The sequence below is a fragment of the Oncorhynchus keta genome, chromosome 20, assembly GCF_023373465.1.
Source record: "Oncorhynchus keta strain PuntledgeMale-10-30-2019 chromosome 20, Oket_V2, whole genome shotgun sequence".
Classification (NCBI taxonomy): Eukaryota; Metazoa; Chordata; class Actinopteri; order Salmoniformes; family Salmonidae; genus Oncorhynchus; species Oncorhynchus keta.
Window position 1 is genome coordinate 18,973,672 of NC_068440.1, and position 71,238 is coordinate 19,044,909.

Sequence of the window (71,238 nt, forward strand, 5' to 3'; positions counted from 1 at the left end):
CACCTGGGGGCTGCCCTTCATGAAGTCCAGGATCCAGTTGCAGGAGGTGTTTAGCTTAGTGATGAGCTTTTTGGGCACAATGGTGTTGAACGCTGAGGTCAATCAACAGCATTCTCACATGGGTGTTCCTTTTGTCCAGGTGAGAAAGAGCGGTGTGGAGTGCGATTAAAATTGTCATCTGTGGATCTGTCGGGGCGTTATGTGAATCGGAGTGGGTCTAGGGTGTCCGGGAGGATGCTGTTGATCTGAGCCATGACCAGACTTTCAAAGCACTAAATGGCTACTGACGTGAGTGCCACGGGGTGGTAATCATTTAGGCAGGTTACCTTCGCTTCCTTGGGCACAGTGACTATGGTGGTCTGCTTGAAACATGTAGGTATTACAGAGTCTGTCAGGGAGAGGTTGAAAATGTCACTTGAAGACACTTGCTCGCATGCTTTGAGTACCTGTCCTGGTAATCCGTCTGGCCCAGCGGCTATGTGAATGTTGACCTGTTTAAAAGTTTTGTTCACACTGGCTCCGAGAGCGTTATCACAGTCATTCAGAACAGCAGGTGCTCTCGTGCATGATTCAGTGTTGCTTGCCTCGAAGTGAGCATAAAAGGCATTTAGCTCATCTGGTAGGCTCACGTCACTGGGCAGCTCGCCCAGTGACGTAGTCCGTAAAAGTTTTCAATCCCTACCACATCCGGCGAGCGTCGGAGCCGATGTTGTAGGATTCAATCTTAATCCTGTATTGACGCTTTGCTTGTTTGATGGTTCATCGGAGTACATAGCGGCATTTCTTATAAGCGTCCAGATTAGTGTCCCGCTCCTTGAATGCGGCAGCTCTAGCCTTTAGCTAAATGCGGATGTTGCCTGTAATCCATGCCTTCTGGTTGGGATATGTACGTACAGCCACTGTGGGGACGACGTCATTGACACACTTATTGATGAAGCCGATGACTGAGGTGGTGTATTCCTCAATGACATTGGATGATTCCTGGAACATATTCCAGTCTGCTAGCAAAACAGTCCTCTAGTGTAGCATCCGCGTCATCTGACCACTTCCGTATTGAGCGAGTCACTGGTACTTCCTGCTTTAGTTTTAGCTTGTAAGCAGGAATCAGGATAGAATTATGGTCAGATTTGCCAAATGGAGGGTGGGGGAGTGCTTTATGCATCTCTGTGTGGAGTAAAGGTGTTCTAGGATTTTTTTCCGCTGGTTACACATGTGACATTCTGGTAAAAAATAGTTGAAACTGATTTAAGTTTGCCTGCATTAAAGTCCCCGGCCACTAGGAGCGCTTTTTTCCCTTTGCTTTTGGCATTATAGAATTGCTTGAGGGTGGTCTTAGTGCCAGCTTTGCTTTGTGGTGGTAAATAGATGGCTACAAATAATACTGATACTCTCTTTTGTAGATAGTGTGGTCTACAGCTTATTTTAAGGTACTCTCTCAGGTGAGCAATACCTCAAGACTTTAATATTAGACATTGCGCACCAGCTGTTATTGACAAAAAGACACACCCCCACCCCTCGTCTTACCAGAGGTAGCATCTCTGTTCTGCCGGTGCATGGAAAATAATGCTAGCTCTATATTATCTCTTTGTTCAGCCACATCTCGGTGAAACATAAGATGGTACAGTTTTTAATGACCTGTTGGTAGGATAATCTTAATCGTAGGTCATCAATTTAATTTTCCAATTAGCACGATAGCAAGAAGAATGGAAGGCAATGGGAGTATACTTGCCTCCGGATTCTCAGAAGGGTGCCTGATCTACGGCCTCTTTTCTGGAGTCTTTTCTTCACAGAAAAGGTGTGGATCTGGGCCTGTTCCAGTGAAAGCAGGATATCCTTCTCGTGGGACTCGTTAAAGGAAAAAGTTTATTCTAGTCCACGGTGATAATTGCTTTTCTGGTGTCCATAAGTTATTTTTGGTCATAAGAGATGGTAGCAGCAACATTATGTACACAATAAGTAAAAACATTTTTTTTTAAAGTTAAGCAAAAAAAAAATAGCACAATTGGTTGGGTGAATGATGACGTTTTTCAATGTTCTTCGGGGCCATCTCATAGACTCAATCATTGGCCGCTTTAATAAATGGATCACTAGTCACTAAATAATGCCACTTTGATCATTTTTACATATTTATTGGATGCCAACCGCCATTAAACATCATCGAAGAAGACAAAGACCGAAGAAGCCTGAAGGAGGTGATTACTGGAAACGAACTCGGGTTGCCCTTTATCTGTGGAATAGTAGAGGAACTTGTATTTCAGGTAAAACAACAACCCAATGTTTATATCCCAGGACAAATTAGCCAGCAACAACAAGCTAGCTAAATTGCTATAATAATGTTCAATGCTTTTCGACCTGTTTCCAAATTAACACAGTTGGTTCCGAGTTCGTTGATATTTCCACCTGCGTGTACAGTTCGCGTGTGTTGTGGGTGCACAAAATCAACATGCGCGCGCGATGACTGACGCGCCGTAGAAGCTCGCGGCCCGTCTGTTTCCGCTCATTCATTACGGCGCATTTTAATTCACGTTTGTTCACGTCCGTCATTCCCCCCACCAATTAGAGGAACAAATATCAGAATTGGTCTGCCTGTGTGAACTCAGCCATATGAGAGAGACCTTTTTTTATTAGGTTGACCCCATTTTGCCATGTTAATCTAATACCATTCGCATTATATATGTATCTATGTTTATATAAGAACATATGTCTATTGTCACATGTCACATTTGGCTGGAAAACTAACTAGAATGTATGTGAAATCTGATCATCTCAAATTTAAGCGTAAATTGATGTAATCTTAACCTGATGTTGCAAGTCACGCCCATCTTCCAGTTCAGGAAGTACGTTTTCAGTGTACTAGTTTTTTCTCAGTTGCATCTTCCGCCGCTGAGGATAATAATTCTGCTTCACCCTTTTGTGACCACGAAATAAAGGTATGTCTTTCCGTAAACTCTCTGCCATGCCTTTTAATCGAATGTGTCTTTCATTACTCGTTCTTTCTATTGCCGGGTGTTTTGTGCGTCATGATAAAGCCAAATGGAATATACCTTTACACCGTATTTGTTTATTAAATGTGATGGGGACTCACATTATGAAACAGTTTCGGATGTGTAACTTGCCTAAACGGTAATTTAAAAAAAATGTTGTATGGGTAATGATCTGGATCCAACTGTGTTTTTTTTGTGTGTGTCACGAATCGATAAATAATACTAAGTAACATGACGTCAATGATACTGTAAAGAAACAGGCAGGGAGCTGGTCTCGGACCCTCAACCTTCTGGCCCGAAGTCCAGCACGCCATCAACTGTGCCCTAAAAGTATGCTCAAGGGGTGAAGTCGATATCAGCGCTCATAAACCCAGGGTCGTTACAATACATCTATCGTGAGGCTTGTCCAATTCTATCATCGGCCTTCCTGGATGTGATTCAGCACTCAAGCAGCTGTCAATCTGCTTATGCTGTACTACAAAGTTTGGAAAGCTATGTTTTAAAATCTCACTTACTGCTGAATTATATTAAATCCACAGCATAATACTTTTTTGACATATAGTTTAGTAATAAAGTATGACAGTGGTATTTTATTGAACCTTTATGTAACTAGGCAAGTCAGTTAAGAACATTCTTATTTACACTGACGGCCTACACTGGCCAAACCCTGGGCCAATTATGCGCTGCCCTATGGTACTCCCAATCACGGCTGGTTGTGATACAGCCTGGAATCAAACCACTGACCCCTATAGCACTTAGATGCAGTGCCTTAGACCGCAGGCGCCACTCTGGATATAGCCCCTCTTATAGTTTCCTATCTGATTTGCAAAGGTACAATATGTCCAATAGTCCGTTGTATAACCCTTAAGGTTTTTCTTCCTTCTAAGTTTAACATTTGAAAAGGACAGTTGCTGAAGGGGCACTAGTCTCTTGTTGCATGTATTTATTAACCCCCTGTCTCTTTCTCCATTTATCCTTTCCCTCCCCCTCCCCTCTCTCTCACCTCTTCAGCTCCAGGATGTGTGGTATTTGGGCCTTGTTTGGCAGTGATGAGTGCATGTCGATTCAGTGCACCAACGCTATGAAGATCGCCCACCGGGGCCCAGACGCTTTTCGTTTTGAGAATGTCAACGGCTTCACAAACTGTTGCTTCGGCTTCCATCGCCTGGCTATCATAGACCAGCTGTATGGCATGCAACCCATCCGCATCAAGAAGTTCCCCTACCTGTGGCTCGTCTACAACGGGGAGATCTACAACCACCACACGGTATGTCTAGCCTGGAATCCACATTGTTTCACAAATCCCAGGCTCAATAGGTCTACAAACCCCACAGTAGTTATGGCCAATAGACACAAAGTATAGCCTGGAATCCACATAGCCTGGGAATTGTGATGTGAAACTACATGGATTCCAGGCTATACCTTGTGTCTATGGGCCATAACTACTGTGGGGTTTGTAGATCTCCTACCATAGCCTGGAATTTGTGACGTGAAACTAGGGTAGGAGATCTACAAACCACATAGTAGTTATGGCCCATAGACACATACGGTATAGCCTGGAATCCAAGCTTCTGGACCCCAGGCAACTGTCGGTATGGAGATGGGACTAGGCCTCTGGGACCTGGACACGTTTTGGTGTGGAACATATTCAGTTTCTACTTGCTAGTCACGAAGCAGGGACATACTAACTTTAGTGGGTTGATGGCTTTAGGCCAGGCAACTCCTCTTTTCTTGAAAAGGCACTATCTTTTTTGCTAAAGGGACTTAAAGTACCAGTCAAAAGTTAGGACACACCTACTCATTCAAGGGTTTTTCTTTATTTTGACTATTTTCTACATTGTAGAATAATAGTGAAGACATCAAAATATGATATGACGTTTTGGCCTATATGATATCCAATATTTTCCTTGCTAAAAAAAAGATACCGACAACCAATAAACATATTTAGGGGCCTTTTAAGTGTTCTAATACAGTTAAATAGTTAACACATACACATGTACACAGCGGTCTAAGCCACAGTCCCTGGTTCAAATCTAGGCTGTATCGCATCTGGCTGTGATTAGGAGTCCCATAGGGCGGTGCACAATTGGCCCATCGTTGGCCGGGGTAGGCGGTCATTGTAAATAGGAATTTGTTCTTAATAAATCCTCTTAAGTATTGGCCCCTTTTTTCAATTTCCACCTAAAATGACATACCTAAATCTTAACTGCCTGTAGCTCAGGCCCTGAAGAAAGGATATGCATTTTATTGGTACCATTTGAAAGGAAACAGTTTGACGTTTGTGGAAATATGAAAGGAATGTAGGAGAATATACCACATTAGATCTGGTAAAGAAAATGCAAATAAAAAAACAACCTTTTTTTGTACCATCACCTTTGAAATGCAAGAGAAAGGCCATAATGTACAGTCATGGCCAAAAGTTTTCAGAATGACACATATGAATCCTCACAGTCTGCTGCCTCAGTTTGAATGATGGCAATTTGCATATACTCCAGAATGTTATGAAGAGTGATCTGATGAATTGCAATTAATTGCAAAGTCCCTCTGCCATGCAAATGAACTGAATACCAAAAAAAAACATTTCCACTGCATTTCAGCCCTGCCACAAAAGGACCAGCTGACATGTCAGTGATTCTCTCGTTAACACAGGTGTGAGTGTTGACGAGGACAAGGCTGGTCATGCTGTCATGCTGATTGAGTTCGAATAACAGACTGGAAGCTTCAAAAGGAGGGTGGTGCTTGGAATCATTGTTCTTCCTCTGTCAACCATGGTTACCTGCAAGGAAACACGTGCCGTCATCATTGCTTTGCACAAGAAGGGCAAGGCTAGGATATTGCTGCCAGTAAGATTACACCTAAATCAACCATTTATCGGATCATCAAGAACTTCAAGGAGAGCGGTTCAATTGTTGTGAAGAAGGCTTCAGGGCGCCCAAGAAAGTCCAGCAAGCGCCAGGACCGTCTCCTAAAGTTGATTCAGCTGTGGGATCGGGGCACCACCAGTATAGAGCTTGCTCAGGAATGGCAGCAGGCAGGTGTGAGTGCATCTGCACGCACAGTGAGGCGAAGGCTTTTGGAGGATGGCCTGGTGTCAAGAAGGGCAGCAAAGAAGCCACTTCTCTCCAGGAAAAACATCTGGGACAGACTGATATTCTGCAAAAGGTATATTATTTTTTTATTTCACCTTTATTTAACCAGGTAGGCTAGTTGAGAACAAGTTCACATTTGCGACCTGGCCAAGATAATGCAAAGCAGTTCGACACATACAACAACAGAGTTATACATGGAATAAACAAACATACAATCAACAATACAGTAGAAAAATCTATATACAGCATGTGTAAATGAGGTAGGATTAGAGAGGTAAGGCAATAAAGAGGCCATGGTGGTGAAGTCATTACAATATAGCAATTAAACACTGGAATGGTAGGATGTGCAAGTTGAGATACTGGGGTGCAAAGGAGCAAGATAGATAAATAAATAAATAAATACAGTATGGGGACGAGGTAGATCTACAGATGAGCTATGTACAGGTGCAGTGATCTGTGAGCTGCTCTGACAGCTGGTGCTTAAGGAGAGGTATATCTATATTTCCATGTCTAACAATTGTATTTTCATCGACATTTGTAATGAGTATTTCTCTAAAATGATGTGGCTCGCTGCAATATCACCAGATGTTTATGGAACTAGTGAACGTAACGCGCCAATGTATACTGAGATTTTTTACAATAAATATGAACTTTATAAAACAAAACATACATGTATTGTGTAACATGAAGTCCTATGAGTGTCATCTGATGAAGATCATCAATGTTTAGTGATTCATTTTATCTTTATTTGTGCTTTTTGTGACTCCTCTCTTTGGCTGAAAAATTGGCGGGGTTTTTCTGTGAGTTGGTGGTGACCTCACATAATCGTTTGTGGTGCTTTCGCTGTAAAGCCTACTTGAAAATCGGACACTGTGGTGGGATTAACAACAAGATTACATTTAAAACGGTATAAAATACATGTCTGTTCGAGGATTTTTAATTATGAGATTTGTTGTTTTGAATTTGGCGCCCTGCACTTTCACTGGCTGTTGTCATATCGATCCCGTTAACGGGATTGCAGCCCTAAGAAGTTAATAACTTGTTATGGCTGCAATCCCAATATCGGGATAAGTGTCATCAACAACCGCTGAATAGCATAGCGCTACATACAATACATTTTACTATAAATATTTATATTCATGAAATCACAAGTGCAATATAGGAAAACATAGCTTAGCCTTTTGTTAATCCACCTGTCTAGTCAGATTTTGAAATTATGCTTTACAGCGAAAGCAATTAAAGCGTTTGTGTAAGATTATCGATCGCACGATAAAACATTAAGTACACTTAGCATCAGGTAGCTCGGTCACAAATCAGAAAAGCAATCAAAGGAATCGTTTACCTTTTGATCTTCAGATGTTTTCACTCACGAGACTCCCAGTTACACAACAAATGTTCCTTTTGTTCCATAAAGATTATTTTTAGATCCAAAATAACGTGACAAACAGAGGTATGTTCAGAAATCCACAGGAAAGAGCGGTCACGACAACGTAGACAAATTCCAAATAGTTTCCATAATGTCCACAGAAACATGTCAAACGTTATTTATAGTCAATCCTCAGGTTGTTTAAAAATATATATAATCGATAATATATCAACTGCAAATGTCTTTCACAGTAGGAGAGGGAAAAGCAATACCTATCCAAACTCTTTTGCGCGAGCAAAACTCGTGTGACCACTTGACGTTATCGTTCTGGCTCATTTTTCAAAATAAAAGCCTGAAACTATGTCTGAAGACTGTTGACACCTTGAGGAAGCGATAATAAAAGGAATCTGTTTCTTATCCCTTTAAATGGAGCAAAGGGAGGCTATGGAACATGGAGTTTTCAAAAATAGAAGCCACTTCCTGCTTTGATTTTCCTCAGGGTTTTGACTGCAATATCAGTTCTGTTATACTCACAGACAATATTTCGACAGTTTTTGGAAACTTTAGAGCGTTTTCTATCCAATACTAATAATAATATGCATATATTAGCAACTAAGACTGAGGAGCTGGCCATTTACAATGGGCACCTTTTCATCCAAGCTACTCAGTACTGCCCCTGCAGCCATAAAAAGTTAATGCAACCGCTGTGTCAGATTTCAGAAAAAGCAAACCATGCAATAATCTGAGACAGCGCTCAGAATTTTTTTTTTTTATCCGCCATGTTGGAGAGAACAAATCAGAAATAACATTATAAATATTCCCTTTGATGATCTTCATCAGAATGCACTCCCAGGAATCCTAGTTCCACAAATGTTTGATTTGTTCGATAATGTCCATTATTTATGTCCAAGTAGCTACTTTTGTTAGGGCGTTTAGTACACAAATCCAAACACTCGTGCAGGTCCAGTCGGACGAAAACTTAAAAAAGTTATATTACAGGTCGAAGAAACTTATCAAACTAAGTATAGAATCAATCTTTAGGATGTTATCGTATATCTTCAACGTTCCAACCGGAGAATTCCTTTGTCTGAAGAAAAGCCTTGGAACGCAGGTCGCTATCATGTGAAATGAGCGTGACCAGGACCTGGCTCTCTGCCAGACCACTGACTCAAACAGCTCCCATCCGGCCCCACATCACAGTAGAAGTCTCATTCAAGTTTCTAAAGACGGTTGACATCTAGTGGAAGCCTTAGGAAGTGCAACATAACCAATATCCCACTGTGTATTCAATAGGGGCTGGGTTGAAATTGACCAACCTCAGATTTCCCACTTCCTGTTTGGATTTCTTCTCAGGTTTTTGCCTGCCATATGAGTTCTGTTATACTCACAGACATCATTCAAACAGTTTTAGAAATCTCAGTGTTTTCTATCCAATACTAATAATAATATGCATATATTAGCAACTGGGACTGAGGAGCAGGCCAATTTGTTGAGTAGGGTGTTGGAGGCCACAGAAGGGGAGTTGTATGGCATTGAAGCTCATCTGGAAGTTAGTCAACACAGTGTCCAAAGAAGGGCCAGAGGTATACAGAATGGTGTTGTCTGTGTAGAGATGGCTCAAAGAAGCATCAGCAGCGAGAGCGACATCATTGATGTATACAGAAAAGAGTGTCGGCCCGAGAATTGAACCCTGTGGCACCTCCATAGAGACTGCCAGAGGTCCGGACAGCAGGCCCTCCGATTTGACATACTGAACTCTATCGGAGAAGTAGTTGGTGAACCAGGCGAGGCAATGATTTGAGAAACCAAGGGATTGGACTGCTGAGGACTGGGGTAAAGTCATTTTCTCTGATGAATCACCTTTCCGATTGTTTGGGGCATCCGGAAAAAAGCTTGTCCAGAGAAGACAAGGTGAGCGCTACCATCAGTCCTGTGTCATGCCAACAGTAAAGCATCCTGAGACCATTCATGTGTGGGGTTGCTTCTCAGCCAAGGGAGTGGGCTCACTCACAATTTTACCTAAGAACACAGCCATGAATCAGGAATGGTACCAACACATCCTCTGAGAGCAACTTCTCCCAACCATCCAGGAACATTTTTGTGACAAACAATGCCTTTTCCAGCATGATGGAGCACCTTGCCATAAGGAAAAAGTGATATCTAAGTGTCTTGGGGAACAAAACATTGATATTTTGGGTCCATGGCCAGGAAAATCCCCAGACCTTAATCCCATTGAGAATTTGTGGTCAATCCTCAAGAGGCGGGTGGACAAACAAAAACCCACAAATTCTAACAAGCTCCAAGCATTGATTAAGCAAGAATGGGCTGCCATCAGTCAGGATGTGGCCCAGAAGTTAATTAACAGCATGCCAGGGCGGATTGCAGAGGTCTTGAAAAAGAAGGGTCAACACTGCAAATCTTGGCTCTTTGCATCAACTTAATGTAATTGTCAATAAAAGCCTTTGACACTTATGAAATGCTTGTAATTTTACTTCAGTATTCCATAGTAACACCTGACAAAAATATCTAAAGACATTGAGGCAGCAAACTTTGTGGAAATTAATATTTGTGTCTTTTGGCCACGACTGTAATATTCCAGCCCAGGTACAATTTAGATATTGGCCACTAGATGGCAGTAGTGTATGTGCAAAGTTTTAGTCTGATCCAATGAACCTTTGCATTTCTGTTCAAAGTTTTACTGCCCAAATGTGCCTAATTTGTTTATTAAGAACTTTTCTTGTTCAAAACTGTGCACTCTCCTCAAACAATAGCATGGTATTATTTCACTGTAATAGCTACTGTAAATTGGACAGTGCAGTTAGATTAACAAGAATTTAAGCTTTCTGCCATTATCAGGTATGGCTATGTCCTGGGAAATGTTCTTCTTACTCACAACCTCATGCTAATCACATTAGTCTACGTTAGCTCAACCGTCCCGCAGCAGACCCACCAATCCTGAAGAAGTTGTTCATCTGACTTGCCTAGTTAAATAAAGTTTACACACACACCACACTAACCAAAAAGTAATTTTTGTTGGTATTTACATATATCCCCATTACTAGTAAAACATAATCAAAACCAATTTCTTTCACTTACTTGCTGTGCTGTTTCATTCATTTGTTCAGTCGTTTCATTCTAAACCAGGATTCATCATACTATGTAACGCCGTTTGTTTGCGTGTCAAATAACACTGTTTGACATGTCAAATAAGCTTGTTGACCAATCAAGACCTGAATATGACTGCACATCACAATAATTTAATGCATTCATTATTTTTTACGTAGTTATTACACTCCCTCGTATTTCATATGTCACAACTATTCATCGATACATATGCTATGATGCTGGTAAAGTTGTCTCGCGCATCTACAGTGCTGGTCATTAAAAAAAAAGCTATCTAGCTCTTGGATGCAAACAATGTTCTTCCCCAAAAACATAGCAAAAAAGGCATCTGTTTCCATAGCTATAGTAAGCTAACTTTTAACAAGGCACACCTGTTAATTTAAATGCATTCCAGGTAACTACCAAGAGTGTGCAAAGCTGTCATCAAGACAAAGGGTGGCTAATTTGAAGATTCTCAAATCTAAAATATATTTTGATTTAAGACTTTTTTTTGGTTGAGTAGGTGTGTCATAACTTTTGACTGGTACCAGTGTGTGGCCAAAGAAGTTTAGGCAATGTTTTGTTCATGTGAGTTTGAGAACCAGGAGCGAAGATAGTAGGAAGATCATATTGATAATGGTATTCTCTGTCTTTAAAAACAATGCACTAACTTATTATATTGCACATCTTATGTACCCTGGGTTTGTTGGATTTGAGTGTGCATACCCTTCCTACAATCCATTGTGATTATCAGCCTGTATGTCATGAGCATGTACACTCCCCTATGTATTTATGTGGACAGAGAAGCTGAAACTTTTCACTAGGCTCTATACTCCATACTGCACCTTTTATTTTAGGTTATTTTCATACATATCTGTTTTACCGTTTAGATAATGAAGAGTGACCGCAATTACATTTTATAATACTTGGCAACCTTTCTTATCCTTTGTAGGAGACATGGACCCAGCTAATTTCACAACTCCATAAACCAACCCAAATTACAATATCACCTTTTTAAAAACGTTTTGTTTGATTATATCTTTGTTTCTTTTTGTTATTTGATTATATTACTGAAATTCTATATCATGCCTGCTTTAAGTCTGATATGGGGATGGGGGGGTGTGGTAGGGGATCTGTGTGTATTCTGTTGGAGTGGTTTTAATGTGGTAGGGGATATGTGTGTATTCTGTTGGAGTGGGTTTAATGTGGTAGGGGATCTGTGTGCGTTCTGTTGGAGTGGGTTTAATGTGGTAGGGGATCTGTGTGCGTTCTGTTAGAGCATGGGGTGGTTGGAGTGGGTATGATTTGGTAGGGGATCTGTGTGTGTTCTGTTAGAGCATGGGGGTTGGAGTGGGTTTAATGTGGTAGGGGATCTGTGTGCGTTCTGTTAGAGCATGGGGTGGTTGGAGTGGGTATGATTTGGTAGGGGATCTGTGTGTGTTCTGTTAGAGCATGGGGGTTGGAGTGGATTTGATTTGGTAGGGGATCTGTGTGCGTTCTGTTAGAGCATGGGGGTTGGAGTGGATTTGATTTGGTAGGGGATCTGTATGTGTTTTCCCCTCTGCCTGTGCTCTCTGTGTTATCTGTATAATCCATTCAAAATGCCAAATTAAAAAAACATTTGTGAGAGAACTAAATGACAAATGAGAAAGTAACAGAAGCATAAATAGCATACCCCCCAGAGAGGATGGGATGTTCTGGTGGCATGATCTTTGTCACTCATCATTATTTAAGATTTCAATCATGATTATCTGTAATCATGGTAGCATCCACATTAATGTAGAAGTGTTCTGAAACAATTCCATTGTTAATTGCAATAGAAGTGATTCCAAAATGACACCATAATTTCTATTGGGCACAAACTGCAAATGCATCCAAGTTTGTAGTCACAAGCTTGGTGTAGTCATTACCTGCTAGTAATATGGGACCAAATACTATACTTTTGACAATTTAATAAACTATAAAAAAATGTGTCCAAATACATATGACCCCTTCAAATGGGGAGACAACATACATAAGGCACATTCATTTCTCATCGGTAAAACAGATATGTATGAAAATACCTTCAAATAAAAGGTGGTGTTCTGTCGCCTCGTAGAAAACATTTAATCTCAAATCCAAAATGCTGGAGTATTGAGGCAAAAAAATGGTGCTTCACTGTACAAATAAATATGTTGGGGAGTGTATGTCATGAGCATGTATGACCACTTGTAATGTCTTATCTCATAATCCTGAAACTTTTCTTCATCTTTTTCCTTCTTTAGCTGAAGAAGCAGTTTGAGTTTACGGACTACCAGACCAAAGTAGACGGTGAGATCCTGCTTCACCTGTACGAGCGCTTCGGCATTCAGAAGATGGCGTCCCTATTGGACGGAGTGTTCGCCTTCATCCTCCTGGACACAGCCAATAGGAAAGTGTTCCTGGGGAGGGATACGTATGGCGTGCGGCCCATGTTCAAACTACTGACCGACAACGGCTTCCTGGCTGTGAGCTCTGAGGCTAAAGGTGAGGGGGGACTACTTACTTGACATCTCATTTGGGGTTGAGTGGTTTTAGTTGCTACACAAGTGGATTAAAGAGCAATCCCTACTCAGAATAGAATGAACTATGTTAGTTGTTAAACATGTTTTGTGTGTTTGTTCCCAGGTCTGACTGATATCACCCACTCCATGTCTTCTCCTCCTAAGATCACTCCGTTCCTCCCGGGGCACTTTGAGGTGTTTGACCTGAAGCCCACTGGGAAGGTAGAGTCTATTCAGATGGACCGCTTCCACTACTGCACCCAGGAGCCCAGCCACGCTGTCTATGACACGGTAGAAATGCTACCCTCCGGTACGCACACACACACTCACACACATCCATAGTATTTCCATAACGTCAGCATCTTGATTGACAGCAACCATAATGTGGGTCAAGGTTACTGATTATGTAACAGTACCACTACCTGTAGCTAGCTATCAGTGAAAGGTGATAAATGTTGTTTGACACCTAAGATGAAGGGAGGAATGGCTTACTGATTATTGTTTCAGGATGCAAGTTTTTTGGTATTGAGGGTATTGCCATGAATGAAGCCTCTTGTCCAACTGAAACCATTGTAGTCACTGACAATAGGAGTTGGATGTGTAGTATGTCGGAGTTGATTTGCCGGTCCTTAACCATTCAGTTGACCAGTCCCTGTGTGATGACAGTAAGATCTCTTGCTGTCCTCTGTAGGTTTTGTCCCAGAGACAGTGAAGAGCAACATTCGGTTGTTGTTTGAGAACGCTGTCCGGAAACGCCTCATGGCCCACAGGAGGATCGGCTGTCTTCTATCAGGTACAAATAATGTTTATTGCAGAGTATTTTTTTCTTCTTTGTGTAGTGTCACACATGGAATTTTGCGTAAGTAATGCTTCAGATCTGTTACTTGTCTTTTTTTACTTATGCTTGTTTGTGCAAATACATTAGAATACTTGCTAATTATCATTACACCAAAGGTCAAATTACATGTTTGATAAGCTAGTAAATCATGTTCATGACTGTTACTATATATTTCTACCAGGTGGTCTGGACTCCAGTCTGGTGGCTGCTATGCTGGTAAAACTGGCCAAAGAGGAGAAGTTGAAGTACCCCATCCAGACCTTCGCTATCGGGGCTGAAGACAGCCCAGACATCCTGGCTGCTCGCATGGTGAGAGGCTCCCTCCAGCCTCCATAGAGAGACTACATTATAATAATGATGATAATGGTATTGTGATGAACAGTTTGGGTAGGTTAGGTCTTAGCAGCATGATTCAACACTTCCACACTCCATCCCCCAGGGGGCAGCATCAACCGTGTCTAGGTTCTCTAGCCTTGATAAAGCGCAATCAGGTGCAGGCGGGATCCTTCAGAGGTGGCCGTAGAGCCTGCCGGTCGTAGTTTTTTTTGTTTGATATCTTTAGTTTTGGAGCGGCTTTAGAAGTTTATTTTTGTAAGTATCTATGTTGTTCACCCTTTTCAACAACAAACAATAATCCTCTTGGGCTAGCCAACCCATAAGAGTCAGGACGGAGCTGGCCCTGGATCCTGGTAAGTTTGCTGTCTCCTGGGCACATGTACATACAACACGGTCCTCATACGCTCATTTCTCACATAGATGCACACCATAAATCTAGGACTCCTAGACTTAGCTAGTGCAACAATATTAGCAGGCTAGTCAATTGGTTTCATAACAGTATAACGTCATAATCAGTAATAATCCAACTTTATTTTTGTAGCATCTTTTACCCAGTATATTACAGCTCACAGGCCATTACAAATGAGCATTTAAATTAATACAGAAATAACAGAATAGAATACAAATATAATCATAAATGCTCCTTTGTGAACTCACTGCTCCCTCTTGGTCAGGCTGTAATTGGAAAAGAGAATTATCTTAAGTTGAAGGCAATAAATAGATAATACGTGAATGAATGTCTTGGTGAATGTCTCGTGGTGTTCCAGGTGGCGTCGTACATCGGCAGTGAGCACCACGAGGTCAACTTCACCCCTGAGGAAGGTTTCAAAGCCGTGGAGGAGGTCATCTTTCACCTGGAGACCTATGACATCACCACCATACGCGCCTCTGTCGGTGAGAGAGCACTATCCCATCTTACATCAACCTCAATCTCCAAACACCAAGCAGAAGTGGTGTCCCACTTAAGCTAAATGAATAGGCTACGAGGGTGACGCATTTGTGAAATACCTAGACAGTTTTGTTGTACCTTCTCAATGTGCCCCTGACCTGGACAAAGGGAGTCTGGTCAGGCTGCATACCTTTTCCTTCTGATTGGCTGGTTTGAATCCTAGTGGAATCCTGGGAGATTAGTGAGTGTGGCCTACTTCAACTCAATCCTGTTTCCAATAATCTTTTCTCATTTTGCAGGCATGTACCTAGTGTCAAAGTACATCCGTGAGAAGACTGACAGCGTGGTGATTTTCTCTGGGGAGGGCTCTGATGAGCTGACACAGGGGTACATCTACTTCCACAAGGTAAGTTTGTTCCACATCAGAGATGTCATTCTCTCTCACTCACCAATTTCCATGTACCAGTCAGGGTTGTGGTGAATGCAGTAGTCAATTCAGGAAGTGCATGAATAAAAAATAAAAAATGGAAATGTGTGTTTAGACTATATTGAAAATGGAATTGAACCCAATGCTGGAACCAGTTGTTATGTCTGGGAATATGAACTGAGTTGTTGCTTCCTGCTCCAGGCTCCCACGCCCAAGGCAGCAGCAGAGGAGAGTGTTCGTCTGATGAAGGAGCTCTACCTCTTTGACGTCCTTAGAGCCGACCGCACAACCGCTGCACATGGGCACGGGCATCTTCTTTTTCAATACATTCATTCCTTTTTACATCCTTTCCTCAAACTCATCAGACCACTATCTGCTCTCTTTCTTTTGAGAAGCCATAGATAATTACAGAAGATGTACATTTTAAAGATGGCACCTAACTGACTTCCTCTTCTCTCCTATACAGTCTGGAGCTGAGAGTGCCTTTCCTGGACCACAGATTCACAGCGTACTACCTCTCCCTGCCTGAGGAGATGAGGCAACCTAAGGTCAGTCTCCTCCGCCCCAATCACCATATCCTCACTCCCTATCCTGTAGATGTGGCTCTGATGAGATAATGGAGTATGAAAGTAATGTATTATTGCAAAAGTCTCTTGAGGGATTGTTGTCAGTGTTGTGTATCCAAAAAGAGTCCTTAAAGCAAATATCAGTTTCCAAACATGTAAAGGATTCCGGTGCTATAATTCCAAACACGGTTCAGTTTCACTAAGGGGTGTATGTGTGTGTGTAACCAGGATGGAGTGGAGAAGCACCTCCTCAGAGACTCATTTAAAGGTCTGAACCTGATCCCAGACGAAATCCTATGGAGACGTAAAGAGGCCTTCAGCGATGGAATGACTTCTGTCAAGAAGTCCTGGTACAACAGCCTGCAGGACCAAATGGAGTCTGAGGTACACACACACACACACACACACATACATGCAGCAGACACACACACACACACACACACACACAGGCACGCTGGCATACATGACATATGCACACACACATTCTGACTCCTTCTTTCTCTCTTCCAAGGTGAACGACTACGATCTGGAGAAAGCTCCTAAGACATTCCCGTTCCTCCCTCCCAGAACCAAAGAGGCGTACTTCTACCGCCAGGTGTTTGAGAAGCTTTACCCGGGCCAGGCTAAGTGGCTCAGCCACTACTGGATGCCCCGTTGGATCAATGCTACAGACCCCTCAGCCAGAACCCTCTCCATCTACAAGCCTGACAAGGACCAGTGATACAGAAACAACAGTGGCTCTTTTCCAATACCCTCACTAGCGTAGCACTTAGATTGAAGCAGTCCATTGAGCATGCATGTATTATAAGTGGTATGCTAGTATGGATATTGGAACCTAGACCGTGTCAGCTGTCAATTACCTCTGTCACCATTACTACAACTCCTCTTCACAACAAACCTATCTAGAACTTGTCTCATGCTAGAGTTGTGACGATTGTGGGATGTTAGGGTAACAAATTGTAATTTTTGTTGATTTTTTTTTTTACCTTGTAATGCATCTTTAGCTACTACATACCTAATGAATACAACACTGCTTTGGAACTTTGGAAATGAAGCTTCTCCTACTGACCGTGCTGTTAGCAAAATGCTATTGGATAAACTATGTCTACTTGAATTTAAAGTGGAATCCCCTCTTCTCCTAAAATAAAGGCATTAAGACTATGATGAAAAAGATTTTTTCACAGTTATTGTCAGTTAGATGATTATATGATAATTGTGCCAGGCCTATGCAGGAATCATCTCGTTCTTGGGATCAGTGTGAATTACAGTTACAGGGTCAGTTCTGATTTGGGGAAACGTGTTTCAGTAGGAATAGTCAATAATATTAGAAGACTGGAATGATGCTTAGTTAAATAAACAATGCTGTCGTTTATCTCGCTGGGGTTCAGTAGCACTACTACTGAAATGCTTTCATACATTATAGTACCATACCTAGATATGATTACATAATCCATAGATGTATATTACATACATATTTTAACAGCTTCAGACATAAGCCAAACCTTAACACAATTCTTAACCGTTCCTAATGAGTTCTGTTGGCAAAATATGCCTTTTCCTCTCATTCACATTATTATGAAGTTTAATGCATATAACAGGTAATGTAAAGATGTGTTTTTTTAATATAGCCACTTACCCAGAGGTAAGATATAACCTGTGATTTCTGTCTGTTTGCCTCTGACCCTGACAGGAAGGAGGCAGCCTTTTAAAATAAAGGACATTTTTCTTTCCTGCCTGCTGTAATAGGTGAAATTTCTCAGGTCCAGTTCCGTGCAGATGAGGCTGGGCTAATTGTAATGGCTGGAATGGAATAGAGTCCAACGTGATTGCCATGTGTTTGATACTGTTCTGTTTATGCCATTCCAGCCATTACAATGAGCCTGTCCTCCTATAACTCCTCCCAAACTGACAGAGGTAACTAATTTACCTTCTAAACATCTTTTAAATGTCAGAACAGTTATGATGCAACTTAAGCTTTCATGCATTGATCAAAAGCCCCAAAGTTATCTTTCTTATTGAAAAGGAAAAGGCACAACATTCACTAACCATTAAAAACAGTTTATTGAATCAACTATTGAAAGCTTGATTGTTTGTCCTTCATCAGGATATGAATTTGAACATTTCTTACTCATTTCGTCCCCCCCCCCCTATTTTTGTTTTAACTTGTCATCATACTCATGTCATGTGAGAAAGGCTAATGCTTCTGATGTCACTTAGCCATTCTGTACTTAACAAGTGGCCACACAAACTGATCAGACAGATAATGTACCTATCTGGAATACCGATGACAAAAGGACGAGGTGTTTGTTGCCCGTTACGTACTGTCCTTTACTGGAGTGTGTTGTGTTAAAGAGAGCAAGACCTTGGCATGGCGTAATAATGTTCTATAAATCATTTTCACAAACGTTTACGTAAAGTGTGCTATGCGTGTGTTCTTGCGTGAGCGTGTCATTAAGATAACGATAGAATGTGTAACAGATTGAATATCACGCTAGGAACAACATGAATCAATTGAAGATGAAACATGATTGGGACAGGCTGGTATAATGGGTTCCATAAGGAAGCCCACTCAGACCAAAACAGGTTTGGATGCTAAACGTATTGCATTGATTGCACTTTGTTTTCTGAACTGCAATCCATCTAGACTCTAGATGGAAATGTATGAAACTATAGCATTACATGTCTAAAGTGATAGTGTCTATCTACTGTATTAAACTGCTTCTGAAATAAACGTGCTCCACACCCTTGACAATATCTATCTCACTTGTTATTGTTTTGTTTTTTGTGTGGTCATGATCAATATTCACACTGGTATACCACTTAAGTACAAAGCAATATATTGGGCATGCATTCTAAGTGGTATGGATATTGGATCATATGCACTTGTGTGAGAGGGAGGGGTTGCCCAATTTGGCAACTGTGTGCTACTTTCTTTGTCCACTAGAGGGTGAACCACTCCACATTATCAACACCCTCTACACAGCATAGTCCACCAGTGAAAATAAGAAATTAAAGTTCCACCAATAAAGAAAATAGTTTTAATATATCACGCCACAATTACATACAAGTATTCTGTCATACCATACATCTTGGTTTCATAAACATGACAGTTTGATTTACAGTCAATTTAAATGAGAGCATGTCCTGATGGAGCAGCATGTCTGTAGTGTACCAGAGTATTTTATTTATTTACAGCACAATCAGTTGTGATTAAAACAGTTGAGGCACTAGACAGTGGGATTGGCAGTGCAATTTTCTACATACCCTGGGGTAGAGCTTTGCTTTGATGGTCCACGACAACAGTATTCTCTGGAACCTATGATATGATGATGGTACTAATACTTTGACATACATTAAATAACATAATGTTTCTGTAAGGTACGGTAGGAGTATCAGTTCACACCGAGGGTGAAAACAGTCCACTATCTTCCACAAATTTACCAGGTTTTCCCAGAAATCCTAGTTGGAATATTCTGGAAATGTCCGTCTTATGATTTCCCTTCAAATTCCAATCTTTCAACCGGAATTTCTGGAAAACCTGGGAATGATTGGGAAAACTAACAGAATTTTGTAACCCTATTCAGATCACACTCCTGCATTCTTCCAAAACAAGTCACATTGGCACAGTCAGGTACAGTACAGCTACATCACCACGATGTGAAAACAGACATTTTATTACGGTAATTTACAATAAATTTGACAACACATATTTTGGAGGAAACAAAACTACGCATCAGACACCCCTTCCAATCTTCTGTAGGAATGACTTGTTGAGAAGCGGACCAATAGCAGAGGACTGAATACAGATTCACTGGTTAGCGGCGCTTGTTGTAGTTCTGTTGTGTGTTCCACTCAAATGAATCTATGGTTGAAGAGAAAGCTTGTAAATAACACAGCACAGATTCTTTTCAGATTGTCACTTTTAGCCCAGTTCCAGAAATTATTGTGGATTCGTAACCAGGCCAGCTAAGAACAGCTTGGTTCAGCTCGGTTCGACTCAGTAGTGTAAAAAGCAAATATTAGGCTTGTACCTGGTTCGTCTTGGCTCCTCTTGCCCATCAATCCAACAAAGGAGTTAATTTTATGCCCTGAAAGAGAAGACAGCCAATACCATTGACACTGCAGTTATAGACAATGAGTGATGCAGTGACTAGTGTGCAGAGCAAAAAGGTGCGAGTTCTTTCAGTAACTGCCAATATTGTTTACATCCTGACCCTAACCTTAACCCTAGCCCTAACCTTAACCCTAGCCCTAACCTTAACCCTATCCCTAACCTTAACCCTAGCCCTAACCTTAACCCTAGCCCTAACCTTAACCCTAGCCCTAACCTTAACCCTAGCCCTAACCTTAACCCTAGCCCTAACCTTAACCCTAGCCCTAACCTTAACCCTAGCCCTAACCTTAACCCTAGCCCTAACCTTAACCCTAGCCCTAACCTTAACCCTAGCCCTAACCTTAACCCTAGCCCTAACCTTAACCCTAGCCCTAACCTTAACCCTAGCCCTAAGCTTAACCCTAGCCCTAACCTTAACCCTAGCCCTAACCTTAACCCTAGCCCTAACCTTAACCCTAGCCCTAACCTTAACCCTAGCCCTAACCTTAACCCTAGCCCTAACCTTAACCCTAGCCCTAACCTTAACCCTAGCCCTAACCTTAACCCTAGCCCTAACCTTAACCCTAGCCCTAACCTTAACCCTAGCCCTAACCTTAACCCTTATTCTAACCCTAACTGTAACCTTAGCAAGCGGTTGCTTATCAACAGATAGTGTGTTGACTTTACGACCATCTGTAGAAGATCTATCTGGACTATTCAAATAACGTGTGACCAATCATTTTCGTCAGTGATGCAATGAATAGTGTATAAACCTAAATGGTGAGAGGAGAGTGTGTAGAATCATATCTACACTCCTCCTACTCTGGCAGATATCTAGTCTTGTGCAAATTGATGGATGGACTCAGTCCCCGTCCCCTTGCCCTAGTGACTGAGAGATATAGAGGCGGCCACCCACACGTTTTGGAAGGAAGGGTAGTGGTTGGAGATTGTTTTTCCTAGAAGGGCAGGATAGGATGCATGTACTGAGGGGACACTTGCGTCCCAGACTGACGGATGTCTCTGTCAGACTCTGTCAATCACACTAATGGAATAGAATATAAAGGTTGAGGGAATGGGGGAGACAGGGGAGGATGTGGGGGAGAAGGGGGAGTGGTGGGGTTATAAAACTCTGCGTGAGACCCCTGGGATACCCTATCTGTCAACATACCCTCTCTGGCAACACATCAGGGGTTTGGGAATCATGATGATCGTAATGGGGCGACGGCATCCTGTGCCATTTCCATTGGTGGTCTAGTCACGAGTCACTTGAAATTTCCCCTCCGGACATCATAAGTGCTTGGCCCCTCCATTGTGTGTTATATACTGTAATATATTATAATGTATATATTATATGTATACTGTATAATGTATATATATAATATATATACTGTATAATGTATATATTATATTCAACAGTTTGTGTGGAAGGGTGAGATGCTCGGGTCCATCTTTCCATCATCCGCGTAACCAATCTAATTTAATGCCTAAATGTCCTTGGGCATTGATTGAAGCACTCTCTCTCTGTCTCTGTCTCCCTCTCTCGCTCACCTTTGCTCTCTCGCCATCTCTCTTCTTCCATTCCTCTCTCCCCCCTCTCTCTCTTCTTCCATTCCTCTCTCCCCTCTCTCTCTTCTTCCCGTCCTCTCTCTCCCCTCTCTCTCTCTTCTTCCATTCCTCTCTCTCCCCCTCTCTCTCTTCTTCCGTTCCTCTCTCCCCCCTCTCTCTCTCTTCTTCCATTCCTCTCTCTCCCCTCTCTCTCTTCTTCCATTCCTCTCTCTCCCCTCTCTCTCTTCTTCCATTCCTCTCTCTCCCCTCTCTCTCTTCTTCCATTCCTCTCTCTCCCCTCTCTCTCTCTTCTTCCATTCCTCTCTCTCCCCTCCCTCTCTCTTCTTCCATTCCTCTCTCCCCTCTCTCTCTTCTTCCATTCCTCTCTCTCCCCTCTCTCTCTCTTCTTCCATTCCTCTCCCTCCCCTCTCTCTCTTCTTCCATTCCTCTCTCTCCCCTCTCTCTCTCTTCTTCCATTCCTCTCTCTCCCCTCTCTCTCTCTTCTTCCATTCCTCTCTCTCCCCTCTCTCTCTTCTTCCATTCCTGTCTCTCCCCTCTCTCTCTTCTTCCATTCCTCTCCCTCCCCTATCTCTCTTATTCCATTCCTCTCTCTCCCCTCTCTCTCTCTTCTTCCAGTCCTCTCTCTCCCCTCTCTATCTCTTCTTCCATTCCTCTCTCTCCCCCCTCTCTATCTTCTTCCATTCCTCTCCCTCCCCTCTCTCTCTTATTCCATTCCTCTCTCTCCCCTCTCTCTCTCTTCTTCCATTCCTCTCTCTCCCCTCTCTCTCTCTTCTTCCAGTCCTCTCTCTCCCCTCTCTCTCTCTTCTTCCATTCCTCTCTCTCCCCTCTCTCTCTCTTCTTCCATTCCTCTCTCCCCCTCTCTCTCTCTTCTTCCAGTCCTCTCTCTCCCCTCTCTCTCTCTTCTTCCATTCCTCTCTCTCCCCTCTCTATTTCTCTCTCATTGCTTCTAATGATGAGTGATGTACAGTCATGCCTGCATTAAGGCTCCTGCCACACATTGGTCTATACCAGATATTCAGTCAATTCAGAACATATTCAGACCCCTTGACTTTTTCCAAATGTTGTTACGTTACAGCCTTATTCTAAAATGTATTGTTTTCCCTCAACAATCTACACACACACTACCCCATAACGACAAAGCGAAAAACAGAAATACCTAATTTACATAATAACACAATAATAACAAAATATCAAATCAAATTGTATTTGTCACATGCGCCGAATACAACAGGTAGACCTTACCACGAAATGTTTACTTACAAGCCCTTAACAATGCAGTTCAAGAAATAGAGTTAAGAAAATATTTACTAAACAAACTAAAGTTGAAAAAAAATCATAAAATCAAAAAGTAACACAAGAAAATTACACAACAATAATGAGGCTATATACAGGGGGAACCAGTCCGGCAACATTTTCTAAAGACCCCATGGGAAATATCACATTTACATAAGAATTCAGACCCTTTACCCAGTACTTTGTTAAAGAACCCTTGGCAGCGATTACAGCCTTGAGTCTTTTTGGGTATGACACTACAAGCTTAGCACACCTGTATTTGGGGAGTTTCTCCCATTCTTCTCTGCAGATCCTCTCAAGCTCTGTCAGGTTGGATAGGAAGTGCCGCTGCACAGCTATTTTCAGGTCTCTCCAGAGATGTTAGATTAGGTTCAAGTACGGACTCTGGCTGGACATTCAGAGACTTGTCCCGAAGCCACTCCTGCGCTGTCTTGGCTATGTGCTTAATGTGGGTCCTAAATGCCCCTGGAGCAAGTTTTCATCAAGGATCTCGTAGTACTATGCTCCATTCATCTTTCCCTCGATCCCGACTAGTCTCCCAGTCCCAGCCGCTGAAAAACATCACCACAGCATGATGCTAGCACCACCATGCTTCACCGTAGGGATGGTCCCAGGTTTCCTCCAGATGTGACGCTTGGCATTCAGGCCAAAGAGTTCAATCATGGTTTTATCAGACCAGGGAATCTTGTTTTTAGGTACCTTTCGGCAAATTCCAAGCGAGCTGTCATGTGCCTTTTACTGAGGAGTGGCTTCCGTCTGGCCACTCTAACATAAAAGTCTGATTGGTGAAGTGCTGCAGAGATGGTTGTCCTTCTGGAAGGTGCTCCCACCACCACAGAGGAACTCTGGAGCTCTGTCAGAGTGACCATCGGGTTCTTGGTCACCTCCCTGACCAAGGACCTTCTCCCCCGATTACTCAGTTTGGCTAGGCGGCCAGCTGTAGAAAGAGTCTTGGTGGTTCCAAACTTCTTCCAATTGAGAATGATAGAGGCCAATGTGTTCTTGGTTTTTGCTCTGACATGCACGGTCAACTGTGGGACCTTATATAGACAGGTGTGTGCCTTTCCAAATCATGTCCAACCAATTGAAATTACCACAGGTGGACTCCAATCAAGTTGTGCAAAAAATTTAAAAAATCAGTTTTTGATTTGTCATTATGGGGTCTTGTGTGTAGGTTGATGAGGATTATTATTTTTAAATCCATTTTAGAATAAGGCTGTAATTTAACAAATTGTGTTAAAAGGGATTAGGACTGAACACTTTCTAAATGCACTATACAGTATGTATTTATGCTGCACTTGCTGCCTCCTTTCGCTGAGTAGGGGAGTCATTTAAGAAATACCTAAATGACTGAACAGAGGGGATGTGGGATATCCCTCTCTCTCTCCCACTGGGCACAGATGTCATTTCAATGTCTAGTTTTGATTTACATTTGGTTGAGTTAACTACAGTGAATTCAGCATGAAAAAAAACATGATATCACCATGTAATTGGATTTAGGTTCAAAGTTCTTTGATAAATTTCCTTTCATTGATGACTTTTTCCATGTTGATTCAACGTCATCATATTTATTTTACTCAGTCAAGGGGTCTTCAAGGCAGAATTAACACTACCATCCTAGTGAAGAAATGGAGTAGTCTTCAAGGCAGAATTAACACTACCATCCTAGTGAAGAAATGGAGTAGTCTTCAAGGCAGAATTAACACTACCATCCTAGTGAAGAAATGGAGTAGTCTTCAAGGCAGAATTAACACTACCATCCTAGTGAAGAAATGGAGTAGTCTTCAAGGCAGAATTAACACTACCATCCTAGTGAAGAAATGGAGTAGTCTTCAAGGCAGAATTAACACTACCATCCTAGTGAAGAAATGGAGTGGTCTTCAAGGCAGAATTAACACTACCATCCTAGTGAAGAAATGGAGTAGTCTTCAAGGCAGAATTAACACTACCATCCTAGTGAAGAAATGGAGTAGTCTTCAAGGCAGAATTAACACTACCATCCTAGTGAAGAAATAGAGTAGTCTTCAAGGCAGAATTAACACTATACCATCCTAGTGAAGAAATGGAGTAGTCTTCAAGGCAGAATTAACACTACCATCCTAGTGAAGAAATGGAGTAGTCTTCAAGGCAGAATTAACACTACCATCCTAGTGAAGAAATGGAGTAGTCTTCAAGGCAGAATTAACACTACCATCCTAGTGAAGAAATGGAGTAGTCTTCAAGGCAGAATTAACACTACCATCCTAGTGAAGAAATGGAGTAGTCTTCAAGGCAGAATTAACACTACCATCCTAGTGAAGAAATGGAGTAGTCTTCAAGGCAGAATTAACACTACCATCCTAGTGAAGAAATGGAGTGGTCTTCAAGGCAGAATTAACACTACCATCCTAGTGAAGAAATGGAGTAGTCTTCAAGGCAGAATTAACACTACCATCCTAGTGAAGAAATGGAGTAGTCTTCAAGGCAGAATTAACACTACCATCCTAGTGAAGAAATAGAGTAGTCTTCAAGGCAGAATTAACACTACCATCCTAGTGAAGAAATGGAGTAGTCTTCAAGGCAGAATTAACACTACCATCCTAGTGAAGAAATGGAGTAGTCTTCAAGGCAGAATTAACACTACCATCCTAGTGAAGAAATGGAGTAGTCTTCAAGGCAGAATTAACACTACCATCCTAGTGAAGAAATGGAGTAGTCTTCAAGGCAGAATTAACACTACCATCCTAGTGAAGAAATGGAGTAGTCTTCAAGGCAGAATTAACACTATACCATCCTAGTGAAGAAATGGAGTGGTCTTCAAGGCAGAATTAACACTACCATCCTAGTGAAGAAATGGAGTAGTCTTCAAGGCAGAATTAACACTACCATCCTAGTGAAGAAATGGAGTGGTCTTCAAGGCAGAATTAACACTACCATCCTAGTGAAGAAATGGAGTAGTCTTCAAGGCAGAATTAACACTACCATCCTAGTGAAGAAATGGAGTGGTCTTCAAGGCAGAATTAACACTACCATCCTAGTGAAGAAATTGAGTAGTCTTCAAGGCAGAATTAACACTACCATCCTAGTGAAGAAATGGAGTAGTCTTCAAGGCAGAATTAACACTACCATCCTAGTGAAGAAATGGAGTGGTCTTCAAGGCAGAATTAACACTACCATCCTAGTGAAGAAATGGAGTAGTCTTCAAGGCAGAATTAACACTACCATCCTAGTGAAGAAATGGAGTGGTCTTCAAGGCAGAATTAAGACTAGTATCCTAGTGATGGAATAGAGGTCTTTAAGGCAGAATTAAAAGGATGTACCCTAGTGAGGGAATGTTGGGGTTTTCAAGGCATTGAAGACCACCTACTGTCTCCTTAAATCCCTCAAACGACCTGTTAGCTGTGTGGGTTGTGATTTAATTAAAACATCTGACAATTTTTTTTCTCTCTCTCCCTCTCTTTCAGTTTGACTTTTACTTACCATTATGCAAAATAAATATCATTTTTTCAACCCATGCATTTTCTTATTTTGCTGCTGGGCAACATTTGGTGTGTGCTCTCCCTCCCACACATGGTTAGCACGAACCTCTACAACCCACATGGTGAACTACAGGTGAACAGTACTCATGGCGTCAACGTAATCAAACGTCATAACTTGTAACACCTGACCTGATGTGCAAATAATCCCCAACCTTGCCTGACAGGCTACCAGCACCTGCCTAGCCGACACACGTGTGCCTCACATGCTCAGTTATGCACAGTCCTTGTGCCTTTGTAACATGTCAGTAAAACTAATTATAACTTAGTAAACCATGGCTTCATATTTCGGACAAGGACAATTATTGCGAAATATTCTCCGATATTAATGAAAAAGATGAATTCATTATGAGTTTGTCACTTACTTTTTCGGGTTATCTGTGCATTCGCTGTTGGAAGAAAGGGGGAAAAACATCAATCAATGTAGGCCTACAATAATGTAATTTCCTTTATGAATAGGCAAAAAACCTGCGTAAAGATATTGATATACAGTTTGTAATTATGAATTGCAATAATAATGCATATCAATTCATGTGATTCATTTTAATGGCAACAAACGGGAAAGTGTTTTATAGAGACTGAAGAATGGCGACAGGGCAAGGCGCGAGGAGGCACGGTCTTACCGGAGGAGCGTTTCCCCATCAGGCCAAAGAACTGATGAGGCCGCGGTTTCCGCGTCATCCTCCGCAGTATCTCTCTGAACGGGTCAGACGACAGCCACTCGTCCTGCACGAGGGAGGAAATCAAATTAACGGAACATCAGACATAGGGTATAGGAGGAGGGGGAGACAGACTCCTTTATAGACTTACAAGCCTATAGCTCTGCGTAAAATATCGTATATTTTTATAGCTCTAGATCTAATCTCGAAGGGCAATCTCTATATATCAGTAAAGACACCCCGTGTGAACTTTCATATCCGATCCTATTTTTATCTGACGGTGTAGCCTATATTTTAAGAGTCAACATTAGTCTAAAAGCAGGGGCCCAACAGCTGCTAATGACCACGGGCTCATTAAAGTGTCCATCACTTATCCAAGACATCCCAGGTCCTTTGGTTCCTTCCTTATTGAATAATATAACCCACCCGAGGCAATGATTACATAGGCCTACCTGCTGAATGTTCCCAATCTGACTGAAGTTTATGAGAAATATGCCCCAAGATCCGCCCAGAGACTTGGCAGTCGCCCAACCCGCAATGTCAAAGGTTGAACGTGCGCTACATGTGAATGAAGCTTCAATCTGGGACTAAAGTAATGATCGCTGTACACTGAGCTAAAAGCTCACAATTTACGCCCAATGAATCATAACAAATCTTTCACCCGACATTATGTTTAATCCCTATACATGCTTAATTGCGCATCACCAAACTCTCCGAAACAGGTGAATTAAACTATAACAGACATCAGCATACAAATATTTTATAACATGTGTGATAAAAAATAGTTTTAAACAATTTTGGTGAACAAAACACAAGGCTGTGCCATTAAATTAAACAATATTTTTTGTCCAATAGTTAAGCAATCATACATTTTACGTGTTCATTTTTTAAATTCGTTTCGTAGACGATTCTAACGGAAAAAATAATATAATTGTCTTGTTATGTCAAATCATTAAATCAGTCCTACCGTAATTTGATCGTTTGTCCAATAATCAAGATCTTCTTTTGGACCAATTTCTTCACAAAAAAATTGGGCAATAGCAATAAAAGCTATCACAAGCGGTAGAAGTAATTTCATGATGCAGCTATCTGTTGCGCGCAACTCTTCCGCCCTAAAACTATTCTTTCTTCGTTTGTTTCTATTTTAAAAAGTAGAAATAGGCTATTACAGCACTTGTAAACTGAGTTTAAATGTTTTTCAACCCCTCTCTATGACTTTTGAGAGATCGATGTTTACACCTGCGGAAATTGGTATCGTCTCCTCTCCATATAAGTGTCTTAAGCGTACGCAAAAATGAAATGTTCCTTTCTTGGTTGAAACCTCCGCTCAGTTCCCTTTCTGCTCCAGTCCGCGCGCTCTGCCGCTCTACAGCGCCTACACCTTGGTCCTGTTGGGTCTTTGTGACAATACTGTAGTACTGCACTAGGTTATATAGCAAGGGGTAGAAGTGCGACAGGTATCTTAATTCGCTTTAAATCAAGTACATTTACTTGACATGTACTTCCTGAGAGCTGTGTGATGACTAACATCCGTCGTGGTATTTTGCATATGGTCGATATTACTTTCAAACGTTCCCCTATGACCCTCCTTAGCACTCTGCTTATTGTTCCGGTTGTAATCGGAATGTCCAAGTGAAGCGAATGGAGTAGGAGAGTCTGATGACGCACTGAAGTTCAAGGTTTCTACGTAAGTACTTATGACTGTCCTACGCCAAAGCAACAAAATCATTATAAAACGAAAATTGATTTGCATCTTATATATCAGTGGAAGATGTTTTCAACAAACATTCCAGAATCTTCACATTGCAGTTGACAAGTTTGGATTCTGCAGTTGACAAGTCTGGATTCTAAAAGTCACTTTTCTAAACTTTTGTAAAAATGAATAGTTGTACATCGAATAATTAGAATTGCTAAACCATGTCAACAGGAGTCTCATCTTTTTTTCAGATTTCATATATTACTTTAGAAAGTAAACATGTTTAAATAAAATCTTAGATAGGCCTACAGAACTTTATAATTTTTGAACCTCCCTAACAACTCTAAAATCACACAGACAAGGTCCCCCAATCACTTATAGGCACTATAGGCTTCTCTCAGAAGAGGATGCTGTGTGCTTTCTTCCTTTCTACCCAGATATAGGCTATTTGACAATGGTTCTGGACACATAGCGAGAGAAAGAGAGAGAGCAAAAACATATATAGTCCCTTGACGTTTTCCAAATGTTGTTACGTTACAGCCTTATTCTAAAATTCATTCAATTGTTTCTTCCCCTCATCAATCCTGACACAATACCCCATAATGACAAAGCAAAAACAGGGCTTTTGAAATTTTAGCAAAGTATTAAAAATAAAAACTGAAATATGACATTTACATAAGTATTCAGACCCTTTACTCAGTACTTTGTTGAAGCACATTTGGCAGCCATTACAGCCTCGAGTCTTCATGGGTGTGACTCTACAAGCTTGGCACAACTGTATTTGGAGAGTTTCTCCCATTCTTCTCTGCAGATTCTCTCAAGCTCTGTCAGGTTTGATGGGGAGCATTGCTGCACAGCTATTTTCAGGTCTCTCCAGAGATGTTAGATCAGGTTCAAGTCCGGGCTCTGGCTGGGCCACTCAAGGACATTCAGAGACTTGTCCCGAAGCTACTCCTGCGTTGTCTTGGCTGTGTGCTTAGGGCCGTTGTCCTGTTGGAAGGTGAACCTTCGCCCCCAGTCTGAGGGACCTGAGCGCTCTTTCCCTCCAGCCTGACTAGTCTTCCAGTCCTTGCCACTGAAAACATCCCGACAGCTGATGCTGCCACCACCATTTCTTTACATTTTCTATTTATTTATTTGACCTTTATTTAACCAGGTAGGCCAGTTGAGAACACCTTTATTTAACCAGGTAGGCCAGTTGAGAACACCTTTATTTAACCAGGTAGGCCAGTTGAGAACACCTTTATTTAACCAGGTAGGCCAGTTGAGAACACCTTTATTTAACCAGGTAGGCCAGTTGAGAACACCTTTATTTAACCAGGTAGGCCAGTTGAGAACACCTTTATTTAACCAGGTAGGCCAGTTGAGAACACCTTTATTTAACCAGGTAGGCCAGTTGAGAACACCTTTATTTAACCAGGTAGGCCAGTTGAGAACACCTTTATTTAACCAGGTAGGCCAGTTGAGAACAAGTTCTCATTTACAACTGCGACCTGGCCAAGATAAAGCTAAGCAGTTTGACACATACAACAACATAGAGTTACACATGGAATAAACAAACATACAATCAATAATACAGTAGAAAAATATATATACAGCATGTGAAAATGAGGTAGTATAAGAGAGGTAAGGCAATAAATATGCCATGGTGGCAAAGTAATTACAATATAGCAATTAAACACTGGAATGGTAGGATGTGCAGAACATGAATGTGCAATTTGAGATACTGGTGTGCAAAGGAGCAAGATGAATAAATAAATAAATACAGTATGGGGATGAGGAAGATTGGATGGGCTATTTACAGATGAGCTATGTACAGGTGCAGTGATCTGTGAGCTGCTCTGACAGCTGGTGCTTAAAGCTAGTGAGGGAGGTAAGAGTCTCCAGCTTCAGAGATTTTTGCAGTTTGTTCCAGTCATTGGCAGCAGAGATTCCCCAGCGTTGCGCACTGCTGCCATCATCATTACGCACACCTGCCTTCCCTCGTCAAGCGCGTCAGCGATTATTGGAGTCACCTGGACTCAATCATTACCTTCCCTATATCTGTCTGGTTCACTGCTCTGTTCCCTGCTTCTGCATTGATTGTCATATGTCCTTGTATACCCGTGTGCTGACACGGGTCCTGTCTTGTTTTCTGTGTTTCCTGATTATATGTTTGAGTCCCCGTACCTGCTTCTCATCCCCGGCGTCGGTCCTTACATGTGGTGTTGATGGTACCCTAAATTCAATTATAAAATATACAGACCACACATTCCAATTGGCTATACTTAAACTCTTTAACATCATCTTCAGCTCTGGCATCGTCCACAATATTTGGAACCAAGAACGGATCATCACAATCCACAAAAGCGGAGACAAATTTGACCCCAATAAATTCAGCGGGAGATGCATCAACAGCCACCTTGGGACAGTCCTCTGCATTATCATCAACAGCCACCTTGGGACAGTCCTCTGCATTATCATCAACAGCCACATTGGGATAGTCCTCTGCATTATCATCAACAGCCACCATGGGACAGTCCCTGCATTATCCTCAACAGCCACCGTGGGACAGTCCTCTGCATTATCATCAACAGCCACCTTGGGACAGTCCTCTGCATTATCATCAACAGCCACCTTGGGATAGTCCTCTGCATTATCATCAACAGCCACCGTGGGACAGTCCTCTGCATTATCATCAACAGCCACCTTGGGATAGTCCTCTGCATTATCATCAACAGCCACCGTGGAACAGTCCTCTGCATTATCATCAACAGCCACCTTGGGATAGTCCTCTGCATTATCATCAACAGCCACCTTGGGACAGTCCTCTGCATTATCATCAACAGCCACCTTGGGACAGTCCTCTGCATTATCATCAACAGCCACCTTGGGATAGTCCTCTGCATTATCATCAACAACCACCTTGGGACAGTCCTCTGCATTATCATCAACAGCCACCTTGGGACAGTCCTCTGCATTATCATCAACAGCCACCTTGGGACCGTCCTCTGCATTATCATCAACAGCCACCTTGGGACAGTCCCCTGCATTATCATCAACAGCTACCTTGGGACAGTTCACTGCATTATCATTAACAGCAGACTCACACATTTCCTCAGTGAAAACAATGTAATGAGCAAATTTCAGATTGGCTTTTTACCAAATTAGACCGATAGACCACGTATTCACCCTGCACACCCTAATTGACAAACAAACAAAACAAAACAAAGGCAAAGTCTTCTCATGCTCTGTTGATTTTCATATGAGGATCTGCTATACAAATTGATGGAAAGAGATGTTGGGGGAAAAACATACAACATTATAAAATCCATGTACACAAACAAGTGTGCAGTTTTTAAAAACACAGTCCATGACAACAAACCTTAGTAAGACAAAAATATAGGCTTGCCAGTTGCCAGGACCACAAATACAAGTTCCGTCTAGACACCGTTACCCTAGAGCATACAAAAAACTATACATACCTTGGCCTAAACATCAGCGCCACAGATAACTTCCACAAATCTGTGAACGACCTGAGAGACAAGGCAAGAAGGGCCTGCTACGCCATCAAAAGGAACATAAAATTTGCCATAACAATTAGGATCTGGTAAAAAAATCCATGAATCCATTATTGAACCCATTGAACCCTTTATTGAACCCTTTATGGCTGTGAGGTCTGGGGTCCGTCCGCTCACCAACCAAGAATTCACAAAATGGGACAAACACCAAATTGAGACTCTGCATGCAGAATTCTGCAAAAATATTCTTCCTGTACAACGTAAAACACCAAATAATGCATGCAGAGCAGAGTTAGGCCGATATCCGCTAATTATCAAAATCCAGATTCTACAACCACCTAAAAGGAAGCAATTCCCAACCTTCCATAGCAAAGCCATCACCCACAGAGAGATGAACCTGGAAAAGAGTCCCCTAAGCAAGTTGGTCCAAATCATCAGAAAATAAAAAGAGAATTACTTGACACATTGGAAAGAATTAACAAACAAAAAAAGAGCAAACTAGAATGCTATTTGGCCCTAAACAGAGGGTACACAGTGGCAGAATACCTGACCACTGTGACACTGTCCCATATCTACTGGGTGAAATACCACGGTGTGCCATCACAGCAGCAAAATGTGTGACCTGTTGCCACAAAAAAAGGGCAACTAGTGAAGAACAAACACCATTGTAAAATACCACCCATATTTCTGTGTATTTATTTAGTATTTGAACCATTTGCCTGGAGGTGAATAACCCTGCAAAGTGGAGAGGAGCCAGGTCATTTGTTTTGCAGAAAGTTGTTGGCTGTGAAGAGAGAGATACACCGACAACACACAGTCCACAGTGTCCACGCAGCCCAATTCGTGCTTGACAACTCAAGTGCCTTTATCTCAGCAATAATGGACTCCTTTTATTCAATCAATGGCAAAATGCTAATGTTAATTTGACCCGAAAATAACATGTGAGGTGCAAAGCCTGTCTGTCATTCGCAATAGATGGAATGTCATTGTCATGTACATGTACTGTATCTATAGTCTATGGATTATATAAAAGGTCCCCCAGTGACTATTAATCACATAGTGGGATGTGTGCATTTCTAATACATAAACCATGATGTAAATAGTCCTGAGTACATGTACAGACAGAGATACAATGATGATGTTATGTCTGAACTGAAATGTACAGGTTATTCATGTACTTTAGGATCGACCCAGTCAGAATGTGGCCATTTTACAGAGATCCAACCTATAGGATGTGTTGTAATGACACCTGAATCTATTCCTCTTTTTGACATTTGACCTTTTGCCACGTCACATTGTGCCTGTCGTCAGAGCACATGCATATATTATTAAAATGTTCCGTTTATAAATAACAAATATTACATTTATGGATCAGGATGAATAAATCAGCAGTGACTTAAAATTCCCTGCTGCCTGGCGGGTCTGGAGACAAAGTTATGGTGGATTTACGCTGCTGCTAATATTAATGACATTATCTGTGATGCCATGGTATCTGTGGTCACCAAGACTCTTTAGATGGATATCAATCATCTGATTAACAGAGGGAAGAAGAGAGGGAGGAAAGGGAAAGGGATATTAAATCAGAAGAAGCGGGTATCATGTGGGAGAAGAAAATGGGAGATGGAGACTGAGAGAAAGAGAGTATGAAAGAGAGACGAGGAGAGGCAGGGGGGTAGATGGGGAGGGGTGGGAGGTAGAGGGAGGTAGGGGGGAGAGGTGGGAGATAGAGGGAGGTAGAGGGAGGTAGAGGGAGGTAGAGGGAGAGAGGTGGGAGGGGGAGGGGGGAGGTAGAGGGGGAGAGGTGGGAGTAGAGGGAGGTAGAGGGAGGTAGCGGGAGAGAGGTGGGAGGTAGAGGGAGGTAGAAGGAGAGAGGTGGGAGGGAGAGGGGGAGGTAGAGGGGAGAGGTGGGAGGTAGAGGGAGGGAGCTGGGAGGTAGAGGGAGGTAGAGAGGTGGGAGGTAGAGGGAGAGAGGTGGGAGGTAGAGGGAGAGAGGTGGGAGGTAGCGGGAGGTGGAGGGAGAGAGGTGGGAGGTAGAGGGAGGTGGAGGGAGGTAGAGGGAGGTGGAGGGAGAGAGGTGGGAGGTGGGAGGTGGGAGGTAGAGGGAGGTAGAGAGGAGAGAGGTGGGAGGGGGAGAGGTGGGAGGTAGAGGGGGTAGAGGGGTAAAGGGGGGAGGTAGAGGGGGAGAGGTGGGAGGTAGAGGGAGGTCGAGGGAGAGAGGGAGATAGAGGGAGTTAGAGGGAGGTAGAGGGAGGTAGAGGGGGAGAGGTGTGAGGTAGAGGGAGGTAGAGGGAGAGAGGTGGGAGGTAGAGGGGGGAGGTAGAGGGGGAGATGTGGGAAGTAGAGGGAGAGAGGTGGGAGGTAGAGGGAGGTAGAGGGAGAGAGGTTGGAGGGGAGGTTGGAGGGGGAGAGGTGGGAGGTAGAGGGGGAGGTAGAGGGGGAGAGGTGGGAGGTAGAGGGAGGTAGACGGAGAGAGGTGGGGGGTAGAGGGAGGAAGAGAGGTGGGAGGTAGAGGGAGGTGGAGGGAGGTAGAGGGAGAGAGGTGGGAGGTGGGAGGTAGAGGGAGAGAAAGGGAGAGAGGTGGGAGTTAGAGGGAGGTAGACGGAGAGAGGTGGGAGGTAGAGGGAGGAAGAGAGGTGGGAGGTAGAGGGAGGGAGAGAGGTGGGAGGTGGGAGGTAGAGGGAGAGAAAGGGAGAGAGGTGGGAGGTAGAGGGAGAGAGGTGGGAGGTAGAGGGGGAGGTAGAGGGGGAGATGTGGGAGGTAGAGGGAGAGAGGTGGGAGGTAGAGGGAGGTAGAGGGAGAGAGGTTGGAGGGGGAGAGGTGGGAGGTAGAGGGGGAGGTAGAGGGGGAGAGGTGGGAGGTAGAGGGAGGTAGACGGAGAGAGGTGGGGGGTAGAGGGAGGAAGAGAGGTGGGAGGTAGAGGGAGGTGGAGGGAGAGAGGTGGGAGGTGGGAGGTAGAAAGAGAGAAAGGGAGAGAGGTGGGAGGTAGAGGGAGGTAGACGGAGAGAGGTGGGAGGTAGAGGGAGGAAGAGAGGTGGGAGGTAGAGGGAGGGAGAGAGGTTGGAGGTGGGAGGTAGAGGGAGAGAAAGGCAGAGAGGTGGGAGGTAGAGGGAGAGAGTTGGGAAGTAGTGGGAGGTAGACGGAGAGAGGTGGGAGGTAGAGGGAGGAAGAGAGGTGGGAGGTAGAAGGAGGTAGAGGGAGAGAGGTGGGAGGTAGAGGGAGAGAAAGGGAGAGAGGTGGGAGGTAGAGGGAGGTAGAGGGAGAGAGGTGGGAGGTAGAGGGAGGTGGAGGGAGGTAGAGGGAGAGAGGTGGGAGGTAGAGGGAGAGAGGTGGGAGGTAGAGGGAGGTGGAGGGAGGTAAGAGGGAGAGAGAGAGAGGTGGGAGGTAGAGGGAGGTAGAGGGAGAGAGGTGGGAGGTAGAGTGAGAAAGGTGGGAGGTAGAGGGAGGTGGAGGGAGTATAGACATAGATAGAGGGGGAGGCAGGGTGAAGACAAGGGCAGCAGGGTGGAGAGGCAGAGAGAAACAGACAGAGATATGCTTATTATATAGAGAACTGTGGTGATACGATGGCAATACGACACGGCATGGCAGGTGACCGGGGTGAGGCTCTATGTCACCACCATGTAGATAACAGAATCAGCTTGATCCCCAGCAGGTATCACTCAACATGTCACTATCTCCATCTGATAACAGGACAAGGGATTGAATGGGACTCTGAGATTACAGAATCACAACCCATCATCATCAAGTTGACTACCATGTCAGAAAACCTGGTGGAAAAAAACATTTCATATTTCTGTGTTTGGGCTTTAACTTGAACAAAATAATGTTTTCTAGCTTTTTTTATCATTCTTTCTCACTCTTTCTTTTTTCCTCTCCCTCTCCCTCTCCCTCTCCTTCTCCCTCTCCTCTCCCTCTCCCTCTCCCTCTCCCTCTCCCTCTCCCTCTCCCTCTCCTTCTCCCTCTCCCTCTCCCTCTCCCTCTCCCTCTCCCTCTCCCTCTCCCTCTCCCTCTCCCTCTCCCTCTCCCTCTCCCTCTCCCTCTCCCTCTCCCTCTCCATCTCCCTCTCCCTCCCTCTCCCTCTCCTCTCCCTCTCCCTCTCCTTCTCCCTCTCCCTCTCCCTCTCCCTCTCCCTCTCCCTCTCCCTCTCCCTCTCCCTCTCCCTCTCCCTCTCCCTCTCCCTCTCCCTCTCCCTCTCCCTCTCCCTCTCCCTCTCCCTCTCCCTCTCCCTCTCCCTCTCCCTCTCCCTCTCCCTCTCCCTCTCCCTCTCCCTCTCCCTCTCCCTCTCCCTCTCCCTCTCCCTCTCCCCCTCTCCCTCTCCATCTCCCTCTCCCTCTCCCTCTCCCTCTCCCTCTCCCTCTCCCTCTCCTTCTCCCTCTCCCTCTCCCTCTCCCTCTCCCTCCTTTCAGAAACAGAGTCTCTCCCACAACAACGAATCATAAAATATATATAACATGATAATGTCTCTTGGCTGGGATCATATTGTGGTTTTTATACCATATTGAAAATGTCAATGGATTTGAAGTGCAAGCCATTACGTGGTGCATAACATGTGTAATTAACAAGCCAGCCTGCTGCAGATAGATACAAACAGCCGGTAAGCATAGAGGACAGTCTTATTGTGTGGACATTTTTACACATCCCACAGTGATGCTGTTTGGCAAAACGGAGTGAATTCTGAATTATTCTGTCAAAAAAGACCGATTCCATCAGATTGAGGTAACAGCTTTGTTCGACATCCGCATAGCAGATGTTTAGGCAGCTTTGCAGGTGTAACTACGGTATGAACTGACATATCGGTGAGACGCTGCTCTCCTGAGTCACAAACCACTCCCTTCCTTATTATCCTTACTGCATTAGAAGTTCAAAATGGTGCTGGAAAGTGCAGGCTCTATTGATGTGAGAAGTAATGACTCTCAAATGTCAAACCATTGTTGTTAGGATAAGGCATGTCTGTGTTTGTCCTGTGGGAATTGAAACAAATTCAGCTCCATGTGTCCATGATAACTAGGGTTGTGTCTGAAAGGGCACCCTATTCACTATATAGTACACCACTTAGTGCACTATACAGGGAACAGGGTACCATTTTGGATGCAGCCTTGGGTCACAGCAGGGGAAACTGCTCTCCATTCATGTGCGTCGTCTCTTCTGTCACTTGATTCATTGTAACAGTGTTGTATAATGAGTTTGAGTGAGATGATTGATGACTGGGCTCAGTTCAAGCAAAATGGCGTCTCCGTCACGAAGGGATGACATCAGTGTTCATGCAAACAAGGTGACCAATCATACCGGACTGGTGGTCTGACCACACTGCAGTGGTTCACTCTATATTTAACAGTAGGGTTATTTAGTCTGGTCTGACCACACTGCAGTGGTTCACTCTATATTTAACAGTAGGGTTATTTAGTCTGGTCCGACCAAACTGCAGTGGTTCACTCTATATTTAACAGTAGGGTTATTTAGTCTGGTCTGACCACACTGCAGTGGTTCACTCTATATTTAACAGTACGGTTATTTAGTCTGGTCCGACCAAACTGCAGTGGTTCACTCTATATTTAACAGTAGGGTTATTTAGTCTGGTCTGACCACACTGCAGTGGTTCACTCTATATTTAACAGTAGGGTTATTTAGTCTGGTCTGACCACACTGCAGTGGTTCACTCTATATTTAACAGTACGGTTATTTAGTCTGGTCCGACCAAACTGCAGTGGTTCACTCTATATTTAACAGTAGGGTTATTTAGTCTGGTCTGACCACACTGCAGTGGTTCACTCTATATTTAACAGTAGGGTTATTTAGTCTGGTCTGACCACACTGCAGTGGTTCACTCTATATTTAACAGTAGGGTTATTTAGTCTGGTCTGACCACACTGCAGTGGTTCACTCTATATTTAACAGTAGGGTTATTTAGTCTGGTCTGACCACACTGCAGTGGTTAACTCTATATTTAACAGTAGGGTTATTTAGTCTGGTCTGACCACACTGCAGTGGTTCACTCTATATTTAACAGTAGGGTTATTTAGTCTGGTCTGACCACACTGCAGTGGTTCACTCTATATTTAACAGTAGGGTTATTTAGTCTGGTCTGACCACACTGCAGTGGTTCACTCTATATTTAACAGTAGGGTTATTTAGTCTGGTCCGACCACACTGCAGTGGTTCACTCTATATTTAACAGTATGGTTATTTTGTCTGGTCTGACCACACTGCAGTGGTTCACTCTATATTTAACAGTAGGGTTATTTAGTCTGGTCTGACCACACTGCAGTGGTTCACTCTATATTTAACAGTATGGTTATTTTGTCTGGTCTGACCACACTGCAGTGGTTCACTCTATATTTAACAGTAGGGTTATTTAGTCTGGTCCGACCACACTGCAGTGGTTCACTCTATATTTAACAGTAGGGTTATTTAGTCTGGTCCGACCACACTGCAGTGGTTCACTCTATATTTAACAGTAGGGTTATTTAGTCTGGTCCGACCACACTGCAGTGGTTCACTCTATATTTAACAGTAGGGTTATTTAGTCTGGTCCGACCACACTGCAGTGGTTCACTCTATATTTAACAGTAGGGTTATTTAGTCTGGTCCGACCACACTGCAGTGGTTCACTCTATATTTAACAGTATGGTTATTTTGTCTGGTCTGACCACACTGCAGTGGTTCACTCTATATTTAACAGTAGGGTTATTTAGTCTGGTCCGACCACACTGCAGTGGTTCACTCTATATTTAACAGTAGGGTTATTTAGTCTGGTCCGACCACACTGCAGTGGTTCACTCTATATTTAACAGTAGGGTTATTTAGTCTGGTCTGACCACACTGCAGTGGTTCACTCTATATTTAACAGTAGGGTTATTTAGTCTGGTCCGACCACACTGCAGTGGTTCACTCTATATTTAACAGTAGGGTTATTTAGTCTGGTCTGACCACACTGCAGTGGTTCACTCTATATTTAACAGTAGGGTTATTTAGTCTGGTCCGACCACACTGCAGTGGTTCACTCTATATTTAACAGTAGGGTTATTTAGTCTGGTCCGACCACACTGCAGTGGTTCACTCTATATTTAACAGTAGGGTTATTTAGTCTGGTCTGACCACACTGCAGTGGTTCACTCTATATTTAACAGTAGGGTTATTTAGTCTGGTCTGACCACACTGCAGTGGTTCACTCTATATTTAACAGTAGGGTTATTTAGTCTGGTCTGACCACACTGCAGTGGTTAACTCTATATTTAACAGTAGGGTTATTTAGTCTGGTCTGACCACACTGCAGTGGTTCACTCTATATTTAACAGTAGGGTTATTTAGTCTGGTCTGACCACACTGCAGTGGTTCACTCTATATTTAACAGTACGGTTATTTAGTCTGGTCCGACCAAACTGCAGTGGTTCACTCTATATTTAACAGTAGGGTTATTTAGTCTGGTCTGACCACACTGCAGTGGTTCACTCTATATTTAACAGTAGGGTTATTTAGTCTGGTCTGACCACACTGCAGTGGTTCACTCTATATTTAACAGTAGGGTTATTTAGTCTGGTCTGACAACACTGCAGTGGTTCACTCTATATTTAACAGTAGGGTTATTTAGTCTGGTCTGACCACACTGCAGTGGTTAACTCTATATTTAACAGTAGGGTTATTTAGTCTGGTCTGACCACACTGCAGTGGTTCACTCTATATTTAACAGTAGGGTTATTTAGTCTGGTCTGACCACACTGCAGTGGTTCACTCTATATTTAACAGTAGGGTTATTTAGTCTGGTCCGACCACACTGCAGTGGTTCACTCTATATTTAACAGTAGGGTTATTTAGTCTGGTCCGACCACACTGCAGTGGTTCACTCTATATTTAACAGTATGGTTATTTTGTCTGGTCTGACCACACTGCAGTGGTTCACTCTATATTTAACAGTAGGGTTATTTAGTCTGGTCTGACCACACTGCAGTGGTTCACTCTATATTTAACAGTATGGTTATTTTGTCTGGTCTGACCACACTGCAGTGGTTCACTCTATATTTAACAGTAGGGTTATTTAGTCTGGTCCGACCACACTGCAGTGGTTCACTCTATATTTAACAGTAGGGTTATTTAGTCTGGTCCGACCACACTGCAGTGGTTCACTCTATATTTAACAGTAGGGTTATTTAGTCTGGTCTGACCACACTGCAGTGGTTCACTCTATATTTAACAGTAGGGTTATTTAGTCTGGTCCGACCACACTGCAGTGGTTCACTCTGGTTCATATTTTAACAGTAGGGTTATTTAGTCTGGTCTGACCACACTGCAGTGGTTCACTCTATATTTAACAGTAGGGTTATTTAGTCTGGTCCGACCACACTGCAGTGGTTCACTCTATATTTAACAGTAGGGTTATTTAGTCTGGTCCGACCACACTGCAGTGGTTCACTCTATATTTAACAGTAGGGTTATTTAGTCTGGTCCGACCACACTGCAGTGGTTCACTCTATATTTAACAGTAGGGTTATTTAGTCTGGTCCGACCACACTGCAGTGGTTCACTCTATATTTAACAGTAGGGTTATTTAGTCTGGTCTGACCACACTGCAGTGGTTCACTCTATATTTAACAGTAGGGTTATTTAGTCTGGTCCGACCACACTGCAGTGGTTCACTCTATATTTAACAGTAGGGTTATTTAGTCTGGTCCGACCACACTGCAGTGGTTCACTCTATATTTAACAGTAGGGTTATTTAGTCTGCAGTGGTTCACTCTATATTTAACAGTAGGGTTATTTAGTCTGGTCACCACACTGCAGTGGTTCACTCTATATTTAACAGTAGGGTTATTTAGTCTGGTCTGACCACACTGCAGTGGTTCACTCTATATTTAACAGTAGGGTTATTTAGTCTGGTCTGACCACACTGCAGTGGTTCACTCTATATTTAACAGTAGGGTTATTTTGTCTGGTCTGACCACACTGCAGTGGTTCACTCTATATTTAACAGTAGGGTTATTTAGTCTGGTCCGACCACACTGCAGTGGTTCACTCTATATTTAACAGTAGGGTTATTTAGTCTGGTCTGACCACACTGCAGTGGTTCACTCTATATTTAACAGTAGGGTTATTTAGTCTGGTCCGACCACACTGCAGTGGTTCACTCTATATTTAACAGTAGGTTATTTAGTCACAGTAGGGTTATTTAGTCTGGTCCGACCACACTGCAGTGGTTCACTCTATATTTAACAGTAGGGTTATTTAGTCTGGTCCGACCACACTGCAGTGGTTCACTCTATATTTAACAGTAGGGTTATTTAGTCTGGTCCGACCACACTGCAGTGGTTCACTCTATATTTAACAGTAGGGTTATTTAGTCTGGTCCGACCACACTGCAGTGGTTCACTCTATATTTAACAGTAGGGTTATTTAGTCTGGTCCGACCACACTGCAGTGGTTCACTCTATATTTAACAGTAGGGTTATTTAGTCTGGTCCGACCACACTGCAGTGGTTCACTCTATATTTAACAGTAGGGTTATTTAGTCTGGTCTGACCACACTGCAGTGGTTCACTCTATATTTAACAGTAGGGTTATTTAGTCTGGTCCGACCACACTGCAGTGGTTCACTCTATATTTAACAGTAGGGTTATTTAGTCTGGTCCGACCACACTGCAGTGGTTCACTCTATATTTAACAGTAGGGTTATTTAGTCTGGTCCGACCACACTGCAGTGGTTCACTCTATATTTAACAGTAGGGTTATTTAGTCTGGTCTGACCACACTGCAGTGGTTCACTCTATATTTAACAGTAGGGTTATTTAGTCTGGTCCGACCACACTGCAGTGGTTCACTCTATATTTAACAGTAGGGTTATTTAGTCTGGTCTGACCACACTGCAGTGGTTCACTCTATATTTAACAGTAGGGTTATTTAGTCTGGTCCGACCACACTGCAGTGGTTCACTCTATATTTAACAGTAGGGTTATTTAGTCTGGTCTGACCACACTGCAGTGGTTCACTCTATATTTAACAGTAGGGTTATTTAGTCTGGTCTGACCACACTGCAGTGGTTCACTCTATATTTAACAGTAGGGTTATTTAGTCTGGTCTGACCACACTGCAGTGGTTCACTCTATATTTAACAGTAGGGTTATTTAGTCTGGTCTGACCACACTGCAGTGGTTCACTCTATATTTAACAGTAGGGTTATTTAGTCTGGTCTGACCACACTGCAGTGGTTCACTCTATATTTAACAGTAGGGTTATAAGTCTGGTCCGACCACACTGCAGTGGTTACTCTATATTTAACAGTAGGGTTATTTAGTCTGGTCTGACCACACTGCAGTGGTTCACTCTATATTTAACAGTAGGGTTATTTAGTCTGGTCTGACCACACTGCAGTGGTTCACTCTATATTTAACAGTAGGGTTATTTAGTCTGGTCTGACCACACTGCAGTGGTTCACTCTATATTTAACAGTAGGGTTATTTAGTCTGGTCTGACCACACTGCAGTGGTTCACTCTATATTTAACAGTAGGGTTATTTAGTCTGGTCTGACCACACTGCAGTGGTTCACTCTATATTTAACAGTAGGGTTATTTAGTCTGGTCTGACCACACTGCAGTGGTTCACTCTATATTTAACAGTAGGGTTATTTAGTCTGGTCTGACCACACTGCAGTGGTTCACTCTATATTTAACAGTAGGGTTATTTAGTCTGGTCTGACCACACTGCAGTGGTTCACTCTATATTTAACAGTAGGGTTATTTAGTCTGGTCTGACCACACTGCAGTGGTTCACTCTATATTTAACAGTAGGGTTATTTAGTCTGGTCTGACCACACTGCAGTGGTTCACTCTATATTTAACAGTAGGGTTATTTAGTCTGGTCTGACCACACTGCAGTGGTTCACTCTATATTTAACAGTAGGGTTATTTAGTCTGGTCTGACCACACTGCAGTGGTTCACTCTATATTTAACAGTAGGGTTATTTAGTCTGGTCTGACCACACTGCAGTGGTTCACTCTATATTTAACAGTAGGGTTATTTAGTCTGGTCCGACCACACTGCAGTGGTTCACTCTATATTTAACAGTAGGGTTATTTAGTCTGGTCTGACCACACTGCAGTGGTTCACTCTATATTTAACAGTAGGGTTATTTAGTCTGGTCTGACCACACTGCAGTGGTTCACTCTATATTTAACAGTAGGGTTATTTAGTCTGGTCCGACCACACTGCAGTGGTTCACTCTATATTTAACAGTAGGGTTATTTAGTCTGGTCTGACCACACTGCAGTGGTTCACTCTATATTTAACAGTAGGGTTATTTAGTCTGGTCCGACCACACTGCAGTGGTTCACTCTATATTTAACAGTAGGGTTATTTAGTCTGGTCCGACCACACTGCAGTGGTTCACTCTATATTTAACAGTAGGGTTATTTAGTCTGGTCCGACCACACTGCAGTGGTTCACTCTATATTTAACAGTAGGGTTATTTAGTCTGGTCCGACCACACTGCAGTGGTTCACTCTATATTTAACAGTAGGGTTATTTAGTCTGGTCTGACCACACTGCAGTGGTTCACTCTATATTTAACAGTAGGGTTATTTAGTCTGGTCTGACCACACTGCAGTGGTTCACTCTATATTTAACAGTAGGGTTATTTAGTCTGGTCCGACCACACTGCAGTGGTTCACTCTATATTTAACAGTAGGGTTATTTAGTCTGGTCCGACCACACTGCAGTGGTTCACTCTATATTTAACAGTAGGGTTATTTAGTCTGGTCCGACCACACTGCAGTGGTTCACTCTATATTTAACAGTAGGGTTATTTAGTCTGGTCCGACCACACTGCAGTGGTTCACTCTATATTTAACAGTAGGGTTATTTAGTCTGGTCTGACCACACTGCAGTGGTTCACTCTATATTTAACAGTAGGGTTATTTAGTCTGGTCTGACCACACTGCAGTGGTTCACTCTATATTTAACAGTAGGGTTATTTAGTCTGGTCTGACCACACTGCAGTGGTTCACTCTATATTTAACAGTAGGGTTATTTAGTCTGGTCTGACCACACTGCAGTGGTTCACTCTATATTTAACAGTAGGGTTATTTAGTCTGGTCCGGGCAACACATTGGTGGTGGATGAGGTGACTTTCTCCAGTATTATGTAAAGCACTTTGAGGTATATGAAGTTTTAATTTCCTTTTCAATAACTTTCCATCTTGACCAACTGAATCACAAACATGATCTGGCTCCTGTAATAATCTCCAAGCAATAGTTTTCAGTTTATTAACAGTTTCGGTCGTCAACTATTTCACCTGTTTCTCCTATTCATTTCAACTTCAGCACAGGACTGACTGTCCCGCCATCAGCCACCTTATATGGGGAACACAAGACAAAGATCCTATTAGTGTCTGCCTGTTTCTCAGAGGGAGCCTCATCATCATTCAGATTGTGGTTGGTGAGTCACAGACAACATCACTACATTGGCTCCGCTCCAGGGTTGTCATTGATGGTGTGCCTGTGTGTGTGTGTGACAGGTTGTGTGTGGCGGAGTGTGTGTAAGAATACAGAGGAGGAAAAGGAAGTTTGCTGATGGATATAAAGGTTGAGGACAGTCCATAGACACATACTGTGTTGAATATTGAGTTCTTGGTTTCCATCCATAGATTGTTAAAGCCTCAAGCCTCTTTGAAAGGCAAGTCAGCAATATTCTGCTTTAGGGAAGCAAATACTTATTGGTTCTTGTTTGAATCCCAGTATATATCCGAAGAGTGATCAACAACACAGACAATCCTCTAAGTGGCCAATTAATTCAACCTTTCCATGAATATTTATGAGTTGGAGGGGTCGATAACACCTTATTTGGAATGTGGCCTACAGGTGGTTTGTAGATGTTCAACTAACTATCTAGCTACCTTTACTCTAAACCTGCACCAAAAGTGTTCATACATTTTCATGATGTAGACAACTTTGTCTTTGCAGCTTGCCATATGGGACCTCAGTCAGAGAGGGATGAATGGAGGGCTGGCTACAGAGGGAGGGGATGACAGTGACTGTGTAACGAATCTCTTCTTCATCTGAGGAAGAGTAGTCAAGATGGGACCAATATGCAGCGAGGTAAGTGTCCATGTTAATTTATTAGAACTGAACACACAAAACAAAATAACAAAGTGAATGAAAGAAACGAAACAGTCCTGTCAGGTGAAACAACACACTAAACAGAAAATAACTACCCACAAATCCTAGTGGGAAAACAGGCTGCCTAAGTATGGTTCTCAATCAGAGACAACGATCGACAGCTGCCTCTGATTGGGAACCATAACAGGCCAAACACAGAAATACCAAACCTAGAAGAAAAACATAGAATGCCCACCCCAACTCACGCCCTGACCAAACTAAAACAGAGACATAAAAAAGGAACTAAGGTCAGGACGTGACAGACTGAGTACCGTGCTGTACCTCCATTAGACTTGGCAAGCCTTGCTGTCGCCCGCCAGCCTAAGTTGCCCAACCACCTTTATTAAAAGCACTCCACTAATATAAACTCTGCTATCAATGATCCTGAATGGAACGTGACCCTGAGCGGAATGCTGTCCAAAAACCACTTCCTAGTGTCTTTTATCAATATTTCCTCCACACCAGCCTATCCTCCAGCTACAGACTCGACTGACTCCTTTAGATGTATCTCAGAAGACCATCGGAAGCAGAAGGCCACATCATTTTCCAGGTAGAAGAGGAGCAGACAAGAGCAGAGTGGCAATATTGAGCTTGTCTGAAAGGCCATTGTATATCACTAGCCCACCTGACACCCTCGTCTTACTTATTCCCACAGATCCAGTCAAAGTGAGAGAGGGGGAGAGAGAGAGAGTAGGATTAGGGGGAGAGAAGTTGTGAGGATGGAAACAGAAATGGCCGTGGTAGAGGGTGTGTTGCACTCGGTAGGTTTGCAGTAGTATGACATGCTCACTTGTGTCAACAGAGGGAAAAGAGAGTACTCTGAACGTCAAACTACCCCAATTATACTAAAGAACAACAGTAAAGACATTTTCTACCTTACTGGTTCTTTTGTCTTGTCTCTAAAGACACTGCAGCTGTTCCACTTCAGATTGAATACGAGTGACCACTACTGATCCCTATCATGTCTCCTTTATGCCTCCTTTGTTGCATGTTTGGTCCTTCTCAGAGCCAGATCCATACATAGAGATTCCCTATATAAAGAGATGTCTATAGATATACACTGAGTATGCTAAACATTAGGAACATTTTGCTCCTTCACCCTCTGAATGGCACACATACGCAATCCATGTCTCAATTGTCTCAAGGCTGAAAAATCCTTCTCTAATCTCCTACCCCCATCTACACTGATTGAAGTGGATTTATCAAGTGACATCAATAAGGGATCATAGCTTTCACATGGATTCACCCGGTCAGTCTGTCATGGAAAGAGCAGGTGTTCTTAATGTTTTGTTTACTCGGTGTACATAATATACAGTATGCTTGTATAGAGAGAGATGTATTATGGCTCTGGTCCTATTCATGTGCTCTTCATGCACGTCAGTTCAGGTGGATTGGATTATAAAGTCCCCAAATAGACAGACATGGCTCTCCTCTCTTTTCTCTGGAGCTTTGGCAAAGTAATCAGATTCACAGATTGTCTGTCAGAGTGAATCAGGTGTGGGACTGCTTGATTGCTTTATAATATGCAAGCCAGACAAAAATAGAAAATATATTCTGAGTTAAATTTTACAGCCTGAATGGTTGTGGTCCAATAAGAAGGGTTTTGGGCCATATTGGAAAGATTGTTGAACCAGATCAACTTGTGCTGTTGCTATCTTTTTTTTAGGTGATTCTAGACTCGGTAAGAGTGTAAGACAAAAATCCTGTCCCTGTACATGACTACAAAGTACCTACCAGAGTGCATAAACACTTGATAATAGCTTCTTATTTCTGCTTGTCTACTTTCTATATAAACCCCCACCCTAAGCGTCTGAACCCCTGAATAACCTTTTAGTTTCTCAACAATGCTTTTTGTTAAAAACAGTTGACAAAGCCCATTAACAATAAATGCATGTCTATTTAACTCGTCACTTGTCTCTGTTCCATTGTCTTTGTTATAATTGCACTGCAATTATGTGATGCTTGTGGAATTCTGTTGCTCATTTCGTGTTCACAAGGCTGTGGAGTCATTGACTAATATACAGTATTATCCGTAGTACACAATATGCAGTATTATGCTACACTTTACATGCTACAGATCACTCTTATTGTTATTGGCTTATGTCTATGCTACTGTAGGGTGTTTGATTGGCTGGTTAAGCACATGCAGTATATTGTGCTTTAGAACAACGTAAACATGTCAAGCATCCTTAGCTTGTTTACTCCTCTTTGACCCTGTAGTGGAGAAGTGCCTGTGATACAATGTCAGTTGTGTCAAATGAAATGTCTATCGCCATGAGTCTCTTGACCGCTTTCACTTCTTTCACTGCTTTCAATTATCTGAACTCTGTTTTCAATGTATTTGCTGAAACAATATGCATCAGAGAAATCCCAATCAGAAAGAGATACAGTAAATTGCTCTGTGCAGTGCATCCCTAGTAGGTATGAAATGCCATGGAGTGTTAATGCAATAGAGTACCGTGAGGAGATTGTGTTGGGTTGAAAAACAATCTTTGCATATGACACCATTTTATTGACGAAACTCTCCCGAACACTCGTAAAAAAATGACAACCTGAAAACATGTCCTTCAGTCCATGCACAGAAAATTAAGTTGATAAAGGTAGTGCATACGCCCATAGAAACAGTTGAAGTCGGAAGTTTACATACACCTTAGACAAATACATTTTCACAATTCCTGGCATTTAATCCTAGTCTAAATTCCCTGTTTTAGGTCAGTTAGGATCAACACTTTATTTTAAGACTGTGAAAAGTATGCTTGGGGTCATTGTCCATTTGGAAGACTCATTTGCGACTAAGCTGTAACTTCCTGACGGATGTCTTGAGATTTTGCTTCAATATATCCACATACTTCCTTGCTAAGGATGCCATCTATTTTGTGAAGTGCAAAAGTCCCTCCTGCTGCAAAGTACCCCCACAACATGATGCTGCCACCCCCACAACATGATGCTGCCACCCCCACAACATGATGCTGCCACCCCCACAACATGATGCTGCCACACCCGTGCTTCAAGGATTTTGATGGTGTTCTTCGGCTTGCAAGACTCCTCGTTTTTCCACCAAACGTAACAATGGTCATTATGGCCAAACAGTTCTATTTTTGTTTCATCAAACCAGAGGACATTTCTCCAAAAAGTACGATCTTTGTCCCCATGTGAAGTTGCAAACCGTAGTCTGGCTGTTTTATGGTGGTTTTGGAACAGTGGCTTCTACCTTGCTGAGCGGCCTTTCAGGTTATGTCGATATAGGACTCGTTTTACTGTGGATATAGATACTTTTGCACCTGTTTCCCCCAGCATCTTCACAAGGTCCTTTGCTGTTGTTCTGGGATTGATTTGCACTTTTCGCACCAAAGTACGTCTCATCTCTAGGTCTCCTTCCTGAGCAGTATGATGGCTGCATTGTTCCCATGGTGTTTATACTTGCGTACTATTGCTTGTACAGATGAACATGGTACTTTCAGGCATTTGGAAATTGCTCCCGAGGATTAACCACAATTTTTTTTCTGAGGTCTTGGCTGGTTTGTTTTGATTTTCCCATGATGTCAAGCAAAGAGGCACTGAGTTTACAGGTATGCCTTGAAATACATCCACAGGTACACCTCCAATTTACTCAAATTATGTCAATTAGCCTATCAGAATCTTCTAAAGCCATGATGTCATTTTCTGGAATTTTCCAAGCTGTTTAAAGGCACAGTCAACTTAGTGTATGTAAACTTCTGACCCACTGGAATTGTGATACAGTGAATTATAAGTGAAATAATCTGTCTGTAAACAATTTTTGGAAAAATTACTGGTGTCATGCACAAAGTAGATGTCCTAACCGACTTGTCAAAACTATAATTTGTTAACAAGAAATTTGTGGAGTGGTTGAAAAATTAGTTTTAATGACTCCAACCTAAGTGTATGTAAACTTCTGACTGTACATATGAGGGGGAACATCCTTGACTCAAGGGTAGGTTGTAATTTGTCATTTCTCTGTCACTGAATGGATTACTTTTTAAAAATTGCTTTGTGAAATATAAAATTGCTTTGTGAAATATAAGACTACACTAAACCTAATGCCCATAAAAAATCGACTGAAGAAGGAAGTAAGAGTAAAAGTTTTATTTTGAAAAGGACCTTGAAAAGGGTATTTTTCTCAATTCTTCATTTTTCTTAATTCCAATAAAGAATTCCAATAAGGAAATATATGCCTATTGATAAAAGATAATGGCAAACATGTCCAGTGAAATGTTTGTAAAGGTTTCTCTGAGTATCAACATCAACATCCATGTTGTAATAAAGTAGAATTAAAGTAGATAAATCCAGGAATGTCCAAAAGCCTGAAAGAGGACAGCTCCCCTACAAACATCTGTTTCCCATTCAGCCAGATATTGACTTTACAAAGCCACACTTTAGAATTGTTCAAAATAGACCTCTCTGTTTATGATTTATTTTTTAAATCCCAGCCACATATGCCTACAGGTAGGCAATAACGTAGTATTAGAATTAAATCCATGAACACGCACTATAATTATTGTGTTCTGGAGGGCGAGGGTCTGAAATATTTATCGGTGCTAAACCTTATTTTCGGCAGGGCACACACACACACACACACACACACACACACACACACACACACACACACACACACACACACACACACACACACACACACACACACACACACACACACACACACACACACACACACACACACACACACACACACACACACACACAGCTATCTTTAGCACAGGCCATATCTTCCTCCTGTGTCCACATAAAATATCTAATTTCCTGGCTGCTGACATTGTACACACAAACTCACATTGTACACACGAAGCTGAGCCAGAGTCATTCAATTGATATTGGCAGATTTTAGGGCAAGAGATTAAACTATTGAAAACCGTTTGTGTTTTTTATGGTGCTCGGCATTAAATGTACTACTACAGAAAGGTATTTGATCTTATTGTTGAAAGACTGAGTCTGTCAACGGAAATGACCTGTCTTACTGTATTTACTTTACAGTACTTTACTGTATTACTGTATTTGCTGACGTGTCTCGTTACTGTGTAGTCTAGACTGTATACCCCTGTCTACAGCCACAATGTAAGCCACATATTGTTCTATATATCAAACCATAAACGGTAGACTATTAAGATAAGAGTAAGATACTTGACATGTTATTGGCATGGTTTAAACAGCTCTACAAATAAGGCCATGTTTTAGTTCTTTAAGAGGTATCAGAGGTGTATGTACAGTTTGACAGACCCTTCTTCACGTTAGTGTCCATTATTTCACGTCAGTGTCCCCCCCCCCACACTTTAGATGATAGAGTACAAAATAATTTACATGTGATTAGAACGGCAGTCAGGACACAATATCCCTTTTACAGCATTAGTCTATGAGTTGTGTGTCGAAAACCTCACTCTGTTTTAATAGCTCAGGTGTTCGGAAAAGGGTTTTATCTGAAAGCTTATTTCCGGTTTTCTTCAAACTCAACCGTGTAGATGAAGTGACCAGCAGTGCAGACAACTAAGCTACAATGCTCCTGCGCCAACTACTACACAGAGAAGGGTTTGTAATCTGTGATCATGTGACATCTTAACCTTCAAGTTCTCGATAAGTCGAGTACATGTTCTGTTCCAATTTGAAGATAAGTCCTATGAACAAAGTCAATGTCACAACCTCCTCTACTGCCTAACGTCACAACACATTCTGCATCACGTCACACTTCAAGAACGGTTGCATGTCTGATCCCTTGTACTCTGATCCCTGTGCTCTGTGAGTCAACGATCCATCGTTTGTAAAGGTGGCAGGGATTAACCTGGGATAGCGGTGTCTAAAGAGGCCTCTTTCTCCTCGTGCTATTTGACTTGGTTACTTGACACGTACAGCACATTGGCCTGTAAAGAAACCCAACAACTCTATCGTTGTCACGCCCTGGTCTTAGTATTTTGTGTTTTCTTTATTATTTTGGTCAGGCCAGGGTGTGACATGGGTGATTATGTGTTTGTCTTGTCTAGGGTTTTTTGTAGATTAATGGGGATGTGTTTAGTAGAGTAGTCTAGGTAAGTCTATGGTTGCCTAGAGTGGTTCTCAATCAGAGGCAGGTGTTTATCGTTGTCTCTGATTGGGAACCATATTTAGGCAGCCATATTCTTTGAGTATTTCATGGGTGATTGTTCCTGTCTCTGTGTTTGTTGCACCAGATAGGGCTGTTTTGTTTTTTCACGGTTCTTGTTTTTTTGTATATCGTTCATTTATCATCTTCATTAAAGATGTATAAAGATAACCGCGCTACGTTTTGGTCCTCCTCTCCTTCGATGGAAGAAAACCGTAACAATTGTTCATCAGAGTCACATTAATATGGATCAGTACAATAGGTTAGGAGAATGCTGAACGTATGCTGTTGATCATGGCCTTGATGTGGCCTCTTCTCATCCCTTTAATGAAATGTTTTAGTGTTCTGTGACGGATGGCTGTTGTAAATAAAGATTTGTCTCGTTTCGGAGGGTGGAAGGGGGATGGTATGAAGAGCTTTAGCTGCTTGTAATGGATTGGACAGGGACATGGGGTATGTGTCAAAATGCTACAGAGTTATGCATTCACAGAATACGTGTCATGCTTGTTGATGGTATACCCAGTACTGTGGCAGATGTGACACCATGGACGTTAACATAATGTATATGAAATATGTACACTTACAATCAAGTGGGATGTGGCCTACAATACAATATCATCTTGAATAAGGATTTTTCATTATACAGCAATGTATCACTATCAATGGAGTTCAGAGAAGCAGTGACTAAGAATGATTGCATGTTGCTTTCAAGAGACGATTTTGAGCTTCACCCAATTTGAGTGCTGCAAGTTTGAGCACAGCTAGTTAGTCACGAAGCACCTGACACATAGGATGTGTCCCAAAAGGCATCCTATTCCATATACGCACTAAATTTAAAGAACGACATAGGGAATAGGATGCCATTTGGAATGCAGACATCTTTAATCGAGTTTTTCCCATTTCTGAGTAATGTTATTCCCTTACGAAGCGAAGCCCGCATCTGAGGAGTTTTTGGCATCCATTCTCCCCATCCTATCTTTTCATTGTTACACTAATGTTGTTGGTATAAATCATTGGCATCGCCATAGACAGTGTCATCCACCAAACAATTTAAGCCGAGCATCGAGGCAGAAGGAGCGAGAGTGAATATTCTCATTACTTAGTGCACACTGGCACGCAGTGTATCCTCTCCTTTCCTCTCCCTCACTAAAGCTAAATGATTTACTATGTCTCGGAAAATGTATTTGCTTTCTATCCTCCTCATCACTGTGTCCCTTTTTCTTTTTACCAGAGTCGATAGATCTTGCGAGCGCTTTTGCTCAAATATTTTGTGCCACATGACCTAGTGTAAAACATTGTCATCTGGCCATCTCTTTTCTCCCCCTCAGAGCATGCCTTCTTATATTTTAAAGACCATTGTTTCAGGTTGGATAGATAGATGGATGTAAGCCAAGTCCTCGCCCCAACTTTACAACCCTGCTTTACTCAAGAGCTCAGTAAATTGTTGTCTAAAGTTTCCTCTGGAGAGCTGTTGACGTGTATTCAGATAAAACACACGTGTGTGTGTGTGTGTGTGTGTGTGTGTGTGTGTGTGTGTGTGTGTGTGTGTGTGTGTGTGTGTGTGTGTGTGTGTGTGTGTGTGTGTGTGTGTGTGTGTGTGTGTGTGTGTGTGTGTGTGTGTGTGTGTGTGTGTGTGTGCCCTGCCGAAAATAAGGTTTAGCACCGATTAATATTTCAGACCCTCGCCCTCCAGAACACAATAATTATAGTAGATATTATTATTAATCTTCACAGCTATACCAGACACCTTTGTACTGCCATGGGACACAGTGTTTACAGTCATTGTACAGTCATTGAGTTATATAATGCTTTTAAATGGTCACATTTTTACTGTGATGATTAAGGATATGATCCTCGCCTGCCTTGGGGATGGCCATTTTCTGTTTGGCATTCCGGACAGACATCCTTCACAGAGTCTCAGACAGTTTAACTGCAACCACTCAACTGGCCCTCTAAACTCTCTCTCTCTTCATCCTGCTCTCTTGTTCTCCCTCCCTCTCCCTTATCCTCTCTCCCTTTTTCTCTCTCTCCATAGCTTGATCTCCCTTCCCATCTCACTTTCTCTCTCCTTCTCTTTCTTCCCCCTCTCTCTCCCCCAGAACTGTCCAACAGAAGTGAATATTTCCCTTTAAATGCATATTCCCAGGAGATGTTCAGTAAAATGCCAGTGCCCGCTATGTGTCTCTCATGTAATTCATCAGCCTGGTTTGGCCGAACAGGGAGCAGGAGCCTCATCTCTCTCTCTCTCTCTCTCTCTCTCTCTCTCTCTCTCTCTCTCTCTCTCTCTCTCTCTCTCTCTCTCTCTCTCTCTCTCTCTCTCTCTCTCTCTCTCTCTCTCTCTCTCTCTTTCTCTCGCTATCTCTCTCTCTCTCTAGATTTATGTTCAAGATTATTAGGTGAGCCATCACTGCTGTGGCTGTGACACACTTCGACAGTGCTTCATCCCCACTTCAGATGTGTCAGGAAAAACAAACGATTGAAGTAGGTTGTGATGAAGAGTAGGGTGTGATGAAGAGTTCAATCAATCAAGGGCCAAATACCAATGTGAGGTAAAGTTGCCATGCCAATCTCAACATCAATGGCGGAAAGTTGAGTATCATGTGTAAGATTCAGCCATAGCTCACTGCATTGCTCCTTGCATTATCACCTTTTCAGTAACATGTTTGTATTCAGACCAACATTTTTCACAGTCCTCTTACTTCCTTACAGCCTTCAACAAAATTCAATTAATTTTGCATTGAAAACATTTCTGTGCCCTTGAGAGCTTCTTCAGGATGAATGTGGGAAACATGTCTTTTGTTTCTGACCACACTGACAGTCTTACCACAGCTAACATTCCACTGACCTAGTACTGTGGCGGATTCAAGGCTAGAGTTTTCAGCCGCGGTTAGGAAGTTGTTCTCTGGTGTGTGTGTGTGTGTGTGTGTGTGTGTGTGTGTGTGTGTGTGTGTGTGTGTGTGTGTGTGTGTGTGTGTGTGTGTGTGTGTGTGTGTGTGTGTGTGTGTGTGTGTGTGTGTGTGTGTGTTGGAATGAGAGGCATGCACCTTAGAAAGGGGGGTCTGTTCTCATCAGGGTCATTATGCTCAAGGTAAGTTAACGTCCCTGAGCCAGCAGGGATGATGGAGTTTTGTCCTTTTATTTGAATACAGGCGTGTGTGCATGCGCATGTGTGTGCATTGCATGTTTGGGTGCGTGCGTGCACGTGTGTGTGTGGTGTGGCGAACGCACTGTGGAACAATAGCTGCTTGTGCTTCATGAATTGAAGCATTCTTGATATATTTGACATTTTGACCTCAGTACTGTACAGTACGTGCTTTCATGACGTGTCTGACTCAGTCAGTTCTCAACAGGTTATATTCAATGAGCACTTAATCGGTGGGTAGTGATGGGTTGTAGTGGCAGGTGTGTTTGCACAATGGTTTGCTGTGTTTATCAAGAGGAAAATTTGATATCGAAAGAGCTGGTCTGTCACCCACACAGCCATGTATCTAAATTAAAACAAATAACATGATCACACATTTAGACGGGATGTAATGTTCTTTATCTATGTTAGTAAAATAAAACAATCATCAAAGTATTACTTCTCCCACGCAGTGGTCTATCTCAGATTTCTCCATTATTACTTGTCTAGAGAGTTGTGCCACGCCCTTCTGCCAAGTCCTTCTGCCAAGCCCTTCTGCCAAGCCCTTCTGCCAAGCCCTTCTGCCAAGTCCTTCTGCCAAGCCCTTCTGCCAAGCCCTTCTGCCAAGCCCTTCTGCCAAGCCCTTCTGCCAAGCCCTTCTGCCAAGTCCTTCTGCCAAGCCCTTCTGCCAAGCCCTTCTGCCAAGTCCTTCTGCCAAGCCCTTCTGCCAAATCCTTCTGCCAAGCCCTTCTGCCAAGCCCTTCTGCCAAGCCCTTCTGCCAAGCCCTTCTGCACTAGGACAATAAACCTTCACCTGAGACGTGGAAATACATTTTTGTCCTATCGAATAAATGTCCCCTCCAGTAGACATCAAGATGCACAACGTTTGTTTTTACCTACTGTTCTCCTTTACTGTAATGTAAAATGTTTCATATTTACTATTAACCAAGTCCTAATTGGCACTACAGTGCAATAACAAATAAATACAATTATTCTTTCAGATTTTGTTCTTTGTAACATGTTTTTTTTCACCCAACACAAATAAATGAATCCTAAACCTTTTTTTCTCTGGGTCTGAGGAGAATGTAATACACTCACAACATGTCTCACAACCTTGTAAAGAAAATCTTGAAGTTTACCAAGAGTGAAACATAACACATTTACAGTTGCTGTCTGAATATCTGTCACCAGCAACATACTGTATGTACTTTTAGACTGTTCCTTTCACTTCAGTTCTCTGTACTATATTCCAGGCATACGTAGGTCAACGTCATTATACAACACTGACCACCTGATCGCCGGGTCGTTGTGACTCACAGAATGCCGCCGTCAGTGGTAGGCTATGTGTGACCACAGACCTCCATCCCCTCATCCCTTCATCCACTCATCCCTCCATCCCTTCATCCACTCATCCCTCCATCCCTTCATCCCTTCATCCACTCATCCCTCCATCCCTTCACCCACTCATCCCTCCATCCCCTCATCCCTTCATCCACTCATCCCTCCATCCCTCCACCCACTCATCCCTCCATCCCCTCTTCCCTTCATCCCTTCATCCACTCATCCCTTCATCCCTTCATCCACTCATCCCTCCATCCCTTCATCCCTTCACCCACTCATCCCGCCATCCCCTCATCCACTCATCCCTCCATCCCTTCACCCACTCATCCCTCCATCCCCTCATCCCTTCATCCCCTTAACTTACAGTCCTTTATATGGTTTTCTTTCATAAATATGGGATGGACCCCAGAGACCCCAGAGACAGGCAGTCCCTGAAAATGAAAACAGTTTCTCCTGAAAGCAAGGAGCTTCTCGATCTGACAATGTACAGTATAAAGGGTTTTTAGGGATGGGGTTTGGGTGGAAGGTAGCAAGGTCCTTGACAGCTGAAAGCACTTGCATGTCAAATGCCGTGATTCCCAAGGTAAAGGGAGAGAGAGACAGTCGCTAGAGTGCGATGGGGACAAGGACATCCCGACCAGTCAAATCCTCCCCTAACCCAGGCCAATTGTGCACCGCCTCATGGGCCTCCCAGTGGCTGGCTTCGAAACAGGATCGAACCCGTGTCTGTAGTGACGCCTCTAGTGCATCACTAGTGCCTTAGACCGCTGCGCCACTTAGGAGGACAAGTACTACTTTTCAATACGAAAGGTGTCGTCTATTGAGACATTTTACTGAGATATGACGACATTTCCCTCCTTTTTGGTGGCCCGAAAAGACGGGACACATGAAATTGGGCTGATCTGTCCCAGGAAAAATGGGATGGTCACCCTAATACACACTGTCAACTGAGTAGACTGGGCTACAATGGGTATTACCATGAACTTCACATAGGCCTACCGGTAGTCAGTGATGTAGTGTAAAGGGTAAAATTGGTGGGTAAATTCGGATTGCTGGTCGTGGTGAAAAAAGTAAGCTTCCCTACACTTTCAATTCATTTTCATGAAATTTTTGGGTAAATGGCGTTTACTTGAGTTTAACACAGGAGGTTTGTGGCACCTTAATTGGGGAGGACAGGCTCGCGGTAATGGCTGGAAAGGAATAAGTGGAATCATATCAAATTAATGTTTAATGCAATTGCATTTTCTCCATTCCAGCCATTATTATGAACGGTCTTCCCCTCAGTATCCTCCAGTGGTTTACCTTCCACTAGGCCTACACCACTGCCCACAGCCTGCCCACTCAGATGAGACAATTTTTTAAAATCAAAACATGTTTTATTCCCTAGTTGTCCATAACTCATGAGTTATTGCTTGGAGTCTTCACAGAACGTGTGACATAAAACGCTACCTTTCTTTCCTTACATTAAAGACATTTATGATAGTATTGTTTGTCATTATTAAGCATTTAACATTTGAATTAGCGCATTGAACTTAATTAAACCCTGTGGATCTTGGAGATCTGGGAAAATGCACTGTACGTGTAACTATACCTACGTAACATTTAATGATGTTTCACTGTAAAAACAGTTCTCATGGGTACACAAATTCTAAATAATGTTGGCCTGCAAAATCAAATGCTTCTAACTGAAATAATCAACTATAAGCCTAATGTCTTAACGTATACTTGTTGGATGAATTGGATGCACATTGGTGTCTAGCTGTAGGATAGTTGTCTAGTGATATTGTCATCCATCATCAATGGATCCTGGAAAGAAAACAGGGAAAACAGCTCTAAACAGCTGACTGACTAAAGCAAACAAGGATAAATGTAATGCATTGGAATAAAGGATATTTTTTATCAAGGGACACATGGCGAAAATGAGGAAGTACAAAGGAAAATCTATGCGTAAAGGAGCTCAGCTGAGGTGGAAATTCAGCACTACTGAGTGGACAGCGCCTCCACATAGAAATAAATGGTTTAAACCACAGGTGTCAAACTCATTACACGGAGGGCTGAGTGTCTGGTTTTGCTCCTCTTGATTGATTAATTACGGTCAGTAATTAGTAAGAAACTCCCCACACCTGGTTGTCTAGGGCTTAATTGAAGAAAAAATAAAAAATATCTGCAGACACTAGGCCATCCGTGGAATGAGTTTGACACCCCTGGTTTAAACCATGATAGAGAGGTGGGGGTGTTTATTTCATTTGTAAGATTTTATTTTCATATTTACCACTGTAAAACCTATGTACCAATGCATTTGAACCAAATAGAAGAATGATTCAATTAGCATTATTTAGAGATCCCCCAAAGTTTGACCTTTGTTGCGTTTAGGGGAGCTAACGTCTCATTCAGTGGAGCAAAGCCTCCTCTTGCTCCACTGTAATTCCTACCCTGCTTTAAGGTCATAATAAGTGGACCTGCTGCTAGCATGTTGACGTCATAATAACTGGACATCATGCTAGCATGTTGACATCATAATAAGTGGACGTCCTGCTAGTATGTTGACCATAGAGACCATAGCCTCAAGTGGCCAAAAGGCCGTATTAGTATGGTTAGTGCCAATGTGGGCTTGCACCATTTTAATATAATCAACTGGGTGGGACTTCCAACTTCATTGGCTGATCCATCCTGGTGACCCTGTTGGAGTCATGTCCAACCGGGTCGTCATGTGGGATCAGCCAATCGTGAAGAAGAAAATTGACTACTTGGAGATAGCCTCAATGGTGCTGCCCATGCTGTCACAGACACTATAACGGCACAAATAGAAAGATGAGTATCTATCTATCTCTATGATGTTAGATTGTAGGATATTCTCTCTCTTGGATGGTCATATGACCCCCAGCTGACAGGATAATTGTGGCTGCATGGAGATCATGTAGGCAGTGTTTATGAAGGCATTACTATCCTTGTCTCCCTTTCTCTCTCAGGGGGATGTTGTGTTGAACTCCCGTGACTTTACCCATCGTAGTAAAGAGCTGGGCCATGCATGTGCCTACGCACATAGGAACATCATCGCAAATATGCATGCAGGCACATACACAGACACGTACACATACACACACACATATACACACATACACACATCAAAACATTCTGGCACCAGTCCTCATTGACACAATTGGCTCTATCTATTCAATCAGATCCGCTTTAGTTGACAGACGCATAGCGGTTGTTTTGATGGTGTCAGAGGTGGAACTGCATTAGAGCTGTCAAATCCACAAGTGCCTCCTGGCATTACACCTAAAGCTGACTTTGCCATTGGCTGCACGAAGTCGCATTAACAGAAATCCCAAGCAGCCTTGTTTACAACTTGGAACACTGGAATGTGAGATGTAATCTACACCTCAATTAGGATGATAGAAACACTCATTATTTAGTTTAATGATTTTTTTCATTTGAGTGTAATTATTTCAATATACTCTACACCAGGGATGGACAACTGGTGGCCCGTGGGTCCTCAGATAACCCCCCACCCCCCTCTCAGTCGGGGTCTCAACTTACTGTTACAAGTTAGAATATTTTATCATCCCCACAGTGACCGTACGTACACATCTGACCGAGTCTGTAATACCTACATGTTTCAAGCAGACCACCATAGTCCCTGTGCCCAAGAAAGCAAAGGTAACCTGCCTAAATGATTACTGCCCCGTAGCACTCACCTCTGTAGCAATGAAGTGCTTTGAAAGACTGGTCAAGACTCACATCAACACCATCATGCCAGAAACCCTAGACCACTCCAATTTGTATACTGCCCCAACAGATCCACAGATGATAGAATCTCAATCGCCTTCCACAATGTCCTTTCCCACCTGGACATAAGGAACACCTATGTGTTGCTTATGGCCTTATAGAGCTTGTTGAGTGCGGTCTTATTGCCGCATCGGTTTGTGGTGGTAAATATATGGCTACGAATAATATAGATAAGAACTCTCTTGGTAGATAGTGTGGTCTACAGCTTAACATGAGGTATTCTATCTCAGGCGAGCAATACCCCGAGACTCCTTTAATATTAGACATTGCCCACCAGCAGTTATTGACAAATAGACACACACCCCCACCCCTCGTCTTACCAGACGTAGCTGTTCTGTCCTGCCGAAACACAGAGAAGCCAGCCAGCTCTATATTATCTGTGTCGTCGTTCAGCCAAGTCTAGGTGAAACATACGATAATACAGTTTTTAATGTCCCGTTGGTAGGATAGTCTTCCTCGTAGATCGTCCAGTTTGTATTCCATTGATTGCACGTTGGCCAATAATACGGAAGGGAAGTGTTGGTTTACCTACTCGTCGGTTAATTCCTACAAGGCAACTCGCCCTCCTCCCCCTCCTCCCCCTTTTCCTCCGTCTTCATGCTGATGACGGGAATTTGGGCCTTGTCTTGACAAAAAAATCTTTGTCCAGTTCGAGGTGAGTCATCGCTGTTCTGATGTCCAGAAGCTCTTTTTGGTCATAAGAGACGGTAGCAGCAACATTATATACAAAATGAGTTACAAGCAATGCGAAAAAAGGAAAAAGAAATAGCACATTTGGTTAGGAGCCCGTAAAACTGTAGCCCTCCCCTACGGAGCCCCAGCTATTCCACTTAACGCTTGATCTGATTGAATCTAGGACTAATTGTGACATAAAGGGATCATCCAACGTCTCCCCCAGCAGGGCCAAAGCTCATAGCCCAGTAGGTGCTGATCCAATAGAAGGAAGTGTCTCTGATGTCTGCCTGACTCTCATAAACCCCATGTAGACCAATTATCTAATTCACACTGAGCAGGCTGCTTTATTCTCAGGCATTTCTATCAAAGTGGGACAAATGCCATGTCACTAACTAGAATAACCTAAACCTGCTGTGGTCTCTTCTGAATTTCTCATGTATGTTCCATCAAAATAGAGATGTGATTAGAATGACTAGGTGATTAGGTGATCATCTCATGACCTGGTTAAGAAAATGAAAGCTACACTGTTTGAAAAAAGGGTTCCAAAAGGATTCTTTGGCCATCCCCATAGGAGAACACTTTTTGTTTCCAGGTAGAACCCATATTGGTTCCAGGTAGAAACCTTTTGGGTTCCATGTAGAACCATTTGTGGAAAGGGTTCTTCCTGGAACTGTAACGGTTCTCCTCGTCATCTGAGGAAGAGTAGTCAAGATTGGACCAATGCGCAGCGTGGTATGTGTCCATGTTAATATTTAATAAATCAACTGAACACTGAATAAGAAAACGACAAAGAGAGTGAACGAAACAGTCCTGTAAGGTGCAAACACACAAAACAGAAAACAACTACCCACAAATCAAGTGGGAAAAACAGGCTACCTAAATATGGTTCTCAATCAGAGACAACGATTGACAGCTGCTTCTGATTGAGAACCATACCAGGCCAAACACATAGAAAACCAAAACTAGAACAACACATAGAATGCCCACCCCAACTCATGCCCTGACCAACCTAAACAAGAAACATAACAAAGGAACTAAGGTCAGGACGTGACAGGAACCAAAAAGACCTTATCTGACAGTACAGAAACGACCAAGTATAGACAGTATTAACATAACACAAAAGTATGATAACCAACCAATGTTAATTTCCATTCATTCAAAAAGATACTACATTCTTTAAATTCTTAATTCATCACTTCACTGATATTTAAAAAAAGTATTCCATACAATGTACGCAACATTCTAATTCATATTCCCCAGCATAAGCACTAAACAAAAAGGAAAGAAATTAGAGTCCTAAGTATTTGCTTATCGAAAAGTTCAACAACTTGAAGGTACATTTTTCCTCTCAAAGAATAATGAATTGATTGGTATGCTGAGAGAATTGAGGCATACATAGATTAATACACAGCATATGTCTATACATTATCCATGCATCCCACATACATAGAACTGCAGTTGGCCAACAATGAAAGGTTTTCCTCTCAGTCAATCAATATGGCCGCCAGTCCAGTAGCAGCTTATCACCCTGAAACCACCAATCCAGTAGCAGCTTATTATCCTGAAACCACCAGTCCAGTAGCAGCTTATTACCCTGAAACCACCAGTCCAGTAGCAGCTTATTACCCTGAAACCACCAGTCCAGTAGCAGCTTATTACCCTGAAACCACCAATCCAGTAGCAGCTTATTACCCTGAAACCACCAGTCCAGTAGCAGCTTATCACCCTGAAACCACCAGTCCAGTAGCAGCTTATTACCCTGAAACCACCAGTCCAGTAGCAGCTTATTACCCTGAAACCACCAGTCCAGTAGCAGCTTATCACCCTGAAACCACCAGTCCAGTAGCAGCTTATTACCCTGAAACCACCAGTCCAGTAGCAGCTTATCACCCTGAAACCACCAGTCCAGTAGCAGCTTATTACCCTCAAACCACCAGTCCAGTAGCAGCTTATTACCCTGAAACCACCAGTCCAGTAGCAGCTTATTACCCTCAAACCACCAGTCCAGTAGCAGCTTATTACCCTGAAACCACCAGTCCAGTAGCAGCTTATTACCCTGAAACCACCAGTCCAGTAGCAGCTTATCACCCTGAAACCACCAGTCCAGTAGCAGCTTATTACCCTGAAACCACCAGTCCAGTAGCAGCTTATCACCCTGAAACCACCAGTCCAGTAGCAGCTTATTACCCTCAAACCACCAGTCCAGTAGCAGCTTATTACCCTGAAACCACCAGTCCAGTAGCAGCTTATCACCCTGAAACCACCAGTCCAGTAGCAGCTTATTACCCTGAAACCACCAGTCCAGTAGCAGCTTATTACCCTCAAACCACCAGTCCAGTAGCAGCTTATTACCCTGAAACCACCAGTCCAGTAGCAGCTTATCACCCTGAAACCACCAGTCCAGTAGCAGCTTATTACCCTGAAACCACCAGTCCAGTAGCAGCTTATCACCCTGAAACCACCAGTCCAGTAGCAGCTTATTACCTCAAACCACCAGTCCAGTAGCAGCTTATTACCCTGAAACCACCAGTCCAGTAGCAGCTTATTACCCTGAAACCACCAGTCCAGTAGCAGCTTATTACCCTGAAACCACCAGTCCAGTAGCAGCTTATTACCCTGAAACCACCAGTCCAGTAGCAGCTTATTACCCTGAAACCACCAGTCCAGTAGCAGCTTATTACCCTCAAACCACCAGTCCAGTAGCAGCTTATTACCCTCAAACCACCAGTCCAGTAGCAGCTTATTACCCTCAAACCACCAGTCCAGTAGCAGCTTATTACCCTCAAACCACCAGTCCAGTAGCAGCTTATTACCCTCAAACCACCAGTCCAGTAGCAGCTTATTACCCTCAAACCACCAGTCCAGTAGCAGCTTATTACCCTGAAACCACCAGTCCAGTAGCAGCTTATTACCCTGAAACCACCAGTCCAGTAGCAGCTTATTACCCTGAAACCACCAGTCCAGTAGCAGCTTATTACCCTGAAACCACCAGTCCAGTAGCAGCTTATTACCCTGAAACCACCAGTCCAGTAGCAGCTTATTACCCTGAAACCACCAGTCCAGTAGCAGCTTATTACCCTGAAACCACCAGTCCAGTAGCAGCTTATTACCCTGAAACCACCAGTCCAGTAGCAGCTTATCACCCTGAAACCACCAGTCCAGTAGCAGCTTATTACCCTGAAACCACCAGTCCAGTAGCAGCTTATTACCCTCAAACCACCAGTCCAGTAGCAGCTTATTACCCTGAAACCACCAGTCCAGTAGCAGCTTATTACCCTCAAACCACCAGTCCAGTAGCAGCTTATTACCCTGAAACCACCAGTCCAGTAGCAGCTTATTACCCTGAAACCACCAGTCCAGTAGCAGCTTATTACCCTCAAACCACCAGTCCAGTAGCAGCTTATCACCCTGAAACCACCAGTCCAGTAGCAGCTTATTACCCTGAAACCACCAGTCCAGTAGCAGCTTATTACCCTGAAACCACCAGTCCAGTAGCAGCTTATTACCCTGAAACCACCAGTCCAGTAGCAGCTTATTACCCTCAAACCACCAGTCCAGTAGCAGCTTATTACCCTGAAACCACCAGTCCAGTAGCAGCTTATTACCCTGAAACCACCAGTCCAGTAGCAGCTTATTACCCTGAAACCACCAGTCCAGTAGCAGCTTATTACCCTGAAACCACCAGTCCAGTAGCAGCTTATCACCCTGAAACCACCAGTCCAGTAGCAGCTTATTACCCTGAAACCACCAGTCCAGTAGCAGCTTATCACCCTGAAACCACCAGTCCAGTAGCAGCTTATTACCCTGAAACCACCAGTCCAGTAGCAGCTTATTACCCTGAAACCACCAGTCCAGTAGCAGCTTATTACCCTGAAACCACCAGTCCAGTAGCAGCTTATTACCCTGAAACCACCAGTCCAGTAGCAGCTTATTACCCTGAAACGGCGCAATACATTTATGTGATTATGAAATTCAATGCAAACATGTATCCTGCGTTAGCTAAACATATGCATGATCGAGAACCAAATTGGAGATCCACCCACTTCCATAGTATGGTGTTTGAGGAGCTTTCTGAAGAACATGCTTAATTAAGTGGCGAAGAGGAGGGGGTGCGACCTCACAATGTGTTTGTGCGTACGTGCACAGTAGGAAACGTGGGCCATATCGGATGACACGTGGCGCTGTGCAGAGACCATACAAGTGTCCAGAATTCTAAGCAGCATTCTTCCATTGATCCCTGGTGCTCAGTTACAGTGGGTGATATCTCTCTCAGACCTGTCTGGCAGGGGGGAAAGTGGAGAGAAGGAGAGGAGGAGAGGAGACCCACTCCCCATCACAACGATAATTACACAGGTATTACTCAATGTGTGTGTGTGTGTGTGTTTGTGTATGATAAATAGTTTGGTCCCTCCAGCACTGTGATTAGACCCAGTGGATTATGGCCACAGCCACATGAGAACAGTATTACCATAGGTGTTAAAGGTCAGTGAAACCATGTGACCCACACAGCATCTTACATCAAAACACACTGACTAAGACCAGGATATGAAAACGTCATAGTTGCGTCATTTTATGGGATTTTTCTCTCTTCTATCCTTTTTTTTGGAAGACAACCAGACACTGGTTGTTGTTGAAGAACAATGTGTTCAAATAGTATTTTAATGCTGAATAATAGTGGAAAGGCATATGAACGTAATGTTTGAAACCTACTTTTTGTTCTCGACTCAGCAGACGGTGGCACTAAGTGTTTCATCACCAGACAAGAGACATGGTATTCTCACAGCAATTCATGCAGAAAGCATTCCAGTTCTCCCAATTTTAAAAGGAATGTTTTCCTCATCAATCACCTCCATTTTTTATAATAACAGTAAATCAAATCTTGGTTTGTCATTTGTCACCGTGCATGAGTGGGTTTGTTAACAAATGCCAGAAAGTGAGCCTATTCAAAATTGTGTCATTGTTTGTTGATGTTTGAGTCGGTTTGTTTACAAATGCCAGAAAGAGAGCCTATTCAGAGCTGAGTCATTGTTTGTGATGTTTGTTTAACGTCTTACATTTACATTTACATTTAAGTCAGTCTTGGTCGTATCGTCCGTGCAAATTGGAAAGGACCAACAGTAAGGTGTGTATTTAACTTCTTTATTCAATTATTCAAGTAAACCCTCCTCTTACCTCTTCTACAACCTTGTTAGATGAAGGTTACAAATATTGATATTGATACACATGTGTAATCTGTAAATTGCAAACTCATTGTCCAATACTATACTCCCCAACTCTGTTGAACTAGCATCCAGGAAGTAAAGGATGTTTGGTGCATCCAATAGGAAGAGATGAACACCTGATCCAAATGACAGCTGCTCCATGGCATCTCCAGTGAAATTGATTAATTGTTTACAAAATGTCTAGGAATATTCATATACTGTGGTCCATGAACACACACCAAATTACATTTCCTGGAATTCCGTCCAATCATCACATGAAAAAAGACCTTGACCAAGTCTGCACATGTGATAATAACTTACTTTCGTAGAACCTTACTATAGGGCATTTGCTAAAATAGTGTTCAGATCGTATTTGACATCTGGTCACACCCTGACAGCAGTTCCTGATGGAATAAACATTGACTGAGTCTACAGTACATGTGATGACTTATACGCGTCGCCACAATCATTACATAAAGCTGTACCATGATTGTTACATTGCTACCCCTAACCATAACCATATTCTCCCTGACACCTAAAGAGAACATGAAGATGCTCTAACCCTATCTCAGACTATCAGATAGATCATCTTGAGTGTTGGAACCTGTCTGTTCAGAGTGGTATGTTGTTGAGGCTCCGTACTGATTGAGTTGATGCTGGCCTCATCATCTGTGTGTCGCCGTGGCAAGTGTGCGGAAACATGGGGATAGATGGAATGTCATGCCTCCTCAATGAGGTGTCACTCACAACGCTGACTCTATTCTCTCCGCTGCCTCTTCACATTAGCCTTCTGATTAGCAGCAGGAAGATACACTCTGCTCCCTGTCTCCTCTCCTCTCTCTGTGACGGGGTCAGAGAGTGTGTGTGTATGCATGTGTGTTCATTTAGGGTGAGACATTCTTCCTGTCTCTGTATGGCCCAGCTTCTCTGATGCTCTATCTGTGGCACAAACATGGTGACCTCACTGCTGCTTTGTTTCTTTGATCAGGGGGTCAGAGTATGTGTGCCACCTATGCAGAACCTACAGAACCCTGCATTACTTACTAATAAATGCTGTCCGTGGTGCTGAATCTGTGATGTAAATTTCCTGTACAACACTGAATGCGGGGCTATCCACGGTGCTGAACTGTATACTGTCTATATATGGACACACTTGTGGTTACTTCAGGATAGTGAGATGTCATTACCTCGCCGCTTCTCAGAATCTGTATAATGACTGTCAGTGTCTTTTAGTCTGACACCTACACTCATAGGGAAAAAAGGTGCTATTTAGAATCTTAAATTGTTCTTTGGCTGACCCCATAGGAAAACCCTTTGAAGAACCATTTTTTGTTCCAGATAGAACCCTGTTGGGTTAAATATAGAACCCTTTCCAAAGAGGGTTCTACATGGAACCAAAAATAGTTATCCTATCAAGACAGACAAAGAACCCTTTTGGAACCCTTTTATCTAAGAGTGTAGTGCAGTATAATATCTAACTGCTTCAGTATAAATGTGGCCTTGCACTCCTCCATGAAGCCCTCATCTGACCTGCTATATTATACAGCTGATCTGAGTTGGGCCGCTGTGACCGCTGACCGCCTGGGTCTCCTACTAGCCACAAGACTATGTTATCCCGCTAAACTAAAGCCTAGGCAGCCTAGCCCAGGGGAGCTAACACAAGTCATTGGGTCTCACAGAAAGTTTACTCATCATAAGTGTGATTCACCGAACCACCTCTGTTACAGCGTCCAGAGACACTGTGGACTGGAGGAAAAGATGGGCTGGGTGGAGAAATAGGCCTGTCAGAGGAATTAATGTTCACTCAGTAAAACGAGAGTTTTTCTGCCTTCCTGAACAGATGGCTGTCTGTAATGAAATTGCCTCTGCTCCTCAGAGTTTTGACCGTCTGTGCTGAGAAAGGCCTTTGATAGTGTGAATACCACACTTTTACCTTGAGAGATGCTATCATCTGGGCTTGGATGTTTCCCTGCAGAGTATTCCTGAGAAAGTATTGTCAGTGAAGAGATGTTTGTTGAGAACATGGGATGACCCACTGTTCCCTAGAAACCATGCTTCCACAAATCAACCTCCATTAAGATTGCCCTCTCAATTCTTATCTCTTTTAACAAGGGAATGTTGGAATTTGCTTTTTTCAGCAGGGGAAAATGTGGTTGTTCATTGAGCTTTAAAGCAATCATGCTTTTTAAATCCTATTTCTTTATGATTTGCAAAAACAACCAACAGGTGATTTTATCACAAATAAGTATTGTCTGGATCAGTGTATTGATTTTTACGTCTTAGTATTGTCATTCCTCCAAAATCCTTTAAGTGGATGATGTACATTCTGTCTCAAGATGGCTGACGCCATGTATCACTCCAGAGAGAGCATCTCTTGGGACTCTTACTTACTTGTATCAATGCCAAGGCACCAAAAAATCAATGACATTATCAATGCCTTCATTAGAATCACCTGTTACCTCTGAACATTTCTCTCTACATCTCAAAGAGAGAGAGAGAGAGAGAGAGAGAGAGAGAACGAAAATGAGTAGAATGAGAGGAAAAGGGAGAGAGAGAGAGAGAGAGAGAGAGAGAGAGAGAGCGTAATGAGAGAGCAAGAGCGAGAGAGAAAGGAGAAGAGAGAGAGAGCGAGACCATAGTTATCCAACATGTATGGTAAAAATAACTGAAGAATCGCAACTCCACCGAGGAATCCTGTTGAATTAATTGACTTTTAATAATTAATAGATTTTCACATATTAATTCTGTTGAAGGGTAAGTGTTACTGCTCAAAAGGGGATGAGAAGAGGCTGAACTAAGATCATTGCTCAGTCTGAAAGAAGTAATGCATGCAGGGAATTCAGAAATAGAGAAGAGAGTGTCAGAGCGAGTGAGAGAGAGCGAGAGAGAGATGGGGGGGTGAGAGGGGAGAAAGAAAGATTTCCTTACATCAAAAATGTAGACGTGTGAATGTTGCAGGCTGAGTTGAGGAAAAAAGCTAATCTGAAAATAAACTATAAGCATAGTATAGAAGTAGTTTCCATAAGTATTTCAGGCAGCAACTCCATAAATGACTTGTATTCTCCACAGCTAAGCTAAACAGTAGGTCTGCCTCTTGTATTTGTGATTAATTAAGTATAGAACATGACACGCCACCTGCACTGTTGGATTGGGACAAAGACAGAAGAAAACAACATAACACACAAACAACGAAACACCTAATGCTTACAATACATTGGAGCAAATGAAGCAAATGTAATATAAGGCACGACAGCTTTGTGTATTTAGGATTTCAACACACATCTGTAAACAAATTCAACGCTTGGGCAGAGGGGTTGATTGTTCACACTCAACATTGCATGAAAAGGGAACATCATTCATCTTGAATGGAAATGCGTGGACAGTGTTCTAGAATAGAGGCTGAGCCCTGTTGCAGAGTGACAATAACAAGCGCGTGAGGACCAGGAGTGGGTGTACAGTATCACGACAACTGCCGTGAACTTTACATAGTGATAACAGACGATGCTGTTTTCACTAGTGCCTACCCTAAATAAAGTGGATTTAATTGTAATTTTTTGTGTCAACAATCTACACAAAATACTATGTAATATCTATATCTTTATTTTATAATTAAAAAAAAATCATAACTAAAATATAGTAATTACCCTGTGGATGATGTATTAAACCACCCAGACACATTAAAGATACAGTCGTCCTTCTGAACTGAGCTGCAGGACAGAATCACTGACGTGGTCTTCCTGTCCGGGTTGGCGCCCCCCTCGTGGGCTATACTCAACCTTGTCTCAGGATGGTAAATTGGTGGTTGAAGATATCCCTCTAGTTGTGTGGGGGCTGTTCTTTGGCAAAAGTGGGTGGGGTCATATCCTGCCTGTATCCTGCCTGTTTGGCCCTGTCCGGGGGTATCGTCGGACGGGACCACAGTGTCTCCCGACCCCTCCTGTCTCCAGTATTTATTCTGCAATAGTTTATGTGTCGGGGGGCTAGGGTCAGTCTGTTATATCTGGAGTATTTCTCCTGTCTATCCGGTGTCCTGTGTGAATTTAAGTATTCTCTCTCTAATTCTCTCTCTCTTCTTCTCTCTTACTTTTTCTCTTTCTTTCTCTCTCTCTCTTGGAGGACTTGAGCCCTAGGACCATGCCCCCAGGACTACCTGGCCTGATTAATCCTTGCTGTCCCCAGTAAACCTGGTCGTGCTGCTGCTCCAGTTTCAACTGTTCTGCCTGCGGCTATGGAATCCTGACCTGTTCACCGGACGTGCTACCTGTCCCAGACCTGCTGTTTTCAACTCTCTAGAGACAGCAGAGGCGGGATACACTGAATGATCAGCAATGAAAAGCCAACATTTACTCCTGAGGTTCTGACCTGTTGCACCCTCTACAACCACTGTGATGATTTATATTTAACCCTGCTGGTCATCTATGAACATTTGAACATCTTGGACATGTTCTGTTATAATCTGTATCCGGCGCAGCCAGAAGAGGACTGGCCACCCCTCAGAGCCTGGTTCCCCTCTAGGTTTCTTCCTAGGTTTTGGCCTTTCTAGGGAATTTTTCCTAGCCACCGTGCTTCTACAACAGCATTGCTTGCTGTTTGGGGTTTTAGGCTGGGTTTCTCTACAGTACTTTGTGACATCAGCTGATGTAAAAAGGGCTTTATAAATAGATTGGATTGAATGAAACTGCTCAGAGATGTTACCATGAGGCCAGTGGTGATTTTAAAACAGCTACAGAGTTCAGTGGCTGTGAAGAAAACTGAGGATGGATCAACAACATTGTAGTGACTCCACAATAATGACATAAATGACAGAGCAAAAAGAAGAATACAAATATACAGAATAAATATTCCAAAACATGCATCTTATGCAACAAGGAACTAAAGTAACAGTGCAAACAAAACACAGCAAAGGAATACACTTTTTGGCCTAAATGCAAAGCCTTCTGTTTGAGCAAATCCAACACAACACATCACTGAGTAACTTCCTCCTTATTTTCTAGCATAGTAGTGGCCGCATCATGTTAAGGGTATGTTTGACATCAGCAAATCCTGGGGAGTTTTTCTGGATAAAAAAAAAACGTGATGGAGATTCCTAAAGAGGAATTCACCTTTCAGCAGGACAATAACCTACAACACAAGGGCAAATCTACACTGGAGTTGCTTACCTTATAGAGAGTGAATGTTCATGAGTGGCCATGTTTGAAAATGTATGGCAAGACTTGAAAATTGCTGTCTAGCCATGATCCCCAACATCTTGAACAATCCCGGTCTGCAAAGCACTTCTAGACTTAACTAAGACGACACAGCTGTAGTCGATGCCACAGGTGTTTCTAACGTTTATTGACTCGGGAAGATGAATACCTATGCAATAACTATATTTTAGTTCTTTATTTATATTAATGAAAAAGAATAGAATGTTTCTTCCAC

At 42.7% G+C, this 71,238-nt stretch overlaps 2 protein-coding genes across 5 annotated transcripts; one reads left to right on the forward strand and one right to left on the reverse strand.

The window, feature by feature from the left end:
* The first annotated feature begins 2,096 nt into the window (after positions 1 to 2,096).
* LOC118399508 (asparagine synthetase [glutamine-hydrolyzing]-like) lies at positions 2,097 to 17,280 on the forward strand. 4 transcript variants are annotated; one of them, XM_035795642.2, is made up of 12 exons: positions 2,097 to 2,258; positions 3,996 to 4,251; positions 12,806 to 13,046; positions 13,188 to 13,373; positions 13,755 to 13,856; positions 14,083 to 14,210; positions 15,005 to 15,131; positions 15,426 to 15,532; positions 15,755 to 15,855; positions 16,020 to 16,101; positions 16,348 to 16,503; positions 16,631 to 17,280. In XM_035795642.2, the coding sequence occupies exons 2-12, from the start codon at positions 4,003 to 4,005 to the stop codon at positions 16,838 to 16,840; spliced, it is 1,689 nt and encodes a 562-aa protein (XP_035651535.1). In that variant the 5' UTR covers positions 2,097 to 2,258; positions 3,996 to 4,002; the 3' UTR covers positions 16,841 to 17,280. The 4 variants fall into 4 exon arrangements, with proteins under 4 accessions (XP_035651535.1, XP_035651534.1, XP_035651533.1 ...); XM_035795641.2 differs by lacking the exon at positions 2,097 to 2,258 and adding an exon at positions 2,547 to 2,930; XM_035795640.2 differs by lacking the exon at positions 2,097 to 2,258 and adding an exon at positions 2,995 to 3,123.
* Positions 17,281 to 19,143: 1,863 nt separating this feature from the next.
* On the reverse strand, positions 19,144 to 28,871 carry LOC118399509 (protachykinin-like). The gene is made up of 5 exons (XM_035795643.2): positions 28,213 to 28,871; positions 27,210 to 27,312; positions 26,952 to 26,975; positions 20,151 to 20,207; positions 19,144 to 19,981 (listed from the first exon to the last, which is right to left on the reverse strand). The coding sequence occupies exons 1-5, from the start codon at positions 28,321 to 28,323 to the stop codon at positions 19,935 to 19,937; spliced, it is 342 nt and encodes a 113-aa protein (XP_035651536.1). The 5' UTR covers positions 28,324 to 28,871; the 3' UTR covers positions 19,144 to 19,934.
* Between the last annotated feature and the right edge of the window lie 42,367 nt (positions 28,872 to 71,238).

What these genes read in the sequence shown, in the direction of transcription:
- LOC118399509 (XM_035795643.2), bottom strand. Translation starts at nt 28,323, where the DNA reads ATGAAATTACTTCTACCGCTTGTGATAGCTTTTATTGCTATTGCCCAA. An exon ending in GATGGGGAAACGCTCCTCCG is followed by an intron (nt 26,976 to 27,209) that starts GTAAGACCGTGC and finishes TTCTTCCAACAG; the next exon opens with CGAATGCACAGATAACCCGA. An exon ending in GAGGAGCCAAGACGAACCAG is followed by an intron (nt 19,982 to 20,150) that starts GTACAAGCCTAA and finishes CTTCAACCATAG; the next exon opens with ATTCATTTGAGTGGAACACA.
- LOC118399508 (XM_035795640.2), top strand. Translation starts at nt 3,074, where the DNA reads ATGGGGACTCACATTATGAAACAGTTTCGGATGTGTAACTTGCCTAAA. An exon ending in AGGAGATGAGGCAACCTAAG is followed by an intron (nt 16,102 to 16,347) that starts GTCAGTCTCCTC and finishes GTGTGTAACCAG; the next exon opens with GATGGAGTGGAGAAGCACCT. An exon ending in AGGACCAAATGGAGTCTGAG is followed by an intron (nt 16,504 to 16,630) that starts GTACACACACAC and finishes CTCTCTTCCAAG; the next exon opens with GTGAACGACTACGATCTGGA.